The sequence below is a fragment of the Quercus lobata genome, chromosome 2 (assembly GCF_001633185.2).
Source record: "Quercus lobata isolate SW786 chromosome 2, ValleyOak3.0 Primary Assembly, whole genome shotgun sequence".
NCBI lineage: Eukaryota > Viridiplantae > Streptophyta > Magnoliopsida > Fagales > Fagaceae > Quercus > Quercus lobata.
In genome coordinates, this window is record NC_044905.1 from 59,601,839 (window position 1) to 59,665,966 (window position 64,128).

Consider the following 64,128-nt stretch of genomic DNA (forward strand, 5'->3'; position numbering starts at 1 on the left):
CGATGGTCGTAAAATCTTGAACAACCTTCTAGAGGTAATTATTTGATTTATTTCTGTTACTGTCTGTGCTTTTACTTTAGTTCCTGAAATTTCTGTCAGTGGCAATAGAGTTTAGAATTGAATATAATATAGAAATGCTTTTGAAGACATTCTTCAAAATTCTTGAACAGTTTTTTATTCTTTATATGGTTGACATTAATTTTCAACTATGTGCCCATAAGATGGCTAAAACTTTATATAAAAAAATGTACAGGGAAAAGAGTCCAATCGAGTTAAGCAATTGGAGTCAGATATCACATTTCATATTGGAAAACAAGAAGCTGAGCTTGCTTTGAAGGTGAATAGCGTGGCTGATATTGGAGATTTGTACCAATTAAAGAGTTTTATCCGCGCTGGAGCTGATCCCAACAAGACAGATTATGATGGAAGGTCACCCTTGGTATGGAACTGCTTATACATGTTTTAAAATTGTCTAATAATTGGTCTTTCACTCCTTTCCCCCCCTTAATCTCTAAGTTTTTTATTTTATCAATTATACTGGCACATTTGATGGAATCTGTCTCCTACTTTAAATCTAATGATCTAGGCAAGCTTTGTCCTTTTTGAGGACTCCCTGAACTTTTGTTTTTACATTTTTTTTCCCTGGATACAAGACAAACAACAATTGGAATGCCATCTTTGACATTCATTAAGTGATTAACGAGGAACCTCAAGGAATGCCATCTTTGACATTCATTAAGTGATTAACGAGGAACCTCAAGAGGCATCAAAACTATATCTTGCTATATATTTCTACTGGAAGCAGAGAAAAATCTTTCACAGAGTTGGTTTCTCTGTCTAGATTTTTGTAGACTAATGATCTCAATTGACAATTGCTGAGACAGATGCATGATATTCTTCAGAACTTCTTTCAATTTTCAAGGGATATTTTCAAGTTTTTCATTATGTCATTGGCAATAATAGAATCAGAGAATCAGTTGCAATGATGATGTTTTCTTCTCCCTTAGCAACTTTTAGTCTCCCAAAAAGTGTAGCTTTTAGTTTATAAGCAATTCTACTTCATATCCAGTAGCTAAACACATGTATAATCTGCCCTTGCTACCTCTTATCTCCCTTCCAGAGCCACCTCTTCCATTCCCTCTGGTGGATTCTCTGATTTACAAGCTTTATGGGCTCTCTGGATGAAGTTAGTCTCAATGCTTCAGTTGCGTAGATCCTCTTCTTCAACTTATCAGGAAATAGGACCAAGGAAAACTCCAATTATTATCTTGATTAGGAATGGGAAAAAAAAAATCCCAATACCTTTATTCTTTTGAGTTTGCACGACCTGCTTACCTCCAGTAAACTTCATTGCAATATCATCACTTAATCCATGCAAATCCAATCTCATCCCCCTTCCTCCTATTGTTGTCAACAATCTAACCAACTTCTTGTTCTTGGTTTCAAAGCAAAGTATCTCTAGCTATAGTCATCAATTGGTAAACACTGTCAGCCAGATTGGTTTAGTGGATCTGTGTTTAGAAAACATATAACTTCTCCAGCTGTTGAAAATTCCTTAGCCCAAAAGCAAGTCTTGAGTTTGTGGCATTTCTCTAGAGTTAGCATTTATGTGTTGTTAAATCTTGAAAGCTGATATTTCTGTGCCTCCATATGAGTTCTGATTAACTGTATTTTAATGTTGGACCCATGATGGAACTATTGTTTTTGTTTTTACAAGTTGCAATAATGCCCACTCATGGTAGAAGCCTTAACCTTATCATCAATTCTTGAAATCCCAGAGTTTCCATATTATAGCAACCTTTCCTGAGGATTGTGTAAGCATGAAGAATAAATTAGCTGTAAGGCATGTCCTAGAGTTTTCATATTAAGTGAAGCTATTTCGCTTTTTAATTGAAGAACAATGATATCCTTCTGCAATACTTAATTGCAACAGCTCTCCGTGATTTAATGATTTAGGCAGCCTCATAAGTAATCTCATCTATCTGAAATTGTGTCTTATCTGATTTTGTAATTTGAAAAAAAGTTGTAATATTTAGGTTCCCTCATAAGTTAAGAAATGGTGAGTGCACCGTCCCCTTCTCTTTTTCTATTAGGGAGCATGCTGATGATAGTTATGTATGTGAATATGCACACGTACACACATATTAGTATGTGTTTGTGGGGGGGGGTGGTGTGGGGAGGAGATAATTTATGCATGTTTGCAACGGGAGAACTGCACTGAAATCTTATTGCTGTGAGCATAAACCAGGTGGTTTATGTCTAGGATAGATAAGTGGAATCATGTTGGTGGCAGGTACAACTTATGTTGAAAATTTTTCCTATATAATTTGTTTTTAGTAGTTTACTCCTTCCATTTAAGAACTATATATTATAAAATATCGGGGAAGAAGAAAGAAATGTTTGTCTGAGAGAAGCCTTTGTTTTCAACAGCATCTTGCAGCATCAAGAGGACATGAAGATATCACACTTTTCCTTATTCAGGAAGGAGTAAAAATCAATATTAGAGGTAAATTCTGTATGATGAAATGTCATATTTGTGTGCTTTATGCAAATCTATTACTCATGTGACGGTATCATATATGGAATTTGTTTGTTTTGCATAGATAATTTTGGGAATACGCCTTTAGTTGAAGCCATCAAGAATGGGCATGATCAAATTGCTTCCTTACTTTATAAAGAAGGGGCATCCTTAATGATTGACAATCCTGGTAGTTTTCTTTGTACGGCTGTTGCAAAGGGGGATTCAGACTTTCTTAAAAGGATTTTATCCTATGGAATTGATCCAAACTCCAGAGACTATGATCACCGAACCCCACTCCATGTGGCTGCCTCTGAAGGATTATATTTGATGGCACAATTGCTTTTAGAAGCCGGGGCTAGTGTTTTCTCAAAGGACAGGTAAAACTCAAATATCAATCTTGCTTTATGATTTTTCTTTTCCTTAGGAATACATCCACTTCTATGAGTTCAATGTTTGAGCCTACTTGCTGTTCTTATAGAAGCCTAACTAGAAATGGATGAACCTTTGGGGAGGTAGCAGCTTTGGGATACTCTAATTGAGAATTTAATGTGATCCTAACCCTAATGGAGCAGGTCATTTGACTGTGATTGTTTTCATAATGTAAGAAGAAGTTCCATTGATCCTTTTTCCCTCAAACAAAATTTTTATCTTCTGTTATGAGATAATTGTACAAATTTTGCATGTCCCAATCATTATATTTTTCTTGGAACTTCACATGATTAAGCAATGAATCATCCAATGAAATGCTTCAAGTATTAAAGTGTATTCATGAGATCAAGACTGCAAATGTCATATTTTTATTTTGTCTCAACTGTTTGTTGCCGTACCATTTGCACCTTTTACCTGTAGTCTTCACATTGAAAAGTGGACTTCATTAAGAGAAATCGGACAAAAAAAGTGGACTTCATTGATAGAAAACTTGGCTTTTTTTTTTTTTTTTTTTTTTTCTCAAGGAAGTAGAGCTGCTAGGTGATTACTTGTTTAGGTTGCTTTCTCAATATTGTTCGATGTGGCATCTTGAAGCCCATCCTCATTATCTGATCAAACGTAACCTATTGGTAACTATATATAGTCTTAAACTTTGATTAATAGTACTCAATAGATCACTCATGTTGCAGTTTGCATCATTTCCTAGTTTTTGTGCCATTGTTTCTCTTTCCTTCCTGTATTAAGAAAAAAGATTGAGAACTATTTTTATCCATATTAATCAGTTTATTTTGTTGTTCTGAAAACTATCATTTTCTGTCCGTTTGACCTCTGCAGATGGGGAAGCACCCCACTTGATGAAGGTAGAATGTGTGGGAACAAGAATTTGATCAAGCTATTGGAACATGCAAAGTCAGCTCAGTTATCTGAATCCTTCAGTAGCTCTCAAGAAATCACAGGTAGTGGAAAAATCTATGTTTTGCTTTTTTTATTCCCAAAGTTTGAAACCAACTGATTATAATATCCAGAAAGCAGGTCAACAACTTGGTTTCTTCATAGAATAGAAAGAAGATAAAAGCTTGAGAAAAACTCCAAAGCATTAGAATTTACTAAACTTGATTCTGATCTCTGATCTTGCTTTACAAATTACAGTGTTGAGTGAAGCAGTCTTTTGTGTTGGAAAGTATCAGGTTTGATTTGGACAAAAGGGGGCATTATGCATATTTAGAATACCTGCATAGGACCTGCACTTGGGCTCTGCAATGGTCTCTTGCAGACTTTGTTGAACATTATTCTTTCTTATGTTTGATCTGAACTTGCAAGTGGAATATTCTTCTCTCTTCATAGACCAGAATAATTTATTAAAACCTAGAGGATTAGTTTTTTTTAACCCTGCACCCTATGGGATTAGAACCCAAGACCTCTCTGGCCTCACCCATTACTTTGTAATTAGAGGAGGGAAAGGTGGGAGTTGGAAGACGGGTGATTTGTCTTCTGGCCAAAGTTATCAATTCCATTCCATTTTGTGAAATATTTTGTACTTATATTCGATCTTGCTCACAAGCTAATCTCTTTAGGCCAATACTTGTGTTTTGGCCTGTAAGAATTTATTTAACGAATTTGGTTGAACTTTAAAGGATTACTTTTATTTTTTCAAAGTAAGCCTTACCAAATGTGAAAACCTAAACTTTTTAGTGTTTGAACTTTAGAGAATTGAAGGATAATTTTTTTTTTTTAATGATTTAAGTTCACAGGAATTTTTTCAATGCTTACCCTAAAGAATTAAAATGATTATTTTAATGTGAAATCAGATAAACATTAATTTTGTGTGTGCATTAATATATTCTTTCCCAAAAATTGGAATGAAATTGGATTTTGTTTAATCTAATTGCTTGTCTCCTTGGAAGACGGATGTTATTTAGGAATTTTTTAGTATCTAATTGATATAGTTTACTTTTTCTTTTTGATACATGATAGAAATTCCACTCTAACTTAATTTAAGTATATAATTAACTATAACAAATATATATTTGGAGAGTTAATATAGATGTGCTATAATTTTTTTTTTCTATATGTAGTAATATGATTATTGAAATAAATATGTTTGTGTTAATTAACATATAGATTTAAATCTGAATGTGTGTGTGTGCCTAGTGACAACCTCAAAATTGTATGCCAGAATACGTTGGTAGCTAATTTTTTTGTTCCAACATACAACTACAAGCCTGAATATTTAGTAGATTGGGATTGATAACTTTGCTTCCAACAAGAACATGGGTATCATTGTGGCTAACATATATTGTAATGATTTGCTGAATTACATAATAACCTCCTTGTTTTATGATGTGATGTGATGCTATGTTATACTTCTTTTGGTTCTAGTCAAAATATTTTTGGGTTTTGGATTGTTCAACAGGTTTCTATCTAGCGAAACTCACATGGGATGTGAGAGCAGTGACCCAAGATTCTCTCCTTTGTTAAATTTTTAATGATTCATTAAACTTTACCTTGTATACTAATTTATAAACCATATTTTAGGCAGTGAAAAGCTGAACTTCTCCAACACAATTACCATCACCAACATTGTCTATTTACACTTTCCATATCATATAAGATGGTTGTAAAAAATCCTGTATAAAACAAATCAAATTTCCATAGTTATAGTCTAGGGGAAACAATGGGTATTAAAATTAAATTACTGAACTTCTGTTTCTATTTTGCAGATAAATTGCACCGAAAAAAATGTACCGTGTTCCCTTTCCACCCGTGGGATCCCAAAGAAAATAGAAGGCATGGAATCATGTTGTGGGTCCCACATACCATTAAAGAACTTATCCAAACAGCAGCAGAGCAGCTACAAACTCCAAGTGTATCTTGTATATTATCAGAAGATGCAGGTAAAATTCTTGATGTAGACATGATTGGTGATGGGCAGAAGCTGTATTTAGTTAGTGAAACACAGTAACATTTTTGGGTTTTTTAAACAATATAATTATGTATAGTTTTTGTATCATCTTTTATGCAATCTTATCTTCTACATAGTCAGCATTTTCACGTCTGCATTATAGAAGTAGCAAAAATATCTGCATCATATGTATTTGTTTTACAATGGGGTACTTCAAAAGTGATTTTACATTGTTTATAAATAAGTTGAAATTCGCTATTTATTAGCAGGTTGCGATATAGACTCCTTTCCTTAGTATGTTATCATACTTAAATTAAAATGTTGCCTAAGTAGCCAAAGTTTTAACCTGTTAACAGCCTCTAGTGAATCCTTTATGTTAACAAGCAAAGAGGGGAAGTTTAAGAGCCTAGTGACATTGATGAGCTGATAAATATGCAGTTGCTCTTATGCTTAATCTGCTCTCTCCTAATTGAGTGGAGATAGGTCAATATCAACTTATATTCTTTTAGTTAGGGAACTCAAGGATAATCACAAAGTACAAATTAAAAAGACCAAGTAAACCTTGATAAGGTTTTAATCCAGTTTTTGGTGACCTGTGCCTTTCAAGTCCAAGAAGAATTGAGCTTCCTTACTTTTGAGAGTTCACCTTGAGCTCTATCCTATTCCTATGAGGTTTGAATTTGAAGGATACAATATATTTACACAGCCGCTTGCAGCTGCATGAGGAGCCTGAGTCAGAGGTTTATGTCATTGTAGGCAAGACAATGTCTTTTTTTTTTCCTTAGGAGGGAGGAGGGGGAAGGCCGGGGGGATGGTATTTGGTGTGAAAATTCTTTTATAGTCCATTTGGATTGAGAGAGAGGGAGGAGGAGTAGAGTAGAGTTGGCTGGAAATTAGCCTAGTTTTCAGCCAACAATACTCTACTCCCTTTGCTCCTCCTCCCTCCCCTCTATCTAAACAGGCCATTAAAGTTTCTTAGAGATTTGGCTTTTTCGAATTGTAGACAAAATTTTCCTTTAGGTTAGAATGTCACAGAAACTCCACTTATATAGTTCAAAATCTTCCCCTCCATAACATTGTGTCATTTCATCTCCAAAAGAGTCAATATTGGATCTTTGTTCTGCACTTTTGACTTGTAGTAGTATCATGAGTTCTTGAGCGTATCCATCCAGATTGAGTCATAAGGTCAGGACAATTTCAGTATTAGGATAAACATAGTTAAAGTAAACTAAGGCTGTAACTAGAATTTAAAGGGCTGTTAACTTCTGATCAAGAGCTAAGCACCAGCCAAGGAAGATCAAGAATCAGCCATTTTTTTGGCATGTTGACTTCCTTCTACACAAAGCCATCAATTAAAAAGTAAATTATTGAGCTAGTTTTTAAAAAATAAAACGATTCCTTTCAGCATAGGAGTATTTGACAACTGCATTTTGTAATTGCAAGACTCAGTCATTGTGCTCTTATTGGCTGCAAGTGGAAGTAATAAAGGAATGCAAAAGAACCCTGCTTTCTTTTATATGATAGTGCAGATAGTATCTATGGTACAAATAAATTTAATGATTCTTCCATCCATCTTTCAACAACATATGTGCTTTCATATTTGGACTGTCTCCAAATAATTGAAAAGTTGAAAACTGTCTCAAATTCCTAATTGGATTTGATTAACCATTTAGATTTAGATTTAGATTTTTTTTTAGTTTTGTGTGTGAGAGTGTGTGGGGAAGGAAGGGTGAACTGATCACTCTTTTGGGGTTTTCTTTGTGTGAAGGAAACTCTATTCTTTGTCAAAGAAATTATGTATTCCTCGTCAAAGAAGTAATTAATATTTCTTGTTAGCCCAACATAGGACTTGGCTTATATATAGATAGTACAATAAAGGTTTGTGTAGTAGAGTCTTAGAAAAAGAATATCTCTTGATGGAGAAAAAGATTCTTAGAAGAAGAGTAATGTGTTAGTTCTTTTGGGGTTGAAAGGATACGCATGATGATAGCTGTGTAACATAGGTTCAGCGTTGTAATACTTATTGAGTATAGTGGATTTGACATCTCTCCGTAAATGAAGGATGTTTGTCAAACCATGAAAATTATTGTGTTCTCAGTTTGAGTGGTTGTTGATTTATTTGCTTTAATTATAATTTATACAAATCCCTAAGCACTATTGCACAAGTGGTATTACTGTATTAGAGATTCCGCTATGCATAACATGAAACTTTCCAAAAGTTGAAATTATTTCTTATATTATTCTTCTTTTTATAATTAAAAAAAAAAAAAAAAAAAAAAAAAAAAAAAAAAAAAAAAACAAGACTCTTATGTATAAAAAAAATTGTGCTACCTATAAAAATACAATAAGACATTTTAAGAATATCAAAATAGCTACAAAATGCTTAGATTTTGAGATTAGAAAATTATCCTTTGTTTTTGTTTTTGTGCTTTTTTTCCCATTTAATTCACTTATTTTGGTTATAGGAAATTGTTTTATAAGGAAAGGTTTTTTATTCATAGTTTGACCCCTCCAAATTTAAAATCCCGGTTCAATCTCTTTACAACATATGGACTGATCAGAAGAAACCTAGAAATTTGGCAGGATTAATTGACTTAATTTCCAACATTAGTCATTAGTCCATGTGTGGATCTCATCCTCCCCAAATCCAACTAATGGAACCCTGATTTAAACTGATAAATCAAGCATCAAAATCAGCTAACAAGTTGAGAACTTACAATTGAAAAAGTTACCGCAAACCAGTGAGTCAAAATGGCTCACTAAGCTGCGTTGACGGTAGTCACAGTACCTCATATAAAAGGAAATGACAGTGATATTTAACCTTTAACAATCAAGAGTCTCAACCCTGCAGAAATGGCCATAAACTAGCAATGAATTCAGACTTGGTGAACAAAACCCAACAGGAAATAAACGAGGAAAAGCTTGTTGGATAGCTTTACAACTTAGATACATAGTTTAAAACTCAGCACATGAACATAGCAAACTTAAAGCCAAAACTCTTTTATGCGAAACTCAGAATTAGACCCGACTAATAAGAACAAAAATCTAATCAAACTTGCAGGCTACCTAAAATTACACACGCTAGAGAATTAACTGCTTACAGTAACTCAGTTGCAACCCAGTTGAGGGATTGGTTTTACATGTGTAACTCGTTTAAGCTCCACGTATGTGTTGAAGTTGCTGAAAATGCTTCTGGGAAGCTGTGTTACTTGTGGTAGCAAAATCATTTTCCTCCTCTTTTGACTGGTTGTTTTCCCCTATAGAAGGGTCTGTTTCTGTTAGAGAAGTAGAAAAGAGGTGAAAAAGGGTACCCATAACACAGCCCAAAAGTGGAAGAGATGAGAATATAATTGCAGCCTGTCTGATATTCATAGCTTATATGTTATGTGGCCGCTACAATCAGACACCAATAAGATTAACAGTAAGCTCTCTTGAAATGTGGTGGATTGGTGATGTTAGGATGATGAATTTATAGCAAAGAAGTGGACACTCTGTCTGTTTATTCTACTGGGCGTGGTGATCAAGCCAAGAAGTCAGTTCATTTGAAATTTCAAGCCTACCAAAACTGACCTCTACTCAAATAATGTTGTTGAATGGCTTACATGTCTTAATCCAGTGATAAAGATCTATCATCAGAAACAGAGACTATATGTTGAAACTCTAAAAAAAAATAAAAAATAAAAAGCTTTAACTGCTGTAAACCCCAGCAATAATCAAGAGGATAACTTTCTTTGCATGCTTAACTTATTTCTCAACTTAGTGACATGCCGTGATTAGTATAAAATCACTTTTATTACATTTTTACATTGTACTAATCTCTTATCTCAATAATCACGAAAAAAAATTATAAAAAATTGTGTCACAAAAGTTATTAATTTAGTTAATTCATGCAGTAAAACTTATAAATATAAAATGAAAAAAAAAAAAAAACAAAAAACAAAAAACAAAAATTTGGCAAAATTTGTGTGATTCGAATCCTATCACATGCCGCGCCTAAAGTTTTGATTGGTAAAATTAAGCAAAACTGGCCAAAATGCAAGGTTCTCTGATGTGCAAGGCCTTTGTATGCAAACGTTGATAACAGAAAATGATATGACTAGACCTAGGAGCTGGTTTCCCTTCTGATCACTTCTACTTACCGCTCATCCTAGCTTGAATCCTCATATGTATGATTCCAAACCCTAGGGTGAACTCTGTAAACAGTGGTCGAGAACTTTGTTTTGTCGGAGACACCCTATATTTCTATTTTAGATTTTGATTCTCAAACATTGATTATTTTACATTTCTTTTTTTCACATCCACTTTTATGTGTTAAAATGTGGATATTTTTATAACGTGAACATTCTCACATCAATTGTAGTTATATATGTAAAATGATAGATGTGAATGAGTGTGAAACAATATTTTTCCTTCTACTTTTAGTTTTAGTTTTGTTGCTTTTGATATATTGGAAGACGGTAGTCTTTGTCTACCTATTGCTTCTTTAAGTTTTTATATATTTTCTTAATTATGAAAAAACAATGATGATTAGACCAGGGTTGGGTGGGAAAAAATTGGTTTGGATTATAATTTATAATATTTGACTTTATAGTGGGTTCCAGTTAGTTCAATTGGTAAAATTTTTTATGGTAGAATAAGAGATCTGAGGTTCAATCCTCGCTTATACCAAAAACCGATTGGTGTCTTGGTCTAATGATAGAGTTATCATCAGGAGCAAAAGCCATTAATTGAAATTCTCTCTAAAAAAAATTAAAAAATTAAAAAAAAAAACCTTTATACATGTTTATTCATTTTAAATTTATTCCCAACCCGTTAGAAGTTGGATCAATCCCACATGGCCTATTTTTATTAGTCTTTTTTATTATTATTTTATTTTGTGGACTAGCATAATCATTTTATTTTGTGGAATTTATAAACAAATTTCCAAGGTTGATAGGCCAAATGCTCAATTTTTTTTTTTATTCCTTTATATTTGAAAAAGTATCTTATAATAAGAAGATATGTTCACACAAGGATATGAAAATGACATGTCATTAACTAACTAAAAAAATGACTTTCATTTCATGTGATCCAACTAACCAAGTTCGCGTGATTTACTAATAATTCTAGTTTACTAAAATCCTATAAAAAAAATTTTTAGTTTACTAAAAAAAATACTAATAGTTCCCTTAAGAACTTAAATAATAATAATAAGACAGAAAGAAGGAAAGAAAGAGTACGAGTAATACGTTAAATTTGGCAAGCCCATGCTCTCTACTTCCTAGCCTATGATTTGATAACATATTAACTACTTAATTTCAAATACCTTTTGTCCTTTGGGAACATATACGGTTATGGCCAGGCCTATTACACAAAAAAGATAAAGGATAAATTCATGCACACTTAAACAATAAACAAATGAATGTAATTATATATTATTATTGATGGGAATAGCTCTTCCAATCATGGTTGTCCTTGGCATAAGTCAAGAACAACGACCTTCCACCAACTTGTCAATGTGTCAGTTCACACAGCATAAGGAAAATTGGACGACCTTCTACTCTAGACTGAGAGCTGGGGATAGTGGGCAAGAGCAACGAGTCCAAATCTTCTGTCTCATCAATTATGCTCTATTTTATACTTCATCAATAAAATTTGGACAACTAACCTCTCTCATTAAATGAGATAACTCTCATTTTAACACTTATGTTACTGAAATGTTAACGTTAAAATCCCTTTCTTTTTTTTTCTTTTTTGTCTTCCGCAACTTTATTTCTTCTCTGTTCCGGCTTTTGGTTTCTTTTTTTTCTCTTCTCCATGTGGTTTGTCTCTTGCCACAGCTTTTGGGATTGATTTGGACTCTTCCCCTTTTTTTTCTTCCGCAACTTTAATTTCTTCTCTGTTCCGGCTTTTGGTTTTTCTTTTTTTCTCTTCTCCATGTGGTTTGAGTCAACAAGAACTCTTTTTTTCTTTTGTTTTTGATTTGGACTCTTCCCTCTATTGTCTCATTATGGGTGAGTTTGGTTCAGCTTTTAGAAAAAGTGCATAATGAAAAAGTGGAGTTTTGTAAAAGTGCATAATGTAAAAAGTGGAGTTTCAAAAAGCTGAGTGTTTGGTAAAAACTGTTAAAGAGTGCATAATGAAAAAGCTGAGTGTTTGGTAAAAGCTGATAAAAGTGGCTTTTTGAGGGGTAAATGACCAAAAAGGACAATGTATATATAAGGGAATTTATTTCAAAATTTTTTTTTTTTATGTGAGTTTGTTTCATACTTAAATCAATTACTTCATCATACTTAAATCAATTTTTCTCTTTCTAAAAAAATTATTTTTTTCTTACCAATATTAGCTAATAATAATCTACCACTTAAGATTTATTGTGAAAGTATTGTAAAAATATTGTGATAAAAATTGATAGTAATTTTAATTTTAACATACTATTAAAATTATTTTTTTCTCTTTCTAAAAAAATTATTTTTTTCTCACCAATATTAGCTAATAATAGCCTACCTTAAAATTTATTGTAAAAATATTGTGAAAATATTATGATATAATTTCTTTTTCTCCCTTTTTTTTCTCTCCACACACGTGGCTCTACTTCCTTTTTTTTTTCTCCTCTTTTTTTCTCATCCACCCACGTAACCACACTCTTTTCTTTTCCTTTTTCCTTCTTTCCTCTACCATCTTCAGTCCAGAACATTCCCAGCTCTCTTTCTTTTCTTTTTTCTTTTTTGCCTCTTAGCACTTCGGTCCAGAACACAGCTCTGCTTCTTCTTCTTTTCTTTTTCTTTTTTCCTCTTAGCACTTCGGTCCAGAACATAGCTCTGCTTCTTCTTCTTTTTTTTTCTTTTTTTTCCTCTTAGCACTTCAAATCGGAACACATCGGAACCATCGGAACCAACGCCAGAACTCATCCTTTATTCTTTTTTTTTCACACTCCAGAGAAGAAGATGATGATGATGATGATGACGAAGATGAAGATGAAGATGATTGAAACATAAGGATTTTGGGATTTTGGGTTTTTTTTTTCTATGGATTTTGGGTTGATTTTGAGTTGGGTTTGGGATGGGTTTTCCGGATTTGAGTTTATTTTAAGTTGTTTTTGTGTTGATTTTGAGTTATTTTTGGTTTGGTTTTGTTGATTTTGTGTTCGGAATATCAAAGGTGAAATGGGTTTTGTTGATTGTGGGGGTAGACTGGTGAAGAAGCAGAGGAAGATGAAGAGGAAGAAGACGAAGGAAAAAGACACAGATGAGAGATGAGGGCGTGAGAGACTGATGGGTATTTCGGTAATTTTCGGATTTGCAACGGTAATATACAAAACGCGCTATGCGCGTTTTCATTTATGGACCCCTAAGGGTCCATAATCCTTCCGCGTTTCTCCTCGGTTTTTTCTCAATGCTCAAAACGCAACTTTTATAAAAAAGTTGCGTTTTGAGTTTACCAAACGCAAAAATTGGTTGAGCTTTTTTCAAAACGCGCATTTTGGGCTCAAAAAGCCGAACCAAACGGGCACATATTCCTTTCTCCCAAAGTGTTTTCGGCTTTTGCTTTTGTTTTTGTATGCCACAGAGGTTCCTTTTGTCCGGTGAGATTTGTTTCAACTTTTGAGAGACTTCTGCTGAAACAAGCAACCTTCAAGGCTTTCAAGGTTTCTTTTTTTTTCTCTTCTCTATGTGGTTGACGTCTCAAGTGTTCATCTTCATCCTCACTTCGCCCCAGTTACAGACACATTCTCACTTCATCTTCAAGTGTTCATCTACTTCTATTGGTTTCCACAAAACAAAAACAACATAGTTATTTTTTTTAATAAACAACATATATATATATATATATATATATACACACACACATTAGACACAAACTCACACAAGTATAAGAAAGTTGTTATAAATCCTAAAATAAATTAAAAAAAGAAATTTATTTACATTAAACCAAAAGAAGAGGACTTACTTTGTGACTAAACAATACATACAAGCCTTGTAGGTTGCTTGTTGCAGTAGGAGCCTCTCAAAAGTTGAAACAAATCTGCACCTATAGGAGAAAAGGACCTCAGCGGCATATAAAAACAAAAGCAAAAGCCTAGTTTTGACTGTGGGAGAAAGGATTACAATGAGACAAAATAGGGGAAGAGTCCAAATCAATCCCAAAAGCTGCGGCAAGAGACAAACCACATGGAGAAAAAAAAAAAAAAAAAAAAAACCAAAAGCCGGAACAGAGAAGAAATAAAGCTACGGAAGAAAAAAAAAGAAAAAAAGAAAGAAAGGAATTTTAATGTTAATGTTTTAGTAACGTGAGTATTAAAGTCAGTGTTATTTCATTTAATGAGAGAGGCTAGCTGTCCAAATTTTATTGATGGAGTATGAAGTGGAGCATAATTGATGAGACAGAAGATTTGAACTCCAAGAGCAACCTCGATATAAGCACTAGTTCACCTCCATCCGAAGGTTTGGGTAAAAAACCCTGAAACTCTACCATTTTCTTCACATTTCCATTCCCTGTGAGTTTTGACTTTAGCATTGAAAAAGTTAAGGCCAACACCCCATCTATGCTCTCCGATTAAGTGTTTACATATTACGAGTCTTCTAAAACTCATGTTCAGACAATTGGCCTACTGAATTTCTTCCATCATCAATTATTATTATATAATTGGTTTTCGGTAACTTTGCATGTAAAATCAGTGCCTCAAATTACTTTTGTGCACGATAAGAATCTTGTAACTCAACTGATACCTAATGTTATTTTTAAAGGAGATATCTAAGACTCAAATCCTTATGACCCCAACTATTGATTTTTTTTATTATTAAAAAAAGAAGATAATTATGTGCACACATTGAATTTATTTTCATGATTAACCTTTCCTTTCTCGGATTTAGTTTTCTCCTCGATTTGGCTTAAATGAAATATTATTGAAAATCTTGCAGTACCAAACTGTTCAAAGAACTGAAAAGATGAAGGGTTTAAGATTTAAGTTTGGACAAGGTTAACCAGAGGTTAAATCATGATAAAGTAATAATTATTTTAATAATTAATTAACATGAAAATAAATAAAAATAAACAGGTAAAAATTAACAAACTTGACTAAAATAATATTTAAATAACCATGTGTATATTTTGTATTTCCATTCGTTTGTCATGTACCTATCAATTTATGCAATTGGATCAGACCCCTTTTATCATGATTCATGGGCATTTACTAGGCGTGTTTCTACAATGGTAAAGCAAGTTTAGAATTTACACACACGCCTGCTATGCGGGATGATAATAAGTTATTAGGTAAATTTCTAACCATAGATAGACAAGAAAAAGAAGAAGCAAGTTTCTAATTTAATTGAAGCAACATACTTTGGATTTGCAACATATTGCGTAAAAACTTAAAAAAAAAAAAAAAAATTACTAAACAAAGTTTGTACTAAAGGTTTACAAATAACTTCAAAGCTTGACTCTGATGATTTGGGTAAGAAAATTGAGACATTATGTCATTCCTTGCAAAATATTCAGTCTCTTGTTTTTGTTTATCATCTGTAATTATTGAAGTGTGGATAACCAATACATAAGCATACCCTTATAGGGTTGAGGACCCTCAGGATTGGTATTACTTTTAATTAAGTGGCTGACTTTACATATTTTATTTGGTTTGACTTGATTGCCATCTTTAAAAAAATGATTATAATTGATTTTCAAATGTATTATCTTTGGAACTTGTTTAGATCTAGTGCATAGGAGCATTGAGCCCCAATCCTTACCCATTTTCTTTTATGTTATGATATGATTTTTGAAAATCTTTCCTTGTGTGTTTTTCATTTAATGTATAAATGCATGGTTAGAACAGGGAATTAGGGATCCACCTTAATATTTTTCTTATCTAAAAATGACCTAACAACACTAGTGGAGATTGATCCATTCAATCAAGCAGGTTTAAGTGCCTAATTCCTTCCTAAGTTCGTACCTTAACTCCAAACTTAGGTTTGGTTAAGTTAGACATCTATGATGTGTCAAAGTTGGATTTTGGACCTATAATCAAGTGATGACTCATTTTTCCATCCTAACCTTTAAGTTAGTAGTTTATTTCATGCCTCTTGTTTAGGATGAGTCCGCATTGAGTAACACTTAAAAAAAAAATTATCTAAAAGTCGTGATGACTTACATCGTACCACACCTTGAGATGTTCACACTTACGATCATCGATCTCTTCACTAAATCTACGTAAGATCCTAATTTTGACAATCTTATCTTTCCTTTTTCTAACCCCAAAGATAATTGCTTAGCTCCTGCAAGGTAACTCACACGTGTCAACACCTGAAACATACCCATCCACATGGGATGGAAAATTATTGGCTTCAAAAAAAAAAAAACAAAAAAAACTACTAACTAACTCCTGCAGTTAAAGCTCCACGGCGGAGATAAAACCTTTCAAACACAGGTGTACATTGTCAGCCATTGGATCCCTAAAAGTCATAAAACCACACCAAATGACTATAACACCCATCTCAAGACATAAGCATCACTCTGAACACTCCATAGTAAAGTCGTAAATAACTCATAGCAAGGGGGGCACTCCTGGAATTTCGAACTCATGTTCGAATTCTAGCGGGCTTGGCAAAATGTAACAAACGCATGAGCCTTTCAACTAACTAAACTTCCACTCTTGTTCATCAAAAACTAAAACTTCCACTTTTGTTGAAACCCCAAACACCCAAAGACTCAATCTTTCTCTCTCTCTCTCTCTCTCTCTCTCTCTCTCATTTGGTGGATTTGGAAACTGGTACTAGTACTAGTACTGGTAGTACTAAGCATGTCAATCCCAATTCTTGAGGCCTGCAAGAAGAGGAAGCGAAGGCCGCAGCTTTATGGGTTTCACACGTTTGGAGACCCCGGTTGCCCCATCGATCCAAAAGGCGCTTTTCGTGACAATATCCGGGTGTTTCTTCAACAATGCGCTGAACTTGATGACAACAATGTCCAAAGCATGCCAGCTTGGTGTACTCTCCTTGTGCATGAGACCAAAAGCTTCATTGTCCCTCTGTACACCATTGAAGAGGATGTCAAGTACTCTCCAAGACCCTACTGTGATCACTGCAGATGCGCAGGTATGGCTCTTGATTTTTTGTCCTAATTTGATTGTTTTCTTCATTTCCTGAAATGGGTTTGCTGTAATTTTTCATTTGGGGGTTTTGATTTTTAGCAATTGGGTTTGGATATTTGTTAGGAATTTTTGGTTTATTGAGTTTCTATTCTGTTTCTGACTTGGATTTTCTGTCCTTTATGTTGGAAGATTTAATCATTTGGTATTGCTGTGACATATGTCATGATAATTGTAGAATGTGGTTTGTGAATGGTTTTTTTGGTTTTTTTTTTTTTATAGGTTGGAGTAATCATTTTGTATCGAAAAGAAAGTATCATTTGATAATCCCAGTAGATAATGAATGGAATAAGCCTTTGGCTGATAATGTCATTGATCTTCAGACCCATCTATTGCATGGTTTGATTCACTGCAACGGGTTTGGTCATTTGGTCTGCATCAATGGAATTGAAGGGGGTTCTAAGTATCTATGTGGCAGAGAAATCATGGATTTGTGGGATCGGATTTGTAAAAATCTACGAACCCGGTAACCAAAATTCCACACAAAGTTCTTGGCTTTTCTGTTTTTGATTTATGAAAACTCTAAATTTTGGGGGGTCTTCTTTCTTTTGCAGGAAAATCACAGTTGAGGATGTGTCAAAGAAGAGGTCAATGGATCTTAGATTGCTCTATGGGGTTGCTTATGGACATTCTTGGTTTGGTAGATGGGGTTATAGATTTTGCCGTGGAAGCTTTGGAGTGGCAGAGCACAATTACAATAAAGCTATTGAAATTCTTACCTCATTGGAACTTGACAAAATCATCCAAGATTTTAGTAACACAGACCAATACAAAGAAATCAAGCAAATAATTCGTCATTGCAGAGATATGAGTGAAACCCAGCTGGTGACAATCAGAGATCTTCTAAGGTTTATGCTAACTGTCAAGTGCTCTCGTGCTCCTTTGCAATTAAACAGTGATACTGCTGCTCTATCTTCCATATCTAGAGCTTCAAGCAGAATTACTCTCCGAAACAAGCCTTTTGCAAAGGAAAAACCCCAGAATTATAAAAGGTTCTCGACTGCAATTGCTAATATGGATAGCAGATGGCCTGCAAGAAGACTAGAATTTGCAGCAGAAGTGATTGTAGATGCATTGAAAGAGAAGAAAGCAGAAAGCTTTTGTCATAGTGGAATGACCCGGCAAGATCTGAGAGATGCAGCACGGCTTCACATCGGTGACACAGGTTTGCTGGATTACGTACTAAAATCAATGAACAATGTAATTGTTGGTAGTCATGTTGTGTGTCGTACAGTCAACCCAACAACTCGGATTTTGGAATATTCAATCCATGAGCTTGTTCATGGAGTCAAGGTTTCTGAACCAGAGGCAGAAAATTTTCCAAAGCCCCTTCCAGCACCAGCTCTAGTGCCAGGGAATGATGTTTATAGTGATGTGGTTTATCTGTATAAAAATGTACTTTTGGATTATCCAGGATCGCATTTGGTGGAATTGGCAACTCAGGCAGTTCTAGACAGTAAACATTTTGTGAAGGAGTGGCCATTCATTGATGAAGAGGAGCAGTTATTGACATTTGTTTGCCGATTGATGCCAAGTTTGTGTGGTATAGGAACTGAATTGAAGGAGTTACCATCAGGAGAGATTGTAGTAGTTCCACTGCATGCAACAGTTGGAGAGTTAAAGCTAGCGGTGGAGTGTGCACTGAGGGACACTTACTGTATCACTGAAGGACTTGAGGTGATGGAAATAGAAGACCTGGAGGAGTTGGAGGATAATGAAGTGCTTTTTGGGGTAGTTGAGTCTGGTGTGGAACTACATGTGAGAGGGAGTGGTATAGACATCGAGAATCGATTGAGTTACCAAGGTGGGGCTGACAATTGGATGGTGAGGTGCGAATGTGGGGCTCAAGATGATGATGGAGAAAGGATGGTAGCATGTGACATTTGTGAGGTATGGCAGCACACTCGCTGCTGTGGCATTGAGGATACTGAGACTGTTCCACCGCTGTTTGTTTGCTCAGGGTGCTGTGTGTCACTTGTACCACAAAAAGCTGAATCTTGCTGTAGTTTCGAGTGTTCCAGTGATTTGCTGATGCCTACAGAGACTTTTGGACTGGAGCTCGGGTATTAAATTGGTGTTGGAATGCTACTGTAATTTGTGTTGGTAATGACTAATGACTAACGTGTTGGTGGGCTTGGGTATTAAGATTGGTGTTGGAATGCTAGTGCAATCTTTGAGTATTGGTTAAGGACTAAAATGTTCTGGTGGAGCTTGGGAATTGAGACTGGGCTCGAAACACTACAATGATCTGTGAGTGCAGGGTAGGAACTAAAATGTGCTCTGTTGAATACCATTCTGGTAATTCATTGCTATTGCTTATGCCAGTTTTGTTTGTTGTTATCATGACTAGTAGAGATGACTGCAATACTGATGTTCAATTCGTTTTTACCACAAAGGTAGTATAAGTAGAAAATTCTTTTAACTCCGATCAAATTTTGTCTTCTCTCTCTCGTTTCCTTTATCTGGTCCAACCTCAAATTATATTGTGATGTTCGCATTATATTATATACTTGTGGATTTTGTTACAAGTTTTCTAAAAACAGAAGGGATTACTGCGTTGGGAATTTGGCGTAGAGCAAGCTTAAAATTTGAACATATTTTGGTCTCTGGAATGACTGGGCAATTTGTGAAGTCATACATGTCAGAATAAATTAGTTGAGAGAAAACAGTAGGGTAGAAGTGTAGAACTAAATGGAAATTGGTTATTTTTTAAATTCAAATCAGCTTAGTCCCTTTCATTTATGATTCAAATTAATCTACATATGTTCAGTTCTATATACTTTTTGGCCAAGGCCTAATACCTAAGCATTTCGCAGGCAAAGCCAATCTAATTCTAATCATAATTTCATACACTTCTGACAACTGCGGCTGCTCAGCTGGTCAATAGATCTGTTGCCTGCCTTTGTTTTGTTTTGTTTTTTTTTTTTTTTTTAATGATTTTCAACCCTCAATTTTATTTTTATTTTAATAAAAAAATAATTGATCTATATCACCAAATGTGTTTACTATTGAACTCCCAATGTACAACAGTGGAAATTCAGAATAACTACCACAACTCCTGGATCCAGTACCATATACATAAGTTTTATAAAGAGAATGTTAAAAGAGCTCATAAATTTGCTTTGGTTTATGATGACCATCTACATCATAAATTGGACTCAATGCCCAAATCTTGCTACTTCACAAATCAGGTCAAGGTCTAAAACTAATTATTTCATGAAATGAGCTGAAGGCCCAAACCTTAAGCTATTAATGAACTGGACTCACGGTCCATGACATTTCCAATGTTAAATGGTAGGTCCATGGCCCATACTTCCCTAAAACCATGAAAATTGGACTCAAGCCCATACCGTTTCTTCAATAGATCAAGGCTCTTGGCTCACATTAATTTTTCTCATCTCTTATGGAACAAGTTTCTCCAATAAAAGCCAATATTTTCACAAATTAAGTTTGAAGGAAAAATCCCCGACTACAATTGAGTTATTTGGGCCACAGCATCTACTAAGGTCTTGTTTGGATTTTACAAAACTAAGATTTGTTAACTCACTTTCCCTTTTCCTTCTCCCAGACCCACAACAATTGAAGCAGAGCTCCAGTTCCGCCAATCAGCACCTTCAGCCTGAGACAAGCATTCACAACTCCGTTCATTAATTTTTGTTTCCGGTGAGACTCAAATTCAGCCCCTCCATCTGTTTACATGCACGAAGCTGCTGGGTTTTATTTTTTTATTTTTTGTTTTTTTCATTTTCCTCCATTTTTTGTGTTGTGTTTATTGAGACATTGACTCACTTGGTTGTGAATGCTTGTTTACTGAGACCTTGGCTCACTAGCGACGAATGGTGGAGATTGGCAAGGGAGCTTCTTCTGGAGTTATGGGTTTGGGTTTGTGCTTTGGGAGAGTATGTGGGCTGAAGGGGGAAGGGGAAATGAGAAAAGAGAAAAAATGGGGATGAAACTTTCCGCGGGTAGGCTAACAGCTTTGCTCTGACCAAGTTACAGGTATGGGACCCACAAAAAATTGAAAAATTTGAGTGATGACAAGTTGAGTAATGTGTGCCAAATGGGGTATAAGAAATTGGGGTATTTTGAGTGATGAGTGATAAGTGAAGAAAATTGAGTGAGGAGTGATGGATAATGAAAAAAAAAAAAAAAAAAAATAGGGCCTAAGTCATGAGGCCCATGCTCTCTTTCTTTCCTTTTCTTTTTTCCTTGATAATTTGATAGTTATAACTTCTTCTTCTTTTTTGGAGAAAAAATTGATCGTTATAACTTAATTATAAAAGGAGAGATTGGATTTGAACCTTGATGCTTATGTTGAAAACAACAAAATGTTGTGTAATAACTATTAGGTTATCTGGTTGTATATTTATTACATGGAATAATTATTATATAGGAATAACTATTCTTCATATTGAGAAATAATTATTCTTCTTAATTTAAAAAGATTTTCGTTATGCCTTCATCTTTTACAAGTTTTGCATATGTAATAGCCAAATTAATGAATGGTAATAGTTATTCCATTACATCTTTTCTTTCTAGTAATGAAAATTATTATTCTTAATGTAATCTTCATTTAAGTGTACAAAACATACTTTTGCTATTCTTTTGATCACTTTAACTTTATTTTTATTTTTAAGTGGTCAAAAAAGACAGTTTTTTTTCTTTATTAGTGCAGTGACCTTAAAATAAGTTGCAAAATATCTTTAAAAATTAATAATAATAATAAGTTGCAAAAAAAAAAAAAAAAAAACTACACGTGTATCCTGTATCTAGTCTAATACTAGCATACAACAACTTTTTTTAATTTTTAATGAAAGCAAACAACTTTAAAAAGTGGTATGTGGCAAAGAAAAGAATTATAAGAAATAGCTAAAGACGCGAATGAAGACCGATTGCAGATTCCTATTCCTAATTGGAACAGAATTCCGATTCATATTCTAAAACGGAACATGAATAGAAACTAATACTAATTCAGCAAAAAAAGAAACTAATACTAATAATAATAGGACAATTATTTTCCCACAAAAAAAAAAAGGACAATTATTGGTTTACAACTTTACATTTTACTATTAACGTGAGTACCTATTGAATTTGCCCAAAGAGAGGAAAAAGAAAAATAATCCTCTGCGCGGTGTTGTAATTATTATTTGGCTTAGTTTTTAAGCACAATTGTCAGGGGCATATGGTTTGGAGTCTTTGGACATTGGAAAGAAAGATTAAAAGATAAATAAGTGAAACAATTAAACCTACGGATAAAGAATAAGAAGTGTAAGCCAACAAAATTATCCCATTATGAGAACTCTCGTATAGGCTAAAACCTATACATTTTAAGATCTAATTGGAGGTCCAAGTTTAGACACAATGACTTTGAACTCTGAACATCATGTAACCTTAGGCAATGTTTGGCCACCACAAGACTGCTTTTTCAAAAGAAAAAATGCACTTAAATCTTCATTCATTTATATTTATATTTTCTTCAAAACTACTACAGGAGATGAACTCATCCTGTCTTTACCTATTCGTGAAATAAAACCAGACGGCAAGGAAAGGGAGTAAAAGATGACCATCTTCTTTAATTTTGTAGCATGCTCGAGAATATATATTGCTAGCTCCAATTCAGTCTCCCCATCGAGAAGCTCTATAGATACCGACTCAAGTTGATGAATAAACTCCAAATGTTGAGATTGCCAATATACTTTATCAAACCCAGACATCTGCAACAACATTAATTAAGTTTGTCAAAACCAGAGACCATGAGAATACAACTATTCCAAAATTTCCAGCAGTGATTTAATAAATGGGACAAGTAGTGATTTAAGGCATGCACGTTCCTACCTTCACAAAATACAGTATGCATGTGCAGGTGTATATTAGAGAGAGAGAGAGAGAGAGAGCTCTATTTTACTCTTGTACTTACAGTTGTGGTACGTATGGGCAGAGAATATTTTATGTCTAGAGCTTTTTAGGAAATCTTCTAAGAAGGGATGCCATTGCTGGGACTAAGTAATCCTCAAATTTTTGAATAGATAGAGACAAGCATTGTACATTTTCCGATGAAATTGGCAAGGGGTCATAATTATGAAGATTCTGCAACATTAGAAAACAAGATTCCAGAGTTACAACTAAAAGAAGAAGAAAAGAAGAACCCAATTGTTGGGAAACAGAGACAAATCACAATAACTGCTTCCTTATAAATATAGAATTGACTGTAGATTATATCAGTCTAAAAACAAATAAAAATATTTGTCAAAATATTATTTAAGAGCTTCCAAAGAGGCAGAAGTAATCAAGGGAGGAAAAAAAATACCATTCAAACAATGGATTTTAAGATGCGACAAAAAATAGTAGTTCGGTGGTGAATACAAATAAATATAATGCAAAACTAGAAGAGAAATAAGAAATTTGCAATGACAATTTATGAAAATAAATGTGGATTCCTTTCTATAATAATCCATATTTTAGTGTCGAAATTAATTCGGACATCAGTGGATCATGAATACTACCTTACAAGTTCTACAAAAAGAATTTAGCACGTATATAGGATGATTGTCTTTAATAAATAGGAAAGGAAGTGTCTCTTTACCATAATGCTGTGCTTATGTAGATGTAGATCTTTGGTGCTGATAACACTACGAAAAATATTAGGTAACTCCTGAGTTGTATCAAGATCTCTACATTGTAGAAAGAGTTCAACACGTTCCAAATGCATCAAACTCCCTAAACAATTGTGACCTGTTATATATCCAACCCATTTAAGATATCTGAGGTTTGGAGCAGAAATTTTCACTGACTTGCTAAGAGGAGATTTAAATCGCCATTCAACATTTATTTCGTTAAGCTTCTGACCCGAGATATTAAGATGACAGAGCTCCGGGTGGTAAGAGTACAATATTGAAAAACGTTCCAGGTTGGAATTTTCTATTGTTAAATTCTCTATACCACATACATTTTCAAGCCATAATTCCCTAAGGAACTTGCAACATGAGACTGATTCTCCAAAGCATTCATCGACAAGCCAGATAGATTTTAAAGATAAGGATTGGAGATTGCTAAACCTCAATGCAGAGGGAAATTTAAGGTTGAGGCAATGCATATTGATTGTAAGAGACTTCAGGGATCCACAATGAAAGATGCAAATTGGCAAACTAAACATTTCCCATTCTTCCTCTTGAGAGAATTCCAGGTCAAGAAACTCAACGTCACACCCAACCGCCATATTCAACATTGTGACAACACGAGAGCATTCCGTACGATTCTCAATGAACTGGGAATGTACACAAAGCCGAGACAGCTTCCTCCCGTTGCGCAAAAACAGGAACCTTTCGCAAATATTCATAAGTTGGTCTTGAAAACCTCTTAGTGTAGGATATTGCAGGGCATCAAAATCTAAAGATGATATGTACACACATGATTCTCTACAGCTTTTGGATGTGAAGCTCAGCCGAACAATGTCTGCCATTCCAAGAAAAGAAAGGATGTGATGAATGATATGCTCTGGAAGATTGCTAAACATAGATTCATCACTCATCGTTGGAGTTGGAGTTGGAGAGGCCAACAACTCATATGGGCGATCCATCTTATTCAAATTCCCTTCTGGGAAGGACAAAGGAATAGCTGTTCAAATCAAGGAGACAACTTTGTTAAAGAAAAGAAAAAACTGGAACTGGACAGGACTGGAGAAGTATGTATATATAGACACATGAATGGAGTTCTGTTCCAATTAGGAATAGGATTCTGCAATCAGAAAGGGTTCTTTTCTTTTCTTTGCTACATGCCCACTGTATTGTTTACTAGTAGTATTTTAGTTAGATTACACAAATACAAAAGTACTACACGCTCAAAAAAAAAAAAAAAAATTTGAGGGTCATGCGTGGGTTTACATCTCTGATCTCCCAAAGTACCCAATTCCTTAGTGGGGCAAAAGTGGGAAAACGTAAAGTATGTAAGGGCATATTTGGAAGAAGGAGAGGGAACCCACAGAAGAAGGAGAAGAACAGGCCGTGTGAGAGAGTGAGACTGAGAGAAGGAGAGAGGAAACTAATTTTGGGTGCAAGGGATGCTCTCAAAACGCTGCGTTTCAGGTTAGGATTTTTTACTTCCTTCTTTTTCCTCCTCTCTTGCCGTGTCCCAGGCGTACGACACGGGCACGACAGGCAAAAATTGCCGTGTCCTTGCACTTGATGGACTGGGACTCTAACACACACATACACAATACACAAGATCATTTTTTTAATGGCAGCCTCATGACCTTCCTTTCTTAAAATTAAATTGAGTTTCGTTTGATTTTTGAAATTGGATTTGTTTATTCAATGCTGCTGTGTAGGACTAGGATATTGTGATGGGAATTAGTAAAACGGAAGTGAACTTAAAGAGGTTGCTTGCAGCTGCACCTCAACAAAAAAACCAGGCAAAACTTGTACATGTATGTCTAAACATCTCTCTTCTCATATATGTGGCTTCTATATCTTAGCAATTGTTATAGTGAAAAATAAATACCAATTTCTGCATAATATGCATGTGAATTTTGTAGTATGTTGCTACATTACGAGAACAATTAGAACAGCTGGCTCAAGAGAGAACTTCCGAAGGCTTACCAAGGTCACCATTCTCTCTCTCTCTCTCTCTCGCTCTCTCTCTCTCTCGATGTATATTCGTATATATTTTTGATAAGTAAATGGTTTTCCATCTATACTAAACATGATAATTGGTGACTTGAGACAATTTTAATTAGTATATTTATGTACTTGTGCAATTATTTTGAGCCCATATAAAAGGTCATTGATGAGGTTGGTAGTACCAACCGTGGGTATGGTTATTAGCGGTTGAATGGAAGGCGGCCCAGCATGGGGCGTGAAGCCTTGTTGATCCTCTAGATTCTTAGGGCATCTCCACCATGGCATTCCTCAAAATTCCTATCCATCAATTTTGAATTGAGTGGATTGTGTTTAGAACTTATTATTATTTTTAATTTTCAAAAAAAAAAGAAAAAAGAATAGAAAAAAGAAATGAGTGAATTGGATTTTGCCTTGTTATCAACACTTTAAATAAACAAAAAGCTTACATAGGTGTGTCCAGTTTGTGTGGGGACTTGGGTTGCAAGATATTGATGTAAGTTCTAATCATTACAATTTTAGGGGTTGGAGTTCTTTCCAGGTTGAAATGTTGGAAAGAGAGGGCAGAAAGATAAAGACTTTGCAAATAGTTATTGAGTTAAAGTTAATACCTTTGCTATTTTAGTTGGGATTTGAAAATAGATAAATACATTAGAGGAGTTTTGGTTGTGATTTTTAAACTCATGAATCATTGACAAAGTCCCTCTTGGACTAATTGCCAATGAGCTCTAGTTTTATTGGCACCTCTTTCACTTTTAAGTGTAAGGTGCAAGGTGGAGGGTGAGGTCGTGGGTTCAAAATCCATAGGGTGCATGTGTTACTTACAAATAGAAAAAGTCCCTTTTGGCCTGATCAAAATTTATTAATTTTTGTAGTAAAGGAAAGAGCCCAATACCAAACAGGCCAGGTATCGAGTTGTGCACTCAAAAGAAACATGTCTCCTTGTGGTAGAAATGCCAGCATATGGTGAATTTTAAGACAATACAAGCAACATAGAACAAATATTATTTTCCTTTCATTTTTATAATATATTATTTCTATAGTGAATTTTTAGATATTCCCTAGCTTCATTTTTAGAAGGTAATGACAAAGGTTAACTAAAAAAGCTCTAGGTTGTAGGTCTTTTTTTTTTTTTTTTTCAAAGGACGTTAGGTGCTTAATTGCTTATGGTAATTAGATCAGAAGTTAGGGAAAACTGTTGTCATGATTTATAGTTCTATGATTGACAAGTATGTGATGGTGCAAGCATAGTGTGGTTTGAAAAACTATCTTCTTTGGAAGCCTAAAATTAAGGTAAAGCCCAAGAATAAGTGCCCATGGTAGTTAAATATGTTATGATAGTTTTATCTTATGTTCTGGGGTTAAGGGCAGAATTAGTTATTCTGAAATTTCTGGGTGTGGGCCATAGTTGTGGGCCTAAGGTTTTTATTTTATGAATAATTTTTTTTAAAAGTTTATTGGTCTTTATATGTGGGCTTTGGCTCAATTCAATCAGGATTTGATTTCCTATTTAAAAAATGAGACTTGGTTCTATTAGGAAAAGTTAAGATGTAAGGTCTATCATGTGTCTTATTGTACTCAAACAAAGAGGAGTTGACCAATAAAATATCGTATGTTGAGTATCTGCTTGAGATCCGCTTATTTTGCTGAAACTGAAAAGTTTTTGTTGAAAGTACTGTAGATAAATGTAAAAGTTAGCTGAAATAGTACAGTTAGGCCTATAAATAATACCAAAAAGTGCAGTGGGACTCATGAATAGTAGCAAAAATAAGCTGAATAGTAAAATAAGTTGACAAAAATAATTCATGCCAAACGTACACTGAGTATTGATACATGTTGACCTTATTGTTCTTACCTCATTTTCTCTACCTCTTTCTTTTCTGTCACTGTTTACAGTTTACGTGCACTGTTTTTGGGTATTGTTCACATGCACTGTTCACAGATTGTGAAGAAATCTGATTTTTGTTTTTTCATACTTGTTTTCAATCATAAATCAAATATTTTCTCTTCCTAATAGAACCCCTCTTATAAAAAAATTTTAAACTCTAGATTTACAAATATTTGTGAATCTCAGTCCACCCTAAGTGCACATAGACAAATTCCCCAATTTGTCCTATGTTAGAATGAGGATCATGTGAATGAAAAATCCTCCTAGTGGGTACAATTAACTTACACAAGGGAGGGTATTGAATCCATAGCCAATTGTGTTTCATACCTATAAACAAACAGCCAATTTTGTTTCACAGAAATGTTAGTTGTGAAATCCATACTCTGGTTATCTCTCTATGCTAGGAAGGTGACTTTAGCAAGGCTCCAAGCAAGCTCCTTAGCCAGGGTGACAGAGTGACAGAAGTGTGTGCTTCATTAAACTTATGACTCTTTTATTAACTGTAGTGACTTTCAATTTACACATCCCTTTATGGGCTTAATCTATATTTTCTCATCTAATGTTATTTGACTTCCTAAACAACTATATAAATGAATAAATATAATCAAGTATATCATTCATGAGAAGATTTTCAATCAATAAAATCTCTATTACCTATCTAATACACACACACACACACACACTATGTCATTGTTGTGCTTCGCTAACTGTGTTGCACTATGTCACATGTGGCTCTTTATAGAAATCATCTTCTAGCATTTTATATTTTCAAAATTATGCCTGTTACCTTTGTTTAATTCATTTATCTTATGTGTTTATAACTTGTTCTTGCAAAAAAGTTGAAGAAAATTAGATTTTTGTTTTAGTGTGAAACAATGGTAATTGATGATAAATATGCTAATATTGTTTAGGAGTATTAGTATACTTATAATATCCAATATATTATTTACCAATATAATATTGGTCCCTGGCTTCACCTAGGGTGGGTGCCTTTTTGGCACTAAGCATTGTAGGTGATCTAGGGATTTATTGCCTTGGGCACCCCTGTTACCTTTGACTAACAAAGCTCTGGCTTGGGCTACAAAACTTAATGTTAGTTCTTTGATCAACATTTTTTAGAATGTATTTTATTTCGCTTATTTGGAAAGTTAGACACGTACAGCCTGATATGTATTGATATGGAAGGGTTTTATCTGGACTTGTTCAATGTTATAAATTGTAAGACATTTCAAAGTCCATCCAATGAGTCAATTTATTGTGTATCAGGTCAGCTTTGGACTAAAAAGTATTGAGTAATTAACTCAATGAAATATATTGGAAGACCTAATATGTCATAGGTCACAGGAAAGATTGCTGAGACCAATAATTCTAGGAATGAAAGAGAACATTTTTCCAATCCTAAGCCTCTAAAGAAATCTAAACTTACTTTGAAATTGTCATTTGAGATGTTTCATTAAGGTTTTTGAGGTTTGGGAGAGATTTTAGTATATCTATATTCAGCCACTTTTTCCCCTGGCTTCGACATAAGTAATTAATCTTGGACTCATAGTCGTTTTTTTCCCCTTCTTTTCATATTTTAAATGGAGTTAATGTTGATGGTTGCTCATTATAATTCCAATAAGAAATCTTTGACTGAATTAGCTTTGAAAAGATACTTTTTTTTTTTCTTTCTTTTTTTCTTTTTTTGATGACATAGGAGAATTTCACTCAAATTAGTTGCATGTTGCAGAGCATACTGTACAACAATCCTTACTGTTAATCAAACTCCTACGGGCAACTGACCCTACCCGCCAAAACCAGTTACCGGATAATCCAGGGGCTTTTCACCCCTGACGGGTTAAGCAATTTATCCTTATGCCTAGGAGGCAGCTTTGAAAAGATACTTACTGCATACTACAAAGATTTCTTTAATATAAAGTGCTACTTATGCACGATTTAAAACTTTTTTCTAGAGTTACTTGTATCCTGTTCCATAATAGTTAGTTAATTCTTCATTTATCAAAAAAGTTCATTCTTCATTGTTATTTTTTAGATCCAATGAAAACATGTTTGACAAGAACCATTTTGCAATTTGCTGACTTTGAAATGATAGTTATCTTCACTCTTGTTTTTTTGGGTTGTTGATTCAGGTGTTCTACTGGTGCTATTATGGTTGTTAGGATTGCATTCTTATTTGTCTAAACATCTCTTGAACATGTTCGTACAGGGTTTCAAAGGCAGTGGTCAATGATTTTTCAGAGAAGATTGAAGCGATTGCTTCCAAATTAGCTGCCCCATTGGTGCGTGTACATTATAAGCAGGATTATATGTTGGTTTACATAGGTACTTAAGATTTTGGTCATTTAAGGAGAGTACTGTTAAATTCATAAATTTTAGAATCATGTTTTTGTTATGAGTTGAAGAAGCTTTGCTTATGACAAAACTAATTATGCTAACAAAAGATTAGATTTGTATAATAAAGAAGTAGATTTTTTCCTTCAAGAGTTAAAGATGCCTCAAACTTATGTGGTGATTTCATATTAATTGGGAGGGAAGATGGAATGATTTTGGTGAGTAAAACCTGTGCAGAGTTTGTCAGTAGTGATGAAAGTGGCAGGAATACTTTAAAAAAAAAAAAAAAAAAGGGGTTGGGGTGGTTAAGTGATATATGGGAAGACTAAACAGAGAGGGGAATGGGCATCGAATAGCCTGTAAATCCTATACTGCTTTTATCTTGAATTTATTGTAATGAATTAAAATTTAAAGAAATTGGGTGTTCCAATCCAAACATCATATTTGATTCATATATGTGAATAACAGGTTTAAGTTTTCAATTCAAACCTAATCGGCCTTGAAATGAGTCTCCTGTTTGCTATTCATTTCTTTTCACTGGTGTGAAATCATGGCTCCGATTAGTTCTATTTGATACAAGTATTGTATAGGTAAAGGTTGTTGATTTGTTTGTCTCTATCTCTCTATTTTTTTTTTCTTTCTTTTTCTTCTTGAATTATTATAAACCTCACAAAATGTTGTTCTTGGTTGACTACACTTGGATAATGAAAGTAATATTTATTTGGCACTTGTCTGATGCAGTGATTTGTCACAGTTTTCCTGTGACTCCCTATATAATTTTAATTTTATGAGATTACCTTGTTTCTATGTTCCTAAGTTAAATTCACATGTTAGAATAGAGTTTCTTGATCCTAATACTTTTCCCATTTTCAGACTACACCTGATACCCAAGTATCCCAGGAGCCCTTGGAAGAGACTGTCGTAAATGAAAGCCCTTCTAAAACAGGAGAAAATCACATTCTTCCTACTCCTAGACTAAGAAGAAGATTTGTGTATGTGAATTGGAACTATCATGATTTGGTTAGCTCATTGGCTCTTTTCTATGTTGTGGTTTGTCAACTCTAACCAGTTTGGTTTATTGACCAGGCCTGCATCAAATAGTGAAGATAGAATTCATGACACTACCGAGGCTGATTCATCTGCACCTATCAAACTGGATGCTGCAGCACAAGCACACATTGAAAAGCACAGGTAAATTTTTAAATTTCTCTTGTTATGCAATAATGAATTCATAACATAAAAGGTCATTTCCTGATCCTGGTTTTTCCGGAGCAGAGTCCACAAAAGCAATGTTTATGTCAGTGAGGTCAAAGGCAATATGATCTTGCCTAGGTGTTTGGGCGAGGCAAGGCACCTTATTATGGATTTGGACCTTTCAGTCGAGTAGACTTTAATTAGGTGCTTGTTTTTTGCCTAGTGCACGTCTTGGCCAAAGTGACAGCTGCTTGGAGTGTGCATATCATCAAATTAACGGATTTTGTCTTTAATTTAGCATAATTACCACCAATTTACTTATTCCAATACCAGTAGAATAAGGTTTTTCAATTCAATAAATCTTGACCTTCCTGAAATGACTATACACAATTAATAAAACTTGTCAATATAGTGCCAGCGAAATGAAGACCATAGACCCAAGTCAAAATATAAGCATTAAGAAAGACATTGTTGTACCTTTTATATGTGTCACTATATGTTAGTTGTCTCAAGTCAATTTTTAAGGTTAAGTCTGTTTCCTTTCTTTTATTCATTTCTCTATGATTTTATTTAAAATTTCCCTTTTCTCTTTCTTTGTAAAGAAAATCAATTCTTATAAGAAAGAAGAAAAAGTTAGATCAAAATTTTTAATTTTTAATTTTTTATGAACGAGTATTTGATGATGTTAACAATGATGGGTTTGTGAATGTGTATAACTTTAATAGCCTGCATATTATGAATAAATATAATATTGGCACCTAGCTGCATTCAAATGCGCACACCTTTTTTGGTGACTAACTATTTGGGCAATCTAGGCATCTAGTGCATTGAGGGTGAATTTTCCCGTTGACAACCTTGATTCCAGTATATGCGTTGTTTAAAATGGATCAAAGGTTCTTTTTGCACAACACGGACTATGAACATGATTGGATAAATTTATGGGCTTAAATGTTGTTGTTGACTCAAATACCTTATGCTAGTTGGGTTTTAGTGTTCACTACACTTTAGATTTTTTAAGTAATAGTGTGAGGGAACTATGTGGCAAACTAAAGTACTTTACCACTACAAGAACTGCAATTATCTTTTAAAAGTTTTAGAAAGAAAAAAAGATCAATCTAATCCATACATCCAGTTTAATTGTGGAGGTTTGGAGTTGAGAAGGAGCATCTTTGGAGACGTGTTCATTTATGTGAAATATGGATAAAAGTAGGGTGCTTGACAACAGAGGTGGTTAGGGGATCACATGGAATTCGCCCATGGAAGAAGTATTAGAACAGGGTTGAATAAATTTTCTAAATATATTTAGTTTGGCTATGGAGTTGGCTCCCAAGTTCATCTTTTGATTTGACCTTTGTGCCCTTTCAAAGAACTTTTTTTCTTTACCTGTTTAGATTGGCAATGGATAAGGACTCCTCAATTCACTCAGTCCTTTCAAGATTGAGAATTAGCAACCACAGAGTATCTGTTGACATATTGTATTCAAAGTTTTTTTCTAGACAACGAGAGTATCAATTATCCTAGAGTTCGACTAAAAATGTAAAGTTTGAAGTTAGCTTTAATCATGATGTTCTGAGAGAATTTATAGGATTACATTTTGCATGGAGGTGCATTTGGCGCACTAAGGTACCTAGGCTAGGAAGATTGGTTTTATTGTTTGGACAGCAACAATGGGTAATATTTTGAAGGTGGATAACCTTTAAAAATGAAGCATTGTGGTTGTTGATTGGTCTTGTACTTGCGAGAATAGCAGGGAGTCAATTGAGAACTTTCTACTTCTTTGTTCAGTGGCTCAAGATATTTGGTAATTTGTTCTTTATTTGGGGTATTAAGGGTTATGCTGAAGACTGTACCACAGATACTATAGTATTGGCAAGGAAGATTTTATTTTCACAAGAGTTCCAAAATATGGAAAGCAGTTCTATTGTTTGTGTTGTGGACAATTTGGCTAGAGAGGAACTGTAGAACTTTTGGTTTTGGATGCCCAAATGCCCAAGTCAAGCAGTTTTTATTAAGATCTTTGTATGATTGGATGACAACCTTGTTAGTATCTCTTCATTTTGGGCATTGCCTAAGATAATTTAGACAGGTATACATAAAAAGAGTAGAATATTGAGCTCTAACAAAAATGTTACGTATATTAATTTCGTATGTATATACGGTATTGACTCTGTTGGTTGAGAAATTCAATATCTATTTATGTTTACCTAGGATTTAATGTTTCTTATTTTCCTTTTGAAAGTTATGATATAAAAAATACATTTGAAAGATAGATCTTTATATTTATTTGGACTATTTTAGTTAATTTTTCTACTTTTACTAATTTAATATATTTATTTATCTTTTAAATAATTATTAAATTAATAATGCCGTCATCACAGTTTGACGTCAAATTGATCTCGATCCGACCTCAAAAATCTTGAACCTCTCTCTTTTAGGGTTCTTTGAATGGTCTAGGTTTCAAAACCATGCTATAAAAATTACTTTTCAAAAAAAAAAAAAAAAAAAAAAAAAAAAAAAAGGATAAAAAAATCAAATTAAATCAAATCCTTATAATAGCATCAATCACAAACAATCAGGTCCAACAATATCAATTGGCATTAATAGGTGTAATTTTGTATCTAATCACTGTTCTACCTATTGTGTGGTTCTAAATCTTTTCTGAATTTCTCTCATCACAGAAAGCTTCAAGAGGACTTGACTGATGAAATGGTTGGGTTGGCCCGGCAACTTAAAGAGAGCAGTCTGATGATGAGCAATTCCTTGCAAAACACTGAAAAAGTAAGAACTCACATATTTATCTAACAAGTCTTGCACCGCCTCAAATATGTAAGTTCAATGCTTAGTTTCGTAAGTATTTTAATTGTTTAAAGAAAATGTTGGAAGAATCAATCCTACATCTTTTAGAGGAGATGGGAATGGATAATCTGGTAATCACTTTTTCACCTGTGGGCAGTTTTGCTAATATGCCTAAAAGATTGTAACTGCTATTCTCTTGTTCTGGAATCTTCTTTCCTTCAGTATGCCTTTTCCTTTTTTTTTTTTTTTTTTTGGGGGTGTGGGGGGTGGTGTGTGTTTAGGAGGAGGGTGTTCTTTCATAAATCATACTTAGTCACATGGTCTTTTATTCATTTTTAGGACATCCCAACATTTTGCGCCATTTAAAAAGTCATATTTATAAAGGTTTTTAAATAACATGCACCCCTTGAACTTTGGGTTAGATGCAGTTATACTTATCCAAAAGAAAAAAAAAATTTCTTTTGCCAATTTAGTATATAAATTTTGATACTGTAGTAGTTAGATCCCCTTAATTTTTTGAATCAAATTTAACCTCTTTTGCACCTAATCATTAAAAAAATGATGTAAATGAGGGTGTCTTACTACAACAACATAAAAATTTAGAGGGTCTATTCTATTTATTACAGTACCAAAGTTTATGTACTAAATTGGTAAAAAAAAGGGTTAAGGGGGCCTATGTGCTATAGTACTAAAGTTTATGTACTACATTGGCTAAAATAAAAATACAGGGATGTAAGTGCAATTGCCCCAACGTTCAGAGGTTGTAAGTGCATTTTACTTAAAGTTTTTTGGTTTCTTAAATTACCTTTGTAAAGGGAGAATTTGAAATGTTACAGAACATTATCGATGGAGTTCTAAGTTTTGAATTTTGGCAATTTGCCGTGCACTAAATCCATGATCCCTTTAACAGTTGGATTTTTTTAAGGGGTCTCTCTATTAGGATAGAGGTTACATGTGCTAAAATTTAAGACGGAAGAGATTGCTTATTCTATATATTATGTATAGAAAATTTTGGTTGTGCTTTAACACTCTCGAATGGTTAAGGGTTAATACCAACTGTTCTTCTTGGTCTTTTGTAATTGGTTTTCAGTTTTCCCTTTCTCCTTTTACTAGTAAGTTATATACATATCCAGTGGGTTATGAATGCACACTTACTGGAGAAGGAAGTGTCATTTGTGCTAGAGCTCATTGGCCTTTGGAATAGTGTTTGAATGCACGAATCATCCTTGACTTATGCTCTTTCTCTCTCTCAGTAAATTGTACATGCACCCAGTGGGTGTTGCACGCATTATGACCTCACTCAGGCCTAAACTACAATAGCTTGAGTTTTTTGGCCTTTGGTAATAGTTAATTAGAGAAGATGAATGAATAGGCGCTGCAGCCTGCAGCTCACTGGTACAAAGACTAAGAAAATTTTTGGATCTATTTTGTTAAAGTTTTTCACTAAGATTGACACCATGTTTTTCTTTGGGTTCAAATTGTTGTTTTAAAACTACTAGTAAATTATCAGGAAAGGAACAGATAATTAGATGGTTGTTCCTTGATGCCTCAATGGGTTTCCATTCCTTTAATCTGCAGTTCTCTGATAGCCATATTACCTAGTTTTCCATGCAAATGAAAACAAGGTGAAGAGGATCCACCCTGGTGTGACTCTTCGGCAGTTCCCAAAGTACTAAAATATTCCGTCATTCCAGAGTACTGATCTCCTTGTCAAGCTAACAGAGTTAACTGTGAGAGTTACCTACTGATCTTGAAAACCTAACTACCAAGGATTTTTTTGGTGAAGTTACACGCTATTTTAGTTTAGTGTTAAGAGTGTCACTCACTGATCTCAACTCCCAATAACTTGTTTAAAGAAGTTGCATTTAGTGCATCTTAAAGTTTTTCCATGTCAATATTCAACTTCACGCTGGACCATTTCCTTTTCTTTACATTTTAAGTAATTGAGCATTTCCTCACAAGTACTATGTTATAACCACACTGTATGCAAAGTATAAAGTCATGTTGATTTAGAGCAATGACTATGTGATGCGGGAGATGCAAGAAAATTTTTAATTAGTATTATTTTGTTTGCAAGTCAATTGTATTTTTATATTTTAGGTCCTAGTAGCTTATTATGCTATTAGCATTTTAATTTGGAAGCAAGGTTATTTTTGTAATAATGCAATTAGGGTTTCCTACGCCAATTAGAACTAGGCTTAGTAATCAAAAATCTATTGTACTCCTTTAGGAGATGGTTGATATTTTGATGAATGAGAAAAATGGCCGTTTGCTCTTTTTAGTTTGGTGCTGACTCCAATTCCACCCTAGTTGTTGACTCCTAGTGGTTTTCTTGCTTGGTGCCGACTCCAAGCCAGGTCTAGGTGCTGACTCTTAGGTCATATCCATTTATTTTACCGTTGTTACCATGTTTTTTGGTTGTCTTGCGTCATTTTTAGGAAAACCATTAGGAGTCGACACCCAAGTAGAACTGAGTTAGCACTTAGCACTAGACCAAAGAGAGACCAAAAGACCATTTTTTTCATTCATCAAAATATCAACCATCCCCAAAATGAGTACAATAGGTTGTTTATAAGGGATTGCTAAACCCTAGTTTTAATTGCAATAGAAAACCCTAATTTCCTTATTACAAAATAACCTTACTTCCAAATTAAAATACTAATAATTGCTAGGACCCAAAATATAAAAATACAATTGACTTACAAATATAAATAATACTAAATAAAAATCTTCTTGCATCTCCCGCAAACATAAATAATACTAAATAAAAATCTTCTTGCATCTCCCGCATCATTGGGAGATGCAAGAAGATTTTTATTTAGTATTATTTATGTTTGCAAGTCAATTGTATTTTTATGATTTAGGTCCTAGTAGTTTATTATGCTATTAGTATTTTAATTTGGAAGCAAGTTTATTTTTGTAATAAGGCAATTAGGGTTTCCTATGCCAATTGGAGCTAGGTTTAGTAATCCTTTATAAGCAACCTATTGTACTATTTGAGGAGATGGTTGATATTTTGATGAATGAAAAAATGGCCTTTTGGTCTCTCTTTGGTTTGATGCTGACTCCAGTTTCACCTTAAGTGTTGACTCCTAATGGTTTTCCTGTTTGGTGCTGACTCCCAACCAAGCCTAGGTCCTGACTCCTAGGTCATATCCCTTTTTATTTTACTGTTGTTTTAGTTTTGGTCTGGTTGTCCTACTTCACCATGCATGGAAATCAGGGAGCAATGACTCTAATCATGAAGTGTTTGATTCTAACTTAGAGGTATTAATTCTGTGAGCATGTTATACACTACTGACATGAATGAAGAGGATATATGGCATTCTAAAGATTTATTTTCCAATTATTGTTATCTCACCATTTCTATGATAGTATGATTAGGATACCTTTACTCTTCTTAGTTACCGTCAATCGTTTCAATGGAAACCTTGTGTAGATAGTTTTTTGTGTTTTCTAGTGTTTGGTAGAATTATAAAAAATGGGTCAAAGGAAAACTATCCATGGTCAACGGAAAAAGTATGGCTTATTTTTTAGAGGTTGTTTTCCACTAAAATTTTCTGAAAAACTATTCTATCTCATGCCAAGCTAAATAAAGGAAGCCAAGAAATAGTTTTCCAACTCATTTTAAGATTGCTACCAAATATAGGAAAATAAGATAATTTTTTAGAAAATACTTCTTGGAAATTGACTCATTTTTCAGAAAATGTTAATGTTGAAACAAATGGTCATAATAAACAAATGATGTCATAATAATATTGAGAATGCTCCAAGAAGTCAATTTATTTTACAATAATAACTAAATATAGTGACTTGCAGTACATAATATGTTGAATTTTTAAATTGTTCTAAGTTTTAACAAAAATCAGTTGTACCACAATCACCGTTCTGCTTTTCATTTATGCCAACTTCCAACCCCCATAACCCCACACCTCTTTCACTGCATCATTGCTGCTATCTCATTACCGCTATTCATAAGCCAAGGCTACATTCAAATGACCCTTTTTCTTCTTACAAGAATAGAGTCGAGGAATAGAGTCGAGGATAAGTCATGGGTTCAAGATCCACTAATAGTGTGTGACTTACCAATCAAAGGACAAATACCTTTGTTGTCTTCATTTATTTTTCTTTCTTCTCTAGGATTTTATTAACAAAATTTCGTGGACATCTGATTCGCATTAAAAAGGGAAAAAAGAGGAGGGGGGAGATGTAAGCTTGTAGCCTAGTTATGCTTCTCATTTTCAAGGTCTGGGATTCAATCTGTGTTGGCTGCAGGATTAGTGGGATTATCTTGTATAGTTGTAAAAAGAAAGTAAAAAGAATGTGGTTTTGACTAAATGCAATCAGGTACTATTTTGAAGTCTGTACATTCTCAATATCATTGCCTTCGCTGCACCACCCTGAACTGCAGCAAAAACATAATCGGCCATTATAGATCCCTCTTTCACCTCCGCCACAATTTCTTTATTCTCTTGGATTGTCAACACAATTGTCATGCACTGGGTATGACCTTTGATAGAAACTTGAATACATGCCTATTCATCCCATGGTGTCGTTCTATTGGAAGGATCATATTTAAATCACATGGTGTTCTCTTGGGAGGATCTTATTGTAATCACATCATTACTATGTTTACCCTGAACAATAATGATTGAATTCTTAATCTCGTTAAATAGCTTTCACCTTTTTCTGTTTCATGTTTTTAGTGTTGACTGATGATCAAGTAGTCTCATAACTTGATTATGTTTGAGTGCAGATACTTGATTCTACCGAGCAAGCTATTGAGCATAGCTTGGCAAGCACTGGGCGTGCCAATGTGCGAGCCATGAAGATATACTCTGAGAGCTCAAAGACTACGTGCTTCACATGGCTTGCGATCTTTGCAATGACATGTATTTTCATCATGGTAGTGCTTCTAATTCGTGTAACCTGAAGAGCTTCCTGTTTTATTCATTTTTCTTCAGGATGTTTGTTCTTTCATCTTTGAGATGATATTCCAAACACCACTGTGCTTAATGTAGGGAATTTAACCAAAAATTCCTAACCTGTGAGAAACAAAACAAATAGAGAAAACACACGTCAAAGAAAATAATCACACGCACAAGACAATATTTACGTGGTTCGGCAATTTGCCTACGTCCACGGAGTTGCAGGGATTTCACTATTATCAGGGAAAATACAATAGTGCACAAGAACACTCTCAAGAAACCCAAATCCCAATTACACCCTAACACTCTCTCACAAGAAAAAATAAGAATAGAAACTGACTGCCTCTCTTTTCTTTATTTTCTCTCATGTGGCTACACACTAGGTTAATTAGGATTTCTCTCCATATTTTCTCACGGCTGCACTTAATACAAAATATATATATGTATATGTTAAAGTCGGCAGAAGCAAAAAGGTTTCCTATTACAAATAGGATTTGGTCAACTAAAGGGAATTTAGACTTGACTTGGGCTTGTGGCAATTCAAGCCACACACGGGCCCAATTCAACAAATCTCCACCTTGGCTTGAATTGATCAAGCTACACTAGCAAACTCCTCCATCAGCTCCACCTTAGCCCTTAAGGGCTCACAAGCTGCAAACATCAGCCACAATACCTCTATAACACAATCCCTCATCCCTGCAACTCATCCTCCTGTCCTCAAGCTAGAAGACCAATTGAAGCTGCGCACAGCTTCAACTTCTCAATAGTGACACCCTTAGTCAACATGTCTGCCGGGTTCTTAGATCCACAAATCTTCTCAAGCATTACCAGCTTATCTTCAACAAGGTAACGGATAAAGTGGTATTTTGTCTGTATGTGCTTCGACTTTGAATGAAAAGCCGAATTCTTGGCAAGAAAGATTGCACTCTGACTGTCACTGTGTAGAATGCCCATCTCCTGCTTCTTACCCAATTCATCTAAGAAACCATGTAGCCAAATCATCTCCTTTCCAGCTTCAGTTGCTGCAACATACTCAGCTTCTGTACTAGACAAAGTAACAATCTTCTGTAAATTTGAAGCCCATGATATAGCTGTACCACCCAGAGTAAAAACAAACCCAGTAGTACTCTTTCTACTATCAATATCACCAGCAAAATCAGCATCTACATAACCCTGCAGTTTCAAACTTGCACCTGTGAAGCAAAGACATGTATCTGATGAACCCTTCAGATATCTCAGAATCCACTTGACTGCCTCCCAATGCTGCTTTCCAGGCCTACTCATGAATCTGCTCACAACTCCCACTGCATGTGTAATGTCTGGCCTTGTACACACCATAGCATACATCAAGCTGCCAATAGCTGAGGCATAGGGCACCTTGCTCATATGGTCCCTTTCTTCTTCTGTCTTTGGTGACTGTTCTTTGCTTAGTTTGAAATGACTACCCAAGGGTGTGCTCACTGGTTTAGCTTCATTCATGTTGAACCTGCTGAGAACTTTCTTCACATACTCTGACTGTGAAAGTTTCAATGTACCATTAGCCTTGTCTCTAATGATTCTCATACCAAGGATTTGCTTTGCAGCTCCCAAATCCTTCATTGCAAACTGTTTGGACAATTGCTTCTTCAGATTATTGATCTCCTCAATGCTAGACCCTGCAATAAGCATATCATCCACATATAACAGTAATATGATGTAAGAATTGTCAAAAAACTTAACATAGCAACAGTGATCAGCTTCACATCTCTTGAACCCAATTCTGTGCATAAAACTGTCAAATTTCTTGTACCACTGTCTAGGAGCTTGTTTTAGGCCATACAAGCTCTTTCTCAGTTTGCAAACTAAATTCTCTTGTCCTTGAGCAATGAACCCTTCTGGCTGAATCATGTAAAGGTCTTCCTCCAAGTCACCATGAAGGAATGCTGTCTTCACATCTAACTGCTCAAGATGTAAGTTTTCTGCAGCCACCATTCCCAGTACTAGTCTGATTGTTGACATCTTCACAACTGGAGAAAATATTTCTGTGTAGTCAATGCCTTCCTTTTGCTGGAACCCTTTAACAACTAATCTGGCCTTGTAACGTTTGCTACCATCATGCTCATTCTTTATTCTGTATACCCATTTGTTGTGCAAAGCCTTCTTTCCTACTGGCAATTCAGTCAGTTCCCATGTTTGATTCCCCAACAAGGAATCCATCTCATCCTTCATGGCTAACTCCCACTTGCTTGAGTTTTCATCTTGCAAGGCTTCATCATAACACTCTGGCTCACCACCATCAGTCAACAGGAGATAATTTAAAGTAGGTGAATAACGCTGTGGAGGTCTAATGTTCCTGAAAGATCTGCGGACTTCAGCTACAGGTGTACTCAGATCTACCTGTGAATTTACATTCTCCTTATCTTCTTCACCTCTTTTCTGGACAGTACCTTCAGTCAATTCATCTAAGTTGACAAACTCAGATTTCTTTTGATCTATCTCTGTAACATCTGACACTACAGTTGACCTGTCCTTGTACATAACCTGTTCATTAAATATCACATTTCTACTTCTGATGATTTTTCTGTTTTGTTCATCCCAAAACCTATAGCCAAATTTCTCATCACCATAGCCAATGAAAAAAAACATATTTTAGACTTTGCATCAAGTTTACTACGAGCATCAGAATCAATATGAACATAAGAAACACAACCAAAAACTTTTAAGTGTGAAAACTTTACCTCTTTACCGCTCCAAACCTCCTCAGGAAGTCTGAACTCCATGGGAACTGAAGGTCCTCGGTTTATCAGGTAAGCTGCAGTGCTAACAGCATCAGCCCAAAAAGTTTTTGGTAGTCCAGCATGCAACCTCATACTCCTAGCACGCTCATTGAGAGTTCTATTCATGCGCTCAGCCACACCATTCTGCTGTGGTGTCCCAGGAATGGTCTTCTCCATCCTAATTCCCTGTGTAGCACAATACTCACTGAACCCTCCATCTATGTACTCTCCTCCATTATCTGACCTCAAACATTTTACTTTTAAACCTGTTTCTGTCTCAACCATGGCCTTCCACTTCTTAAAGATTTCAAATACATCAGATTTATTTTTCAGAAAATAAACCCATACCTTTCTGCTTGAGTCATCAATAAAAGTGATGTAGTACCTTGAACCTCCAAGAGATGCAACCGGAGAAGGCCCCCACAAATCAGTGTGTACTAACTCCAATTTTTCAGCCTTCGGTGTCCTGCCAGTTTTCAAGAAGCTCACCTTTTTCTGCTTTCCTAAGATGCAACTTTCACACATGTCAAAATCAATGGACTTCAATTCTGGTAGTTTTCCTTTTGACAGCAGCATCTTCATCCCTTTCTCACTCATGTGACCAAGTCTTCGGTGCCATAGGCTTGTATCAGTACTTGCATCAGCAACTGCAATTGTGTCTCTTGGACTTGAGGTCATGTACAGAGTACCAGTCTTCTTTCCACGAGCCAATACCCTAACTCCCTTTGTAACCTTCCAAGTACCACCAACAAATAGTATTGCATGTCCTTCATCATCAAGTTGTCCAACAGAAATCAGATTCCTCCTCAGGTCAGGAATATGTCGAATCTTCTCCAGTAACCAAACAGACCCATTGGGCAACAATATTCGAACATCTCCCATACCCACAACATCCAAGGCTGAACCATCAGCCAAATACACCTTACCAAAATCACCTGCAACATAATTTTGTATGATTTCTCGGTGTGGAGTGGTATGAAACGAAGCTCCTGAATCCAAGACCCAATCATCAAGTGGACTGTCTACTTCAAGAAGTAATGCATCCTGTACCTCTTCTGTTACAGCATTAGCAGAATCATCTTCATTCTTCTTCTTAGGACTTTTGCATTGATTCCTAAAGTGACCTGTTTTCCCACAATTCCAGCATTGTACTTGTTGGCCTGATCTAGATTTACTTCTGTTCCGATTAGAATTTCTGGATTTTGATCTGTCCCGATTTGAATTTCTGTTATTACCTCTGCCTCTTATCTCAAGGTTTAGGGCAGAACCAGATCCTGAGGATTCACCTGCATCTCTTCTGCGAATCTCCTCAGCCAGAATTAAATCTCGTATATCATTGTACTTGAGTTTTTCCTTTCCTGTAGAATTGCTTACTGCCATCCTCATTGCCTCCCAACTGTTTGGCAAAGAAGCCAAGACGATTAGAGCACGAATCTCATCATCAAAATCAATTTTTACAGACGACAATTGATTTGTGATAGAATTAAATTCATTCAGATGTTGTGCTACTGATGCATTCTCTGCCATCTTCAGATTGAACAGTTTCTTCATCAAGTGCACTTTATTGTTTGCTGACGGCTTTTCATACATACCAGACAAAGCCTTCATCAGATCTGCTGTGGTCTTCTCCTTTACAACATTGTGTGCAACAGACCTAGACAGAGTTAACCTGATAACTCCTAGTACCTGTCTGTCAAGAAGAGCCCATTCCTCAGCCTTCATAGCCTCAGGTTTTGTCCCCAAAAGAGGCAGATGCAATTTCCTCCCATAGAGATAATCTTCAATCTGCATCCTCCAATACGCGAAGTCTGTGCCATCAAACTTTTCTATTCCAGACGCCTTTCCTGCTTCCTCTGCCATTGCTCCCACTCAAACCTAACCTTAAGCTCTGATACCAGTTGTAGGGAATTTAACCAAAAATTCCTAACTTGTGAGAAACAAAACAAATAGAGAAAACACACGTCAAAGAAAATAATCACACGCACAAGACAATATTTACGTGGTTCGGCAATTTGCTTACGTCCACGGAGTTGCAGGGATTTCACTATTATCAAGGAAAATACAATAGTGCACAAGAACACTCTCAAGAAACCCAAATCTCAATTACACCCTAGCACTCTCTCACATAAAAAATAAGAATAGAAGTTGGCTGCCTCTCTTTTCTCTATTTTCTCTCATATGGCTACACACTAGGTTAATTAGGATTTCTCTCCATATATACTCACGGCTGCACTTAATACAAAATATATATATGCATATGTTAAAGTCGGCAGAAGCAAAAAAAGGTTTCCTATTACAAATAGGATTTGGTCAATTAAAGGGAATTTAGACTTGACTTGGGCTTGTGGCAATTCAAGCCACACACGGGCCCAATTCAACACTTAATACTGTTCATAACTGTATGCCAAGCATTGTGCAGTTTAAAGTAGCTAATTTTACATTTTCTCTTCACAACCCCACATATAGATGGACATTTTGTTACACAAAAAATTAATAAATAAAGAGGATATACAACAGAGGTCAAGGCATGCTTTTGGCTGTATATGGACATTTTATCTCTGGATATCAGTATATAAAGTTTATTTATAATTTTTTACAGATAAAAAAAGTTCCATGTATAAATCCAAGTTGTGGTTTAAATTTATGGTAAGTTCCTGAAAGAGGTCATCTGAGCAACAATAGGTAAATATAACATATGACAAATATAGCATATGGCAACAATGGAACACCCAAAATTGAATGCGCATTTTGAAAATTGTTTTTCGATACCTACATTAACATATGACAAAAGGCAAATATATAAAGTTCAGCATTACAAAATTGTTGGTTGTACCCGGCAGTGATGAATTGGCATCTTAGTGGCTAAAGAGGCAATATCAACAACATCATTTAAAATTGGTTTGGGAACAGCAATGAAACAGAAAGTCCTTTCTTGTTGTCGGAGGAATTGGAGGTCTGTCAGTAATGCTTGCTCTATCCAGTGGGGAATTTTCTTCTTGCTGCCAGTGAGTACAATGATGTGTTGACAGCCTAAATTCTTATCTTGTAAGCCTGCCTCCAATGCTTCCTGAATTGCCATGTTAGTAGTTGAGGCTCCAGTACTACTGTATCCTACAAACATTCTTCTTCCTTCATTGTTCTTAGCTTCATAAGCATGCCCGCTTCTTCTAAATTTCTTATTTCTCTTCCCATCAATCTTGATTATAGCTGCCAGCTCCCGATAACTCCACCCCATCCCATCTTGGTTTTGGCACTCTTGCTGAGAGGGTTGATTTAAGCTTAAGCTTTAGCTTCTTGGTGCCCGCAAGACAGCATGAGAGTTTGGGATGTGAGTAAAACATCAGTTGGATTGGGACACTTCCCTTACGGCCTGGTTTTTGTGATTCCAGATTGTCCAGAGGGTGGTGAAAATGGTTTGCAAGTAAATCATATTGTATTGTTCCAACTTCTTATTATCTAAGATACAACTAGCCTGCCATTAATTAACCTCAATCTGGTTGAGTTTCTTCCGTAGTTCTGATAGGAAGAACAAAACCATGCCACACTGCTCTAACAAGGGGGCAATAGAGAAACAGATGTGAGGAAGTTTCGCTATCTTCACTGCACAAAGGGTAAGATTCGAATTCCAGGGTGACAATCATGGAGAAGTTTCCACACTAAGGTCAGAATTTTCATTGGGAGTTTTACTTATGAATTGTATTAGCGGTTTTAAAATCAATTAGGTTGTGGTTGGTTACGAGAGATTGAGCATAGAGCAGCACAATAAATGGTCTATGAATTTTGGGAATTTCTATATCTATATTGATATATAATATGAGCTAAGACCTTTTAATTAGTTAGCTTCTTGATTGTTTCAACATGGACATTTAGAGTTCAAACCTCTTCACTCCCAATTATTGAATTATCAAAAAAATATCGATATATAATATGTTATAATGGGTACAATTTACTTTGAAGAATAGAAATGTCTTTGACCAACTGGACAAATCATGGTTTTTTTTTTTTTTTTTTATTCTATAGATATGAAGAATTCAAAATGATATGAAGGATTCAAAATGCTTCGCATAGGACAGAGGGCTTACCTTGAGCCTTGTAGTTGAGTTGGCTTTATTTCCTAGTTGGGAAATTATTAAGGTGAAAGTAACACTTGGTTTTAGCTGTAAAGAGAAAGATACTTTCTGAAAAAGATAAATGATAGTTGGAAGCATTTAATGTAATGGATGACAGCTTGAATTATGAGAAAAAATAAAACATGAAAAGTTATGCATGAGTAGACTTGAGCCAATCCCTTGATTAATGTGCTCCAAGCTAATACATTGACTAAGAGGATGGATATTAGCAAATTATCAAAAATCACTCTCTTACTTGCTAGACCCCTACTTCCCTGGTTGAAGACTTAGAATTGGCCATGGACTTAACCCATGGGTAAGAAAAATTGAGTGTCAACTCAATGGGTCTGATGCCATTATTTGAAGATGGCTTATGTTGTTGGTGGTTGAATACGGGTATTGGGCTTCAAGCCTTGACGAAGTATACATCATTACAACATATTCATTTTGTGGAGATGTGGATGAAGGTCCAAGGTTGTGCAGATACCATACGTAAGGCTTGGGAAAAGGACTGAACAAGGAACACCGATTTTAAACTTGTTTGAAAAGAAAAAAAGTGTACAATAAAGATTTGCAACGATAGATGAAACAGATCAGAGTTTGGAAGTGTGAAGAGTAACCTACGGATAAATCTCTAGAGTGCTAATGGTTTTAAGCAAATAAAAATCTTGTTTCAATTTGAGCATTCCCTTTGTGCTTCATAAACACACTATGATTTTTATTCGTTTTAATTCCGCTATAGAGAGAAAGCAATAATAATTTCATGAAATTATTTCTACATAAATACCAATATGTTATATAAATATATAACATACTATTATGTCCATTAGTGGTCATAGCCTGACTGTGGCCAGACTATAGTCTAATCGGCCCTATTTAATGAGATATACTCTCATGTAACCTCTTTTTTTTTTTTTTTAAGAAGATACTCCCATGTAACTTAGTTATAGGGAATGAGTTACAAAAGTTACATATGGAATGAGTTACAAATGTATATAACCTCTCTCATTTGTGTAATTCGTGAAAAAAAAAAAATCTCTCTCTCTCTCTCTACCATACTCTCTAGCCTTTTGGGTTCTATTCTATAGTTCTTAGGTTATGGATATATATTGTGTGACTTGCCCTAGCGTAGCAAGCACTACCATGGACAATAAACATAACGGAGACACATGGTTTACAGCCTGGAAAAAGTGAATACAAGATCTACTCAATTTCTTACAATGTAAATAAATGCGAGGAAAATGTATAAATATTGGTAAATCAAATGTAAAACATATATGGGACAATACAAAGAGGGGGAAAACTAGTGCAAGCAAAATTTCATATATTGTTAAAATTTACTCCTTGCCACGACTTCTTACAAAGGAGACAGACAGGAATCTAAACTCAAAATCAAAATCTCATTTAAGTAAACAAGAAGAGAGAGAAATAAAAAATGAAAATCACCAGGAGTTGTTCAATGGCTTCTCCAACAAAGCCGAAAGGTACATCTCACGGCGCTCTGGACCACGATCGAGCTTCTTCCCTACCACCCACTTTAACTTTTTGAACCCAATGCTCTCTATGAGCGGCTTGTAAACTTGCTCGAACTGCTCTTCCACACAGAAGAAATGATCAAGCCAAAACAACCCCCCAGGCCTAAGCACCCTATAGATATCAAACATCAAGAAGTGCATCAACGTTGTTGGGATCCAGTTACTCAATACATGCATGGAGTGAACGATGTCCAACGTGTTGTCGAAAAAAGGAAGCCTCTGAGAGATACTAACGTAGAGAGGCACAACCCCTCTTGAGGCAATGAAATTGTTGAATGGACCATTCAAGTTCATAGAGGTTGTAATAATGGTTATGTTCCTTTTCATCATTCTTATAGCAAAAGTAGCTACACCACCACCAATGTCAAGCCCGATACGTATTGTTCCAGGCTTCTTTGTTGCCAAGACTTCGTCAATACTGAAGTCTACACCACCACCTTTTGATGAGGTCCAACGAGATTTCTCAGCTCCTTGAAGATCAAAACAGTCTTTACAATCACTGAAACCCTTTTCCCTATACTTTCTGTTGACGAGACAATCATAGTTTTTGCAAGTGTAAGCTGTCCATACAATGGAGTTATCTGAGGGCGTTGTCCATAAGCTAGTTGGAAGAGGGTATGGTTCAACATATTTAGAAGGGGCAGCAGGGCGGCAACGGCGTCGAGGGAGTGGCTCACAGCCTTTGAGGAGGAGCTTTTGGGCTAAGAGCTCATCATCTGGGCATGAACCATTGACTTTGTAAGACATGAAGGTGTTGAGTTCTTTGGGGAATTGGGTGCATGCTTTTCCAACTGGGGGGTATATGGTGTCGGAATCAAAGTTGATATTGACCCCAAATGGGAGTAATTGCCCGGATGTAAAAGCAAGGAATTCAGGTGAAAGATCTAAATTATTTGTTGCTTCTGTAGATACATCGGGTGATTTAGGAGAAGGATATTGATTGTCCTTGGTGGTGGTGGTGGTGGTGGGAATGGTGGGATTGAAAGAGCACGAGGAGGCATTGAAAGTAGAAGAAAGGAACAAGGTGAGAAGATTTGTTGACAAGAGGATGAAAAGGAAGAAGAGATTAGTGGAGAGAGACTTGGTTTTATGAGGTGAATCCATATGCATGTTTTTGTTTATGTTTGATGAGGGTTGCTTGCTTAGAATTGAAGATAGAAAAGGTAGAGTAGGAAGTGGGTATCAAAAACTGTATGTAGTATGTATGTATTGCCTTTTGAAAACATGAAATTAGAACCCCTTTCAATGTCAAACGCCACTAGTAGACAATTAATTATCAAATAAGTGGCTTTGTTTTTTGCCTAGGGGAGGCTTGTTTATTATTTAGTTTTAGGTCATCTTTGTTATACTTAACCCTGATAAACTAGTGAGTGTATTATTAGGTGGTGGGGACTAATTGTAAAAGGTCAACACTGCGTGAAGCTCAATAAATCCAACTTCATGATATTAGGTGGTGGGGACTAATTGTAAAAGGTCAACACTGCGTGAAGCTCAATAAATCCAACTTCATGATCGTGCAAACATCATATACTACTACTACTACTACTATATTTTCGTAAGAAGAAGCAATTTGATACTTGAGGCAATTATTAAAAGCATCGATCGGACACAACACATGACCTATATTTTACTATCATGCAATTTTTGATTTCTTGACCAGCTAGATCCCCGCATAAGGTTGTAAACTCTGACCCAGGACACATGTAAATGGATCTTAAAACAAGAACCAAAATGTTAAAAATGTTGATCCCGAAATCAGCTCAGTAATATTTAAAGGGGATTGGTTTCCAATATTGGATGCACAAAGCTATAGAGTGAGTAAATTAACCACATGCATATCCGTGATTTATGCTTCAATATATGCTAACCTTGTTCAACTCGGTTTGAAAATATTATAAAATAACAAATTCGGTTTGAAAATTGAAAGTACTCTACAAGAAAGTCAGATTTATTCAAGCCGATCTGTATGAATTTCACCAAACAGTGCTTGTTTCTTTGTGCTGTGCAATATTAAAAAATAAGGACAAACTACTGCATTGCTTAATTAATCAAGAATCATTAGCTCTTCTAGGATGCAAAACTAACGGGTTAGGTTTTTGAGCATATAATCACACAATTGTTGTGTATGCTGTCTAGTGTCTAGCTAGGCTAGTCATTTGGCTACCTGGTTGGGTCCAAGGCCAAGCTAAGCTCATGTCTTAAGCTTAGCTTGTGGCAATCATCTTTTTTCCCAAGTTCCCAACGTTCAGCAAATTTTAACCGGTGCATTCCAATCCAAACTCAGTCAATTAACAAATGTGCTTTCTGCGATAATCTTTTAATCTTCCATTGAAAGTTCAATTTAAGTGTAGAAATGCTTTAGTATTCCCGATAACTACATCTTCTTTGTACATGTTACTCTAGACTAGAAGCTAAGTACGTACCAAGTAACTAAAAAAAAAAAAATTTGCCAGCATAATCAACTTGTTTATTTGTCATTAACAGTTTTCTGGGCTTGAAACTTGAAGGGGTCGTGGGCATGAACTCCATTAAACACCCAAACCCTTAGTCGTCAAGGCCCCAACCAATCTATATTTCTATATATATAATAATAGGTAAAATTTAAAAGAAAATTTAAATAGATTTCAAATTAGAATTTAACTAGAGTCTAATTTTGCGCCATATATTTCATTAAATCTAAATTTTTAAATTTTTGTGCCAAGTGAATTAATTCAATGTAAAAGTTAGATTTTAATTAGAGTTTAATTTTGCGACGTGTCTAATCTAATCTAAGTTTTTTTTTTTTTTTTTTTTTTTTTTTTTTATTTTTGTACTAAATGAGTTAATTTAGTATAAAAAAAAAATGAGGAGTTCAATATAAGTAAACCATAAAACAAATAATTTTTGAATGATTTTATATTTATACGCCTTTGTTTTTTGTAGAACTAAAAACAACTCAAGTTTATAAATCATCTATATATATATATATATATAAGTAAAGCTAAGAGAAAATTCAATTAGATTTTAAATTGGAATTCAATTAGTGTTTAATTTTGCGTCACGTGTCTCATCTAATCAAAATTTTAAAGATTTTGAACCAAGTTAGTTAGTTCAATGTAAAAATTGCATTTCAATTAGAGTTTAATTTTACGGCACACGTTTCATCTAATCTAAATTTTTTTAATTTTTGTGCCAAATGAGTTAATTTAGAGTAGAAAACGAGGAGTCCAATATAAATAAATCATAAAAAACATAATCATATATCTAACACTATATATAAAATTGAAGGAAGAGAGAGTTTGAATGATTTTATATTTATAAGCCTTTTTTTATTTATTTTATAACTAAAAATAATTCATTTGGCACAAAAATTATATATATATATATATATATATTAATAGGTAAAACTTAGAGAAAATCCAATTAGATTCTACAATTGAAGTCCAATTTTCCGCTATGTGTCCTAAATTATTTATTTTTAGATAGAGTTTTATTTCTTAATTTTAGAATCAAATGTAGAACTATATCATAAATATCCATTCAAGTGAGTTATTATGTAAAAAAATCAAAGAGTCTAGAATTAATGAACATAAAAATATTTAAAAAATGGACAATTTACATTTTCTACCTAATAACATTCTTACAAGACTTTTAAAGAGTTAAAAAAAATAACTATTAATAATATTTAAATTATATATGTAAGATTGTTATACTAAGCATCTTAATGTGTATCTTTTAAGTATATTTATGTATATACATGGAGTTACAAGCTAGTTTCAAAAAACATGAATAAACATTAAGAGCCTTGTATTTGTAGTTCAATTGGTTGACACATCTTTGTATTTTTAACCGAGATATCCACAGTTTAAATCTCACTCTCTCATTGTAATTATCAAACTATCAAAATTCCACCAAAAAACAATTTTCATGCAAAGCGACATATTTGCGTGACAAAATTTAGTGACCACTCAATTAGACTACAAAGAGTCTCTTAAACTAAATGATGTGTTATATACGAAAGATGGGATCCGGAGGAGATGAAACAAAGCACCCATCAGGAGCTCATTACTCAAATTTTGGTGGTCAACAAACTCGTTGCCATATATAGAAGTGTGTGATTGGGTGAAATTTTGGGTGGAACCGCAACAAAGAGCTCAGATAGAATTGTGAAGGACCCTCCTTGCTGAACAAGATCACCTGTTTAAAAAGATCTTAAACCAACTGATAGCCCCTAAAGGAGGTGACCAGGGAGGCTCCAATAGTTAAGTCTAAAAAGTAAAATCCAGTGGAGAAGTTGAAGAGTGAATAATGACAATGAATAGGGGACAGCTAGGAATACCTTGTTCTACTAGTGAAGGGGTATTTATAGAGCTTGGGGAGAAAATTTTAGAACTAAGACCTAACAGTAGACTTGCTAGCTGGTTGTCTTGTTAGGTTAGCAGAGGCAATATGCATTGGGGCAACAAACCGAACCGCCCTTAAACCAAGCAGTTGGCATGCCAACTAGTTATCCCCCTTAGGTTAGCTGAAGGGAATTGTGTGTTAGGACAATCGTCCCAAGATGTAGATGCATGGAACAAGTCTTACAGCATTAAATGTGGTGCCACTCTTTTACTTTTAGGCTTAGCTAGGCCATTGCATTTGGGCCTATTGTTTGGTCCATTAGTTAGGCCTTTCTTTTAGGTTCTTCTGTTAGGCCTCTTTGCTATTGTAGGTCCTCTTTTAGGCCTCTCAGTTAGGCCCTTAGGAAGTATTAAAATTTTGTTTGCAATTTGGATGTCTTTGAAATTGTCCCAATCCAATTTTAAAAGCCATCAACAAACCCCATATTGCCTAGAACAGGAATCAATACCACTAGCAAAAACCTACTTCCAATAATACAACAAATGTAAAAAAAAATTTTAAAAAAATAATAATATGTATTGACAAATTTTCATGATTATGATCTTTTTAATTGATTTAGATAATACCTATTACTAATAAGAGGAAAAGGAAAATATTAATTTGTATTATTGAGAATTTTTGTAGCAGAGTTTCAAATCTAATAAATTGAGTACTATTTTGAATTTTTAGAGGTTCTGATGATAGAGTTTCAGGTTGAGCAAGATATCCTCTTCACCCAAAAGTCTAAAATTTCTTAATGAATAAATTAAAGAAAATACTTAACTACTTGATAAAAGAATAACTCATAATATCCATATTGAGCCAACTGAGCTACATGGTATAATCAAAGTAAAATTAACCAGACCGTGTGATGCATGTACAATGCATGGATTAATTGATAAAGTGAATATCAATTAAAATATATATATATATATATATATTGGATTAACAATTTTTTCTCAATTTGATTTTTTTATTGGTTTAGATAATACTTATCGTATAAAGAAAAGAGAAATGTCACTTTGTATTAATTTTAATTTTTGGTAGCTGATCCTTTTTTTTAGTGAAACTTATATCTTTTTTTATGGAAAAAAAAATTACAGTAGGTAAACATGGGATTTAAGTCATTAAAAAAATAAAAAAAAAAATAAAAACCTTGTGATTTACTTGGGAGTACCCATTGAAAGTTGCATGAAATCTTATAACTCCACTAATGTGTCACAAAACTTAGCATTTGCATGAATAACCACGCATAAACTCAGTAGGGCAAGAGTTGAGTCTAATGCATACCCATTAAGATGTAAACACTTGTCAATTACTTGACTAGTGTCAAAATCCCAACGGATCCCATCTAGTGCATAGAGAGCTGGATCCAAACCAGTTCTAATTCAGTAGACCACTATGAAGAGAGACTAAATTGCGTCCTCTTCAATTGAATCATCTAATTCTCTTCAAGTTTTAGTTAGATGTATAACACATGAAATTTATTTATTTTTAATTGTCACATATTTTACATCTAAATAAAATTTGGAGAGAATTAAAGGATTCAATTGGAGAGAATCTTATCTTATAATGGCAACCAACATCATGAGACTGGTACTTGAAGCAGATCAATCATGGTAGCTGAATTTTAAGTGGAATATAGAAATTGTACCAAAAATCGTTTTAGATAAACTAGTACTTGGAGCACGTCGATTGTTCCTTTCATTCAAAAAGTTTTACAATATTTAAAAAACAATATTGAATCATACAGTAAAAGAATTAGATTATTTTATTATTTTTTTAAAAAAAAAATTCCCAAAAAGTGTTTCCTAATAAGTTTACTGTCTTTGATTCACTTAAACTTTACTCATGTATGACATAAGATTATCCGAACAATTAATGAAATGTGTCAATGCTCCAATTCTCAACCTCAGACTTGCAAAGTAAATAGTTGGAGGACTTACTAAAAAAATCCAGGAGTCACTGTATTAGATTGAACCATATGATACAAGAAGACATATAATTATATAAAGCTCTTTTTATTATATTTACCATTGATACTCCAAATATTATTACGATTTACATGTAGATGTACGGCCCTTCTTTCGTAGCCTGCATAATTTCTGATTCTTCCCTCGCTGGGCATTGATTACCTTGGGTTGGGCCACATCAGTTTTTTAAAGTTGGAGTATAATGGTTGAAGTAATGTTCAACGGGCTAGATCACAAAGTGATTAGAGTTAGATTCTTATGATCCATCCGGGTGAAGATATTAGTAAACAACAAGAGATTAATGATTAAATTCTATAAAGGTTTGGTATTGAACCCTTTATTTATAACCCTATACCGCCCATTCAGATTTTTTTTATTTTTTTTTATTGTGATTCTAAAAAAAGAAAAAAGAAAAAAAGATCTTTTGTTATTGTACTCACGTTCTCTCTAGTTTAAAATAAAATACTCCCCTTGAAATATAAATTATTTAGTATATACAAATACCTTTTCTAAATGACTATTTTTTTAATTAAAAATTACAAAGAAATTTTTTTAAAAAAAAACCCCGAATTTCTTATTACTAGGGGTGAACGAAAAATTAAGTAGAGGGTAAAATAGAAAATTAAAAAAATTGAAGAATTTTTTTAATCAATAATAGAGGTTAGCGTAAATAGTTTATATTTTATGGGAGTTGAGTGTTTATTCCAACATAGAGGGAGGTGAGTGTAATAATAATGAAAAACCTCAAGAGATAGGTCAATGCAATTTTCCCTAAAATATTACTACAATAAATGTTTTTTTTTTTTTTTTTTTGTTGTCAAATAGAAGAATAGGCAAATAGAAAATATCATACACAATCTAATTAATTAAAAACCAATTAAACAATGAGTTTTCCACCAGCTCATGATTGAATCTAAACTATATTTGTAATTTAAATGATGTTAGGATTGAAAAGTGTTTTTCATTTCTAATTCATTCATTGACAATCTTTTAGGATTGAAAGTGTTGTCATATGAAATTCATTAAGCGCCCAAACCTCCAATCATCAAATCCTCTAATCCAATTTCAAAAAGGAATATTTGACTCCGAAAATGTTTGGAACTATCTTTTCCAATGCATTACGTGCAGATTTATAGACTATCTATGTATATTATTTAAACAACTCACATGACTCATTAAAAAATCATGTGACTACAACTATACATGGATGGTCTCTTTAATCCCCATATAATGGGTTGGAGCAAAATAGCTCCAAACATGTTTGAAGCCAAAATTTTTCCTTTCAAAAACCACTAACAGATAGCACTCATGCAAAAAGAAATATAATCATTGCCATTTATTCAGTTTAAAAAAAAAAAAAAAAAATACACAAACAAACAAACAAACAAACAAAGAAGTTCTTTGGACATAAAAAAATCTTACAATATTTTCACAAAATTCTTATTTTTAATTGTGGTGCGTCTCAATTTAATATTTTATTTTGAGTTATGAGGGATTGACATCTCAACTGTTGTGAAAATATTGTCTCTAGTACTACTATAATAAATAAATAAATAAAATAAAGGTTCCAATGTACTAAAATGTGTGGACAACTGAATATTTCAATTGTGATGGCCCGAGGTCCATTGGGGTGAATATATCAAAAAGCTTATTAAAGGTAAAAACTATTTTAATTTTAATTTTTATAATTTGATAGTTAGGGAGGGGAATTTAAACCCTATCTCCATTGGAAATATCGAATGATGTCAATCATTTGGGAGCACTAGCATTAGCTCTTCTAAAAATTTTAGTATTTGACACATAAAAAAGTTATTTTATCTATTTTGACACGTCATTTTACAATTCACTTACATCACATGTTCTATTCTTCCATACAAAGCATTAAAATAACCTATAAAAACTAATATATATATATATATATATATATATAAAACCCATACCACCCACAATCCACCCCAACCCCAATCCCACCACCACCACAATCCACTGCTACCATAAACCCACCACTACCCATAATTAACCAACAACAGTAACTAAAACCCAAAATCAACCCAACCACAACTGATTAACATAACCACAACCCACCAAAATCAGCCCACCATAACCCATCAAAATCAACCCACAACTACAAAAAAGAAAAACCCATAGCAACAACCCAAAAAAACCACTACCATGATAACCACCGTCACAACCTAGAATTGTCGCTACAGCCACAACACCACAACCTTTCAAAACCGATCCAAGCCACCACATTCACATCAGAACCCTAAGGCCACAATCGAACCACCCAGGAAACCCAAAGGCCAAAAAACAACCAACAGTCAGACCACCACCACTAGCCGATCTCCATGACACTATTTGAGATAGAGAGAAATATATTAAAAATTATTTTTTTTAGCACATTATTCTGTATGCTTCAACTAATAGAAGTGTATGGACATAAATGCTAACTTTTTTTAGCATATGAAACATTTGATGAGAGGGTGTTTTTTATGTTTAGTGTGTCAAATGCTAAAACTTTAGCATTTGGCATGTTTGATGCTAATATTCTGAGTTATAAGATTTTTAACAACTAAAAAAAAATAAAATACTGTATTGACTATCTTATCTATTTATTAAAAAATATTGTATATCTTAATTTAATGGAGTATCTAAGAGCATTCTCATCAAATGTGTCAAATGCTATAAATGCTATTTTTTAACATCTAATTTTTAAAAAGTACACTACATCAAAGGTGCTATATGCTATAAATTTTGACATCCAACTACAATGGGCTGCTAGAGATAGCAGCCCACTATAGAAAGATGTTAAAATATATATATATATTTGTTTAATGAAACAGTGGGCTGTTATCTCATCCCTTTTTTATTTGTTTTAAAAAAAATTTATTTGTTTTATTCGATGGTGAAGGAAGGAATTGAGGCAGATGAGGTGAGTCTAGTCAATATTCTTCAAACATGCAAGTTTTTTGGGCAGCCATTTCACTGCAAGTCAGTCCACTGTGTAATAATCCGGCAGGGATATGAATCAAATGAATTGGTGCTAAATTCTCTAATTGATGCTTATGGAAGATGCAATCATGAAGGGCTACTTAATTAACAGCAGCTCCACAATGTTCCCAGGATTAACTAACAGGTACATTCATGGTAGTAGAAGGAAAAAAAACTTTATAACTAACAGGTACATGGAAGTTAATTGAAAACATAATAAAAAAAATAAAATAAAAAAGAGAATAAAAAAAATATTTAAATGAAGTGATAAAATAATAAAACTTTTGATATTGAGTATATTATAAAGTGTGTTGTTAACATGAATAAAGTAACTTTTGAAATACTAAATACTATATTTTATATATTTTATAGTTTTCTGGGTGAGAATGATCTTATACACTATTAAAGTAAAAGGGTAAATCTTATAATGCTGATATTATCGTCCCAAGCTTTTAAAAGAAGAAAACTAAAAATTAAGATACATTGTATCAAGTAAAAGCTTTATATCGTACCATGCACTGGACGCAAGAGCCGTAATGAGAAGCAATAGTCAAGAGAAAAGTCTCCTTCAAGAGGAGAGTGTATTCAGAGACATTTCTTCTCACTAGGAAAAGAAAGTTTTTTATTGAATCAAACGGCCTATTGACACTTGAAATCCATTGATGAATCAACACAGCCCAACTTTTTTCTATAACGATTCAATAATTTCAACAACTCGGTGGCCTTCTCCTTTACAGTCTCATCACAACCAAGCTACAAGAGAACCAAAAGCTTCTGGAAAGCACCAGCTTGAAGTGCCTCAACTAAAACACTCTTATCATCATCTTCATCCCTCTTATCATTCTTGAACAGCTTCCAAAGAGTGCACACTGCAAACTCTGTTGCCATCTCTGATATCCTCAACATCTTCTTAACCAAAAGAGGCATAGTTAGAGCATTCTTATATGCCTCTTCTCTCCCTTCTTTACAATCACAAATACCAGCCAAAACACCTAAAGCCCTTTCACAGATACCTTTTTCTGCATCAACAAGGATTTCTGTGATAAACGAAACCAAACCCAGTTCCACAAATCTTGATGTTAATGCCACGCTTATTGAAGATGGAGAAATCATGTAATATATAGATGTCAAAGAAGATTTTGTAGCCTTAGGACAAATAGGTTCTCTAATTATGTTAACTAAAGCTTCACTAATTCCTTCAATCTCTGACAAGGTATCAACGAGTCTTTGATTCAAAGAAAGAAGCTCTTTGAGTACTAAAACTGCGTTTTGCCTTGCTGAAGGATCTCCATTCTTTAATACCCAAACCATCGAATTTAAAGACGCTGGCGATCCTAGTTTTGATTGCCCTTCTTCACCAAGTGGGAACATCCATGTCAAGACAGATAATATCTCTCCCAACATGTCCACATGTTTCTCAATTGAAACACTCGCAAAAGAATAAAACATATCCGATAACACACACCCAGTTCCGTTATTCACAACGCACCGCTTGTTGCACTCGCTTTCTTTCCCCCACGCCTTGATCTTCCCCAACAATTCTTTGCACCTCTTGTGATCCCCACAATGAGTTGCGACCACAATTTGTGAACAAATCTCAGAAACCTCATCCGGGGTCGCAGGAACTACAGGTGTGGGGATCGCCGTAGACAACATGATGGGGTCTTCCATTGAATCAAGAGAAACCGAGTCGAAATTTTTGCCATTCAAAGGGTCGCTGCTCTCGTTGTCATCACCACGATTACCTTTACGTCTTCTCCAAGAACATAAAATCATTGTGTTTGTGTTGAAATATATGTCTATGATGTTTTGTGTAACTTGTGGAGAATGCAAAGGAAACTCTTCTCAAATTTACGTGCAGAAATGCTAGGACGCCTAAAATTTCCTCGAAATTTCCACTCCCGACTCACAAGTGTATTGTAGTGGGACCAAAAATGGGTGATGTTGATAGCTTATGACTTATGAGTGGGAGGAAAAATGTGTCTATGAAACTATTATGAATTTACATAGGTGGAATCATACATTTAGCAGTTCCATAAAAAGTTATTTTATTCACAAAACATCTAATATAAGTGGTTTTATTTTAGTTCTCAATATAATAAAATAATATAAATGACACAATAAAAAAATATATTAACTATAACAAAATAATATATTTTGTTGTGTGAACACATAAATAAAATCATATATATATATATATATATATATAATATAAAAGAATGTGAACACACAACAATTTTTTTGCACAACCAAAAGTGGTTGTTCACTGTGGAGCCAAATTATTTGACTTTGGCTTCACTAATGTAATGATGAATTTATATTTGGTGGTACTAAAAATAGCAATTTAATTTTTTAGTACCACCAATACTAATACTTAAAAGTGATGTTATAGATAATATAAATTTTAATATATAAAGTTTACAATATAATGTATACCCAGTAGTATAGTGTCTAAAATCATTATTTAATTAGGTTAATGTTAGAGATACTATGATTCACAAATTCACTATAAGTGTAGTGTTGCGGGACTCAGGAGATGTAGATGGCTTATGAGTGGGAGGAAAAATGTGTCTATGAAAGCATTTATTAACAGAGTGATGTTAGAAATATTACAAATTTAATATATAGGGTTTACAAACTAATGTGTATTACATATAGTGTAGTGTATGAAACCAACATTATTGATGTTGAGATACTACAACTCACAATTATCCCATGGTAAAACTCACATGATGTTGATGGCTTGAGAGTAGAGGAATAATGTGTCTATGAGACCATTATTGATGAGTGCCATTAAAAATACTATTACAAATTTTAATACACAAGGCTTACAAACTAATGTATATAGTAGTATACGTATGATATCATTATCGCTACGACTCACGTGTAGTGGGACTCATATGATGTTGATAGCTTGTAAGTGGAAGAAAAATGTGTCTAGGAAACCAATATTGATGAGTGGTGTTAGAGATACTATACATTTTAATAAATAAGTAGACTAATGTATTATTAATGACAAAAATAAATTTTTTTATAAAAGAATCACAAAATAATTAAATATTAATATTAAGTAATTAAAATTTTCAATGACATCTATTATCTTATCATTTATAAATATTATATAGTAAAAGGATAGTATTTGTTATACACAACTTATTATAAACACATGCTTTTATACACTTTTTTTTTTTTAATTGAAATAATGAGTTAAAGACATGATTTCAAAATTGTTACTCATATTTTTTGAACTAAACTACAATAATGTTTTACTATAAGATTTTAGTTTAAAAAATGTGTATAACTGAGTGTACGTAACAATTTCTTTTTTCATAGTAAAATTTATAAGAGCATCCACAGCAGCTGTGGCAAAAATTATGCCATTTTGCCACACCAAACACCTACTTTATTATTTTACCACATTATTTTACAACATCCAATTTATCAGATGTTTTATCCTTCAATTTTATATATTAAAATAATATATACTACACATTAAAATAATATATTATCTACTCCCTCTCATTACCATCAACAACAACGGAACATCACCATTGCCGCAACAACAGCCACCAACAACCACTGCCGCAACAACACCGACCAGTCACCACCGGTACAACCACCACTTCACCACCACACATGCCCAGCAAGGTAGCAACCGCCACCACCACCCCACCATCACACACACCCCAGCAAGGTAGAAACCACCAACCAAAAAAAAAAAAAAAAACCAATCACCAAGCACAACCACCACCCAAATGCCAAACCACCACTGATTCAGCACTGATTCAAACAAACAAATAGCCATTGATTCAAACTGACAAACATAGCCACCGATTCATTATTTTATCAAACAAACACCAACAGCAACCTTCACCGATCCAGATCATCCGTAGCAACCTTCATCAACCTTCACCCATCCCAAATCTCACACCCACAATGCTGACCCAAAACCCACATCAACGCCGACCCAAAACCCACGTCGAAACCCATATCAACGCCGACCCAAAACCCACATCGTAACCCACATCAACACCGATCCACAAATCTCAGCCAACCAACAACAATTGAAACAACCAACCACCAAAAAAGAGAGAGAGAGAGATCGGCGAGATCGGATAGCGATGGCGATGGCTCGGCGATGACGATGGCTCGTGTGCCGTGAGCGGCGAACTCGTCGCCCATGCCGCTTACGACTCCGGTGATAATGGCCACCGTCAAACTGATCTTAAATTAAAGGAAAAGGAGAGAACAGAGGGAATCAGTGGCTGAGAAGAGAGGGAACCGGTGAGAGAGAAGAGAAAAGAATAAAATGAAAATGAAGAGAGAGGAGAGAGAAAAGAGAATAAAATATGATTAAAATTATACCATTTTGATTTCGTACCGTTGCAAATTTGCAACGGTACTGTTTACATGTTGTAAAAATTATAGGATTTGGCACATCTGGTATTTGGTGTTTTTTGTGTTTAGTGTGGTAAATATGCCAAATATTTGACATTTGACACATTTGTCACACCTGCTGTGGATGCTCTAATAATTCTATAGCATTCTCCTGATAATTTTTATTTGCAGAATTACTGTTACAGTTGGCTGATGTTTGACCAGCTGACTGGGTCTAGGTCTTAGTCTGGGTCAACCATTCTCACTGGCCAGTCTAGGACAAGTCGGTGCGTGCTATTCTAATTAGCATTTATTTCAACATCCACACGATAGGCGTACTTTGATGGTACGTGCATGGCATTCTCTACCGCTTTATATAAACTTTTTTGAAAAACTACACTACATGATTTTAAGACACTATAAATAATTCTATTTTATTATTGAAGTGCATCGATTATTAGTTTTAAGAATAAGTCCAACTGGCTCAAATGCAAAGGCTGACGTTGTGGTTAGCAAAGGCTGACGTTTTAATAGTCCCTCAAATTAAAAAAATAAATTCTGAACTCCCAAACTGCAAAAATAACAACTCTCTTATGCAATAAACATTGTTGTCACCCCTACGGAATTTTTTCAACGTGCAGTGTGAAAAGAAAAGAAGCAGAGAGAGAGAGAGAGAGAGAGAGAGAGAGAGAGAGAGAGAGAGAGAGAGAATTTTCATGTGCAAACCAACCAAAAAACCTCGTACTCATACAAAAATGATCATGTTTATGTATTAAGTCCAACTGGCTCAAATGCAAATCTAAACCCATTTTTCAAGTTGGATACAATTCTCTAACAAATGTAGCGTACACCAGTTATAACCTGTGTACACCTTTTTTTTAGGCATATGTCATTTAGCGACAACAACCCTAAAATCACTTCATTCCATACCTAGCTCAAGGTTAGGTAGCTCTCAACAGATCAGTAGATCCACCAATCGCTAGGGTTTGTATTTTGGTTATAAATACCTCCCATTTCAACCATTTCAAGGATATAGATGCCTACTACGTACATCAAAACCCTGTCGAAATCGATCCCAAAACCACCATGTTCCTATTCCTAAGGTGATAGGGCAGAATAGTTGAATATTATACTTAGCTTTTTGAACTTTGGAAAACAAGTGTTTAATTCAAAATACGTGTATGAACTTTGGTACATGCAATATTAAAAATAGAAAATATGGGTAGAAATACGTGTGAGTGAAAAAAGTGTGTGGAAACACGTACAATATTGTTTAAAAACTGAAAACATATGTTTGAATAGGTGTACCAAACAGAGTCTCAAACTTTCACAACTTTTAAAAAATCCATTCCCATTTCCCATTATATGTATGTTAAAAATGTTGACTGTTTTGTGCTTAAATTTTAATTTTCTTAAATCTAGTTAATTATGAAAAATTACACAAAGTGGTGAATGCTTAAAATAATAGGTGTACACCACTTAAGGACTAGTATACGCCGAGTTCATTAGGGGAAATTATGTTTCATATTTTGGTCCTTTTTTCTGGATTTTAGTTCAATGGATTATGATGTATGCCATTCATAAAAATCGTACACCACTCTTGGTTAGAAACCCTAAATTCAAATTATATTAAGTTTATAATTCATTTTTTCGTATTTCTTATTTATTGTCTTGGGTATTTTATTCATCTGATTGTTATTTAATCCATAAATCATAAAACTCAAAATATCAAAAACACTAAGGGAGTGTTTGTTTGAAGGTAAAATAGGGTGGAGAGAAAATGAGAATGAGAACTTTTTTGGTAGATATTTGGTTGGAGGGAGGGATGGAAAAATATTGGTGCGGCCCAGATGTTTTCTCCCTGGGTCCACCAAAAGGGAGAGAAAACTAATTGAGAGGAATTTAATAGGTAAATAATGAAAATGCCCATGTGCAAGTGCACATGGGCTTGTCAAATCCATTCTTTTTTTTCTTTTTCTTTTTTTGGTCTAGTCTAGTCTATACGTTGCCTTTTACTTTTTTTTCTTTTTCTTTTTTCTTTTTTTTCCTCTTTTCTTTCGATTTCCTGGGTAGCTTCATCCAATTGCTCTTCTTTTTTTCTTTCTCTTTTGTGATTTTTTGTTTTTTTTTTTTAAGACGTGATTTTTTTTCTATTAATGATTTTTATTTCCTAATAAATTTGGGTGATTGCTTCTTCTTCTTTTTTTGTCACTAATTTTTTTTTTAATAGGACACAATTTTATAACAATGGTATATGAGTAAATTTATACAAACAAATTTTTTCCATCTCTCCAGTTTTCACTCTTAACCAAACAAAAATGAGGGAAATTAAAATATTTTCTATTCTCTCACTTTTTTACCATCCCCCCATTTTCTATCCTCCCACTTTTCTACTCCTTCAACCAAACGGACTTTAAAAGATATTTGAATTTCTCTACGCTTCGAGTTTTCTCCACGCGCACACACCAAAAAAAAAAACCATAGATTAAAAGTTATAAAACAAATTTGTCCTGATCAAACAAAGAAACAAATCATTTGCATGGAATGACTTTTTTTTTTTTTTTTTAACTAAAATAAGAATAACCACTAATGAACTATTACTATGGTGTGCACAGTTTGGTCGACTCAGTTTTTTCCCAAATTTATCATCAAATCGATAGGGATTGATTTTCTCATAATAAGAATCGATGCATACCGCTTAGGGTTGCTTTTCTAATCTATAGTGGTGTGGTTTTTTGTGGCTAGTTTAATTGGTTTGATTGGTTTGAAATATTAAAAAAACTGTTTTTTTATTTTATAAAAATAGTGCTTTCAAGCCCAATACACAACACGTTCAAGATTTCAAGCAAAATTTTCACTTGACAAACTATTCACACAAACCTATTCACACATCAAGCAAAATGTCCACTTAGATTTTTCACAAATACCTGTTCACAGTTCACACATCAACCTATTCAATACATCAACCTATTCAAACATAAAAAAAAAAAAATAATTTTTAAAAAAAAACTATCTAGATGCAATTTTTGCCCTCCCACCAAAAAAAAAAAAAAAAAAAAATTGTCCAAATTTCTTCATAAAAAATCTGTTCACACATAAAAATCTATTCACACATAAATTCATAAGAAATCTACGCACACATAAATTTTTTTTTTTCCAAATTTCATCATTTCATTGGCCATGTAAAAAAGTTTTGAAATTACCTCAACAAGAGTTCAACTCCCAAACACACTATAGTGTAGCATATAATATCATTAGTGTCACTATGTGTGTCAGTGTTAATAACAATAATCGTTAATGTATCT

General features: G+C 34.3%; 6 protein-coding genes across 6 annotated transcripts in view; 3 read left to right on the top strand and 3 right to left on the bottom strand.

Moving 5' to 3' along the window:
- Positions 1–5,992, top strand: part of LOC115975995 (potassium channel SKOR) — a 15,971-nt gene extending 9,979 nt beyond the window's left edge. Inside the window, exons 8-13 of the mRNA XM_031097057.1 lie at positions 1–34; positions 254–439; positions 2,431–2,506; positions 2,604–2,898; positions 3,785–3,906; positions 5,671–5,992. The exon at positions 1–34 is cut by the window's left edge and continues 188 nt beyond it. Of these exons, the coding sequence (XP_030952917.1) occupies positions 1–34; positions 254–439; positions 2,431–2,506; positions 2,604–2,898; positions 3,785–3,906; positions 5,671–5,912 (955 nt within the window). The 3' untranslated portion in view covers positions 5,913–5,992. The remainder of the gene's footprint in view (positions 35–253; positions 440–2,430; positions 2,507–2,603; positions 2,899–3,784; positions 3,907–5,670) is intronic.
- A 10,408-nt stretch (positions 5,993–16,400) lies between these two features.
- On the top strand, positions 16,401–19,392 carry LOC115975997 (PHD finger protein MALE MEIOCYTE DEATH 1). The gene is made up of 3 exons (XM_031097058.1): positions 16,401–16,918; positions 17,194–17,437; positions 17,526–19,392. Exons 1-3 carry the CDS (start codon positions 16,624–16,626, stop codon positions 19,039–19,041), a joined length of 2,055 nt encoding a protein of 684 aa, XP_030952918.1. The 5' UTR covers positions 16,401–16,623; the 3' UTR covers positions 19,042–19,392.
- A 3,044-nt stretch (positions 19,393–22,436) lies between these two features.
- LOC115967529 (F-box/FBD/LRR-repeat protein At5g53840-like) lies at positions 22,437–24,547 on the bottom strand. The gene is made up of 4 exons (XM_031086649.1): positions 23,555–24,547; positions 22,931–23,058; positions 22,799–22,802; positions 22,437–22,685 (listed from the first exon to the last, which is right to left on the bottom strand). Exons 1-4 carry the CDS (start codon positions 24,545–24,547, stop codon positions 22,437–22,439), a joined length of 1,374 nt encoding a protein of 457 aa, XP_030942509.1.
- A 287-nt stretch (positions 24,548–24,834) lies between these two features.
- On the top strand, positions 24,835–44,004 carry LOC115975998. The gene is made up of 9 exons (XM_031097059.1): positions 24,835–25,052; positions 25,295–25,393; positions 25,502–25,569; positions 29,678–29,750; positions 30,676–30,794; positions 30,889–30,993; positions 33,675–33,774; positions 38,549–38,738; positions 43,858–44,004. Exons 2-8 carry the CDS (start codon positions 25,310–25,312, stop codon positions 38,723–38,725), a joined length of 726 nt encoding a protein of 241 aa, XP_030952919.1. The 5' UTR covers positions 24,835–25,052; positions 25,295–25,309; the 3' UTR covers positions 38,726–38,738; positions 43,858–44,004.
- A 3,023-nt stretch (positions 44,005–47,027) lies between these two features.
- On the bottom strand, positions 47,028–48,224 carry LOC115977304 (probable methyltransferase PMT19). Its single transcript, XM_031099087.1, has one exon. It carries the CDS (start codon positions 48,222–48,224, stop codon positions 47,028–47,030), a length of 1,197 nt encoding a protein of 398 aa, XP_030954947.1.
- Positions 48,225–56,977: 8,753 nt separating this feature from the next.
- LOC115967539 (U-box domain-containing protein 21-like) lies at positions 56,978–58,222 on the bottom strand. Its single transcript, XM_031086659.1, has one exon. It carries the CDS (start codon positions 58,220–58,222, stop codon positions 57,200–57,202), a length of 1,023 nt encoding a protein of 340 aa, XP_030942519.1. The 3' UTR covers positions 56,978–57,199.
- Positions 58,223–64,128: the final 5,906 nt, after the last annotated feature.

Coding starts and splice junctions, on each gene's coding strand:
- LOC115975998 (XM_031097059.1), top strand. CDS start 25,310: ATGGGAATTAGTAAAACGGAAGTGAACTTAAAGAGGTTGCTTGCAGCT. Junction 25,394..25,501: donor ACCAGGCAAAACTTGTACAT/GTATGTCTAAAC, acceptor TGAATTTTGTAG/TATGTTGCTACATTACGAGA. Junction 33,775..38,548: donor CCTTGCAAAACACTGAAAAA/GTAAGAACTCAC, acceptor GTTTGAGTGCAG/ATACTTGATTCTACCGAGCA.
- LOC115975997 (XM_031097058.1), top strand. CDS start 16,624: ATGTCAATCCCAATTCTTGAGGCCTGCAAGAAGAGGAAGCGAAGGCCG. Junction 16,919..17,193: donor TGATCACTGCAGATGCGCAG/GTATGGCTCTTG, acceptor TTTTTTTTATAG/GTTGGAGTAATCATTTTGTA. Junction 17,438..17,525: donor TGTAAAAATCTACGAACCCG/GTAACCAAAATT, acceptor TTTCTTTTGCAG/GAAAATCACAGTTGAGGATG.
- LOC115967529 (XM_031086649.1), bottom strand. CDS start 24,547: ATGGATCGCCCATATGAGTTGTTGGCCTCTCCAACTCCAACTCCAACG. Junction 23,059..23,554: donor TACATAAGCACAGCATTATG/GTAAAGAGACAC, acceptor CTAATGTTGCAG/AATCTTCATAATTATGACCC.
- LOC115967539 (XM_031086659.1), bottom strand. CDS start 58,222: ATGATTTTATGTTCTTGGAGAAGACGTAAAGGTAATCGTGGTGATGAC.
- LOC115977304 (XM_031099087.1), bottom strand. CDS start 48,224: ATGGATTCACCTCATAAAACCAAGTCTCTCTCCACTAATCTCTTCTTC.